This window comes from Mytilus galloprovincialis, chromosome 7 (assembly GCF_965363235.1).
Source record: "Mytilus galloprovincialis chromosome 7, xbMytGall1.hap1.1, whole genome shotgun sequence".
In the NCBI taxonomy this organism is placed as follows: domain Eukaryota; kingdom Metazoa; phylum Mollusca; class Bivalvia; order Mytilida; family Mytilidae; genus Mytilus; species Mytilus galloprovincialis.
The window spans coordinates 48,185,307-48,257,395 of NC_134844.1; the positions used below are offsets into that span (position 1 = coordinate 48,185,307).

The 72,089-nt window shown below is 33.0% G+C and overlaps 1 protein-coding gene across 1 annotated transcript; it reads right to left on the reverse strand.

Annotated features, from left to right (window-relative positions):
- Positions 1 to 3,829: 3,829 nt before the first annotated feature.
- On the reverse strand, positions 3,830 to 28,070 carry LOC143081732 (uncharacterized). Its single transcript, XM_076257463.1, has 3 exons — positions 27,709 to 28,070; positions 15,164 to 15,430; positions 3,830 to 4,172 (listed from the first exon to the last, which is right to left on the reverse strand). The coding sequence occupies exons 1-2, from the start codon at positions 28,058 to 28,060 to the stop codon at positions 15,183 to 15,185; spliced, it is 600 nt and encodes a 199-aa protein (XP_076113578.1). The 5' UTR covers positions 28,061 to 28,070; the 3' UTR covers positions 3,830 to 4,172; positions 15,164 to 15,182.
- Positions 28,071 to 72,089: the final 44,019 nt, after the last annotated feature.

Here is a 72,089-nt window from a genome sequence, read left to right on the forward strand (position 1 = left end):
CAACGACACAACACTAAAATGTAACACCCACAGAAACTAAGTATAGATTTATCGAGAATCTTAGCACGTCATATTAGAATTATAAATAACTAATCGAATAATTCAAATAGAGAAAAATATTCAGCGAATGAATGACCGAACAGCACAAAAATTCACGAATGCGCGTAACGCATGAGTTAATTATAAGTGTTTTTGGTCACGAGTTGAATATTATTCTATATTTGAATTTTTAGATTAGTATTCATTTTTTTCTAATGGTGATCATCATCATCATTATCATCATAGGATGGTGACACTTTTTGCAAATGTGATAATTCGGATTTCTGTCAGCTTTATGTGAATGTAATTAACATATACTTTGTGGTATGAGAAATAGGCTTAATCGTTTGAAATTGAAACACCCCACATAATTTTCTGGGACAACAAGAGAAAATGATAGACTCATTGTCACATAAATTTTTAAATTCGACGAGATCAAGATTTTTTTTTAAGTTATTACAAACGCCATAATTGATACGGTGGTTTGGACTGTTAAAAGTCAAACTTTGCCAGGAATCCTCACAGACATGTCTTATAATGCCTAAGGACAAACTTCAATTCATCGTATATGAACTTACATTTGTAGGGTACTATACTTAAACTACAGGTTAACCGGTTAATCGGTCAAACGATTATCCGAGTAAAAGATTAGTCAAAACTAGTTTAAAGGTATCTGATGAACTAGCAATATATAAATTCGACTCAGCATGTCATTTGGTACAAAACAGGTCATATTTTTTGGTTGTTCCTTATGTTTTGTTACACATTTCAAGTGTTTCTTTATATTTTAAAGTGTCGGCTCCAGGATTTTAGATGTCTGTACCTTCTCACTTTTTTCCCATTTTCCTCGACATGAATTTTCAAAAAAATGAAATGTATGCAATTTTGTCATGTTTCTTACATTTCTGAAAATGTTATACATGGTGTGCAAACCAAACGAATCGGTTTATTGACACCGATAAGAAATACGAAACATAAATGAAAACGATTTATTATTTTTATGATATCATTTGCAAACAACTTATGTTTATAAAAGTATATGTGCTAGATACTTTACAATCGCTTTATTTAGAAAATATAGCTGACCTATTCATTCTTTTGCTAATTGTATCTAAGAATCATACTAAACGAGAAAAACTTAACCTCGACCAATCAATCATGACAATGAGATCAATTTCTGATAGTCTCTTAGTTTAACTACTAGTAATGTCATAACGATGTTAACCAGCGTACAGTTATCTTCTATGTAAGAAACATAAATTCAGAGATATATACAATTATGCCATGCTCTGAATATAGTATACATAGTGTTTGTCGTTTTTCTTAAAACAGTTAAAATACAAAAGCTTAACATTGATTTTTGAACCTTGACAAGTCAATTTACGATAAAACCTGCAATACGTACATTTATACCTTACAATCATTTCATAAAATTAAGAAAAGATCCAGGTAAACTTGTCGATCCTTTAAAGAAACTTATGTTAAAAGGTTACGCTACGCGGGTAATTCAATGTGCAACACATTTTTTATGTTATTTCTTCATAGACAGAAAAACAAACTGAACTCACGAAGACCATCATAACTGATTTGGTCAGTTCTACCTAGGACTGATTCTGACAGTGCCACTTGACCTGTTCTATGACAGTTAAGAACAGTTCTATGACAGTTCAGAACAGTTCTATGACACATTATTTTGACAGTTCGAATGAAAGGTTAGAAATAAGCTTCACTGTATGTATTTGAATGCCCCTTTGGTATGTTTCAAATTTTTAATTTACGCCAGACGCGCGTTTCGTCTACAATAGACTCATCAGTGATGCTAGAATCCAAAAAAATTAAAAAGGCAAAGAAAGTACGAATTTGAAGAGCATTGAGGACCAAAACTCCTAAAACTTTTGTCAAATACAGCTAAGGTAATCTATTCCTAATTCAGAAAAGCCTTAACATTTCAAAAATTCAAAAGTTTTATAAGTTTATAAATGTGACCATATCAATGATAATTCATGTCAGCACAGAAGTGCTGACTACTAGGCTGATGATACCCTCGGGAAATTAAATCTCCACCAGCAGAGGCATCGACTCAGTGGTTGTAAATAAACTCATCATAGATACCATTATTATTTTTTAATTTACGCAAGACGCACGTTTCTTCTACAAAAGACTTACCAGTGACGCTCGAATCCTTAAAAGTTAATGAGGCCAAATTGGTTTCATCCACAAGAGTAACTCCTTATAAATAAAGATCATATACTTTCCAGTCAGCTTATCTTTACATAGTTAATCAATATCCAATCACATAAAAGATACGAAATGACCAACAGAAGTCGACAGTAGTTGACAATAGCGAAATTGCGAAGTCGAAGACGGAAAAACACGAAAACGGGAAACCCAAAACCCGAAATCGCAAAGTGAAATAATTTCGCGTTATCGCCCTATATAATTTGAAAATTTAAAAGGCAAAATAGCGAAAACGGTAATGGCATCAGCCGGTCACAATAAATACCATAATATCGCATTTTGAGCATTTCGTCGGATGCGAGTCAAAAATACAATACATTGACCATTTACATTTATCGAAAATAAACATACATGTTCTTATAAGATATTTGTATCTGACATCGCCTTCCAATCTTGTGAACTCACGACATACGTATGAAATATGTTAGAACCGCCTTTTTAAACATCATTAAATTTATTCTGATATAATATTGTACCAAGGGTCACACAAAAAGATATTCCTAACTTTTCATTTATATTGGTGTGGTTCGAGAATCTAATCCACACTTATTCAACCAATGAGTATGAACAGTGACTACCCTGTTTGGAGCCTGACCAATTATATCAGAAACACATTTTAGTGCAGATTATCAATCAGGCTAATCAAAAAGCGTGTTAGAGTGCTTGAATGGTTGACAATTATTCATTAGACTCCAGAGCCCAGATGTCAATATTGTACGTCTCTTTGCTAGCTATAAAACCAGGTTCAATCCATCATTTACCACATAATTCATTGCCTGTACCAAGTCAGGAATATGACAGTTGTTATCCATTTGTTTGATTTGTTTTAGCGTTGGATTTGCCATTTGATTAGGGACTTTCCTATTTGAATTTTCCTCGTAATTCAGTATTTTTGTGATCTTACTTTTTCCTAGACTTGAATATGAAATAGTAAATAGTTCAATTCATTCTATTCAGTCACCATTATGATTATAACTTTGCAATACAATTGTAAGATAAAAAAAAAAAAAACTGAAGTAAAAACATTGTAACATAGACCCTAAGAGGCTTAGTGTTAAAATTTTGTTGAAAGATATAAGTGAAGGTAATAACAGTATACCGATTGCATAATTGGCAGAGTTCCACGAAAACTCTTTTCCCTGGTGGTTCATGAAGAATATTTGCTGGTCCTCAATATTAATACTATTGAAAAATACTAAAATTGTGTTAGTCCTATACAAAATGTTGGTGGTAAAATCCCGAGGACCACCACTTTTCGCGAAACTCTGGATTGGTAAACACATCATTGTTAGAACTTCTGTACACCTTACACCTATAAGTAATTCTGCACACGTTATAAGAATTTAAAGTCAAATAACTAAACAGCTCTACATCTAGATAGAAAAAAAGTATAATCACAAACACACCCTTATAAAATTATAAACATGCTGATAAATGAAATAAAATAATGATACATATTCAGTTTTGTAATAAAAAATGCTGGCGGGGAAACTGTCAAATACATGTAGACCGATTTTATGACATTCTATGTTTTTGCCACCTTAAAAAAATATAATGCAATTGGTGTTGAAGTCATGTATAAAAAAGCCGATGAAGAGAAGCAACACTTATATTTCATACATGCGCTAAAAGAAACTACATCTTTATGTAATGGAGTGCATTTCGATTAAACAGACTAGAAACTAAAATTAAAACAAAATAAACTTAAAAGAAGAATCCTATTATCACAAGATATTCGGATTTTTTAGTGTTTGCTTATTGAAATTAGCGAGTATCTTCCTTGCAGTGCTTAATATTCATTTACTTATATTATCGATTTATTCAAGAGAGACTATACACTGCAGACGTTTCCTCTTTTTCTGATTCTCTTGATTTTTCTGCCTCCTCACCTGTTCCTGAAAACAAATATTATTAAGCTACATATATTCATGGCGAGTTTCATCACTGAACTTAAAGGGGTTTTAAATGATTGCTGCACATTTGCAAAATTAAGATTAGATGGTTGATTGAACTTAGATTTTGACCATGAAATTCTGGTTTTATACATGTAACACAAACCCTTTTACAGTAGTAAATAATTGTTCCAGGTATCATACCAGAAATATAAAGAGTTTAAAAAGATTAGTAATAAATGCACGGATGCATAAAATAAAGAAGACAACTATTTTTGAAGATTTACCAAAATTTTAAGTTTTCATTAACTTAAAAGTAGATTCACTGTATACCGCAATAAAGAAACGTAGGCGCATGCGTGAGGATCGGGAAGGAAAAAAATTTTTTCTCCGAGAATTTCATCAAGTTTTCGATATAATTTGTGAATTACATATTACAATGGGAAGATTACATTTATAAAGGGACTAATATTCATTGTGCTCAGTAAGGTTTCTCTTTTTGAATGGAGTTCCAGTCAAAATAACGGATAAAATAACTTTGCAAAATTACCGGCATCTACCTTTGTTTGACATTTGGCGGGACTGTGAAAATTTTTTTCAATTCACTTGCAAAATCAAATTTACATCAAAGGAAGAATGGTTACAGCTAACCCTATTTGAGAGACAAACAACTGATCTATCATACAAGATAAAAACTTCATCTCAGTTATTTTAAGGCTGAAATCCGCAATTATTTAATTTCAAGTTGGAACGTTACAGTTAGGTTATTGGATATATCATCCGTTCGGAACAGTAAAAACATTGTGAAAACAACAAGTCAGTGTGATCAGGAGAACGGGCAGTATAGAATTAAGTATTAAAAGAGAAGAGAATACGGTAAGAGTATCATTTCTAATCATTTATGTCTGCTGTGTTGTGATGTGATGCCTTGTTGTGTGACAGCTTTTTGTGTGTAACTAAACGTTTGCAACGAAGATATATGTAATTTGTAAATGAGTACCAGGTTAAAACAATATATAAGAGACCAACCACACAAACCGTGTAATAAGGAAAAATAAAGAACACCAATATTAGTGTCAGACAGTAAGGGATTCACCCTCCGAAATCATAGCCCAGACAGTGAGTTCCCATTTGAACTCTGGTGCTGCTCAGGGGCAAGAACACATAAACTTGTAGATCTGATTGAAGAGAGGATCACAAAGGCGGTTAAAAGGCATGGTAAAATTGTTATTTACCTTTGGGCCGGTACATGTGACATTACGCAAAAGGCTGGCAAATATATAAGACTGCGAAGTAGTAGTAATAAAGCAGTGGAGGAAATTATATCTGAATATAATAGAGCAATAAAAATAGTAGAGAAGTTTCACACACAGGCAAAATTGAAAATAGTGGACTGTCCTATTTCATCAATACAACAGTGGAATAAAAATAAAGGGCATTATAATCCGTCCATCTTTAAAAGTGAGGACAGTAATCTGACTAAACAAATAACATTTCTAAACAAGAAAATCTGGTGTATAAATAAAAAGTTGGGTACAAACTCGGTGAGAACAAGCCAGTTCTATTTTAGGAGTAGAAAAGAAAGATCACATCGATCAAGAAAATCTATTAAAATCTCATTGAATAATAAAGACGGTGTCCATCCAGGGAAACTATTAAGCTTGGCAATAACTAAAAAACTTTTGTTAGACTCGTATAAAGAGTGCTTTATTACCATCCCTGATAACGCAATCCTTCAAATTTTAGTTGAAGAAGAAGAGCTTAAGTCCATTATCTAGCAGGCTGAAACTGGAAATACAGAAGACAAGGCAAGTGTTTACAAGATACAGAATCTGGATACAGGGCGGTGAGTGTTTGCTTTCTTATTAATACTTACCTAAAAACAGTCTCATACAAACTAAATTTATTCCTGTAAATTGGAAATACATATATAAGTATAGATAATCAAGTGATCTCCTGATGCCTCCTAAAAGAAAAAGCACAAGGTCGCTGTCAAACAAATTGTTGGTCCTTGTTAATGAGACAGAAGAAGATCCATTTGAAGGGAAAGTAAGCACTAATAGCTCAGAAAGTAGCAAAAGTGAAATAAAACAGACAGTAGAAAAAACGGACAACTGTTACGGTTGTAATCAGGAAGACCCCCCAAAAGGATTATCAAAAATCAAGAAGGTAATCTGGCTGTCCTGTGATATATGTAACAAATGGTGGCATAGTGCATGTGCAAGCTATACCAATAAAGAAGCACAAAGGATTGTCGAAGATAAAATCAAATTCGTATGCGCATTCTGCGTTATATCCAAGGCACCTATATACATACAGGCACAAGAAATAATTAGCGCCAAATTCAAGGAAGTAAAGAACAAAGATGAGAACAGCATAGAACACAGCATAAATGACAAGATTGACAAATTAGTAGAAATAACTAAAACAATACTACTAAATGAAAACATACCAGATACAAAGAATAAAATATACATAAAACCTACAGAGAGTACGCAAACAGACTCACAATCTATACTTATAATTGACAACATTATAGTGGAAGATAAGACAGCGCTTAGAGACAGTAGGAACATCAGAAAGGAGTTAAACAAAATTCCAGTATTAACCAATAAAGTCGAATCAGCTTATAGTCTACCACATGGTGGAATAGCACTACATCTCAAAGACAAGAAAGATAGCAAGAAAATAGTGGACTCCTGGGCAACAACAAATCTAGGTGGTAACTCCATAATTCATACACCACGTCGGAGTCAACAAACGAGTACAGTAACATACCTACACAATATACCAACAAAGATAGAGGAAAGTTACATACAAAAAGAACTAAGTAAAGATTACAACGTGAGCAGGGTACACAGACTAAAATACAGAGACACAGGCAAACACCTTCCAGTAGTCAAAGTAACATTTAAAGATTGCGACTCAGCAGAAAAAGCATTGAAATCAGAGGGTATATATGTCCCAGAGACTGACAAAAGAGAAAAATTTGAGCCAGACAGAAAATCTAAAGTGACGAGGTGCTTCAACTGCAATAAACTAGGCCACATAGCAAGAATCTGCTCCTACAAGCACGCTTGCAGCAACTGTGCTAAGGAGGAGTGCATCCTCAAACAGTGCACGTCAGCTCCCAAGTGTGTGAACTGTGGCGAAGACCATCCGTCAACGTCAGCAAGGTGCCCAAAGTATAAGCAAGTGCTAAAGAGACTAGAAATACAACGGATACTAAGTGCTGAAACCCGTCAGGATGAAAATCCTTCTTATTAATGCCCAAGCTATTAATACGGCATACAAGGACATTGTAAATACTGTAAATACTTTTGATGTTGATGTTGTATGTATAAATGAAACTTTTCAAGATGTAAATAGTAAACTGAAATTTTTAAACTGGAAAGTCTTTGATAAACCCAGGATAGGCAGAAAAGGTGGAGGAGTAGCAATATGTGTGAGGGAAAACAATGGAAAATTTGTTGCTATTGAAACAGACATCTATACCAGCTTGGAATATGAATCAGTAGCGGTAAATATTACAACTGACAAAGGCATAAAGTTTGCACTGCTGTGCCCATACATACCACCAGAAAGATCTGACCAAATAGAAAAACTGTGTTCTAAACTCGAAGACGTAAAAAGCAATATTCCCTTGATTATTGCAGGAGACTTAAACGCCAAAAGTCAAGAATGGAGAAACATCAAAACTAACAAAGCTGGTGAACTAATAGAGAACATGCTAACCAAACAAGACATGATCTGCATAAACGATGGCCAGCCAACACGAAGGAATTCAGACTCTGTTATAGATCTTATGCTGATGAACTCCAACTTCCAACATAATATGATAAGTTGCGACACTCTTTCACACGAGACCATCAGATCTGACCATATCAGTATCCTTACTAATCTACGTGTTTGCTCTGAAGATAATTGGGGAACACCAAAGAAAATATGGCAACTTAACAAGGTAGATTGGGAAGAGTGGAAACGTGTCACAGAAGAAAGGTTTGGTGAATGGTTGGAAAACAGGCCAGCAAATAACAACTCAGTTGACCATATTTACCAGTCATTTGCTGACATCATAAATGCAACACAAAAAGAAATGATCCCATATAAAGAAATTAAACCAAGAAAACACCAAAAGCCATGCTGGTGGAGTAGCTCAGTAACATCTGCCAAAAAACACCTAAATCACTGCCAGAAACAATACAGAATGAGGAACATTCCACAAAACAAACAAAGACTCATCATTGCAGAAGACAACTTTGACAAGGCAAAGGAAGATGCACAAGAAGAATGGAGTAATAACCTCGTAAACCAACTAAATCAGGCTAAAAACTCAAAAGACTTCTGGAACACGTACAAAAAGATGTCCAGGAAAACAGAAGATAACTCAGTACTCCCATTAATTGTTGAAAATAAAGATCCAATATTTGACAACAAAAGTAAAGTTGAAATTCTACAAAAAATTTTCTTTGGAGGTAGCCACCTAAAGGATGAGTCATTTGATAAAGAATTTTATGATAGTATCAACAAAGAATACAAAGAACTAAATAACATGTATCAGGCAGCAAATGAAACAGATCAACATAGAGAAGGCTTTGATAGAGAAATAGACAAAGACGAGGTAGAAGCAGCGATATACCGCCTTCGCACGGGGACTGCCCCAGGACCAGATCAGCAGTTTGCTGAATTCTATAAGCATGCAGGTGACAAATTTACAGAAGCCTTAGTAACAATGATGAACATCATATGGCAAAAAGGGGAATTACCAACAGAATGGAAAATGGCAGATGTAAAATTTCTAAGAAAACCAGGAAAAACCAGCTATTACTCATCCTCTTCTTACAGACCAATCAGCCTAACTTGCATTATATGCAAACTAATGGAGAGAGTCATCCTAGAACGCATTGTGGCATATATTGAGGGTCACAGATTGATTGATTTAACTCAAGAAGGGTTCAGAAAGAATCACTCAACCACCAATGCTCTACTTCGGTTAGTCCAAACAATAGCTGATGGTTTCAATGAGGATGAATCAACTCTTGCATGGCTAGTGGACCTTGAAAAGGCATATGACTCAATATGGCGTGAGGGGTTAATGATCAAGCTGCATAAACTTGGGATAAAGGGAAAAACCTGGTTATGGATAAACAGCTTTCTCACAAATCGAACAGCCAGATGTATGCTGAATAACTTCTTTGGAGAACAATTTGATACCAAAATCGGCTTGCCACAAGGGTCAGTACTATCACCCACCTTGTTTAACATATTCATAGCTGATATAATGGATAACACAAAAGGAGAAAATTGCAAGTTTGCAGATGATGGCACTTTATGGCATAAGGGGAAAGACATAAAGGAAATGAAAGAAAGAACTTCAGAGGATGTCAAAACTATTTTAAAATGGACAGAAAAATGGAGAATTAATGTAAACCTGGAAAAGTGTGAAGTATGCCTATTCTCAAAAGGCAACACAGATGCAGAGCAGAAAACATTAAAAGTCAACTCCTTCTCCTATAGATATAGTCCAACACCGAAGCTACTTGGAGTAACTCTAGACGAGAAGCTTAAATTTGACACCCACATCAATCTGATGCAGAAGAGGGCAAATAATGCAATATATGTAATTAGAGATATTAAGGGCATGGGAGGAATATCAAGATCAAAACTACTCCAAATATACAACAGCATGGTTAGATCTATCATGGAGTATGCATGCCCAGTCTGGCAAATAACATCTGCAGAGAATATGAAGAAATTAGAAGCTGTACAAAGAAAAGGCTTGTCAATATGCCTAGGACTACCAGGAACATCAGGTAGAGAGGCAATGGAAGTTGAAGCCAACATACAACCCATAGACCTCAGAATAGAGGAAATATCAGTACGAGAACTGGCAAAAATACAATCAAAGAACATAGCAGAACCAATTAAACAACAACTAGAACAGTATTTAACAAACAACGCAACCTATGAACAACAGGATTCTCCATTTGGTAAAGCTATAAACCAATCCATAGACATGTTCAAAGCCACGAAAGTTGACATCAAACTTATAGAACCAGAATTCACATACAAAGCTGGTGTAGATGTCATGCTAAGGAGATCACCAAGTTATTGGAGTCGTCTAGGTAGCTCAAAGAACAGAACAGCCGAACAAACTGTTGAAAGTAAACAGGTTGTAAAGGACCTATTAGGAGACAGCACAGACTCAACAGTAGTGGCATTCACTGATGGTTCATGTCAAGGTAACCCGGGACCATGTGGGGCAGGAGCAGTAGTATATTCTGGAAATAGCCAAGGCATAAGTCTAAAGAGGCCAGTAGCTAATAGAGGATCGATACTTCTTGCTGAACTAGTAGCCATACTAATGGTCCTGGAGCACTGTATAACGACTATAAAGGACCAGTTTTCTGAGCTTAAAATACTGTCAGATAGCCAGACTGCTGTAGGCATCTTGACTCTGAACTGGAAATCTTCTAACTACATCGACACAATTACTGATATCAAAGAATGCATGGGAACGCTCTTAAGACACGGCATACTAACAACCCTATCTTGGATCCCAGGCCATGCTAATATAGCCGGGAACGAGATAGCGGACCAGTTGGCAAAAGACGCTGCAAAAGAGGCCTCATCACTAAATGATCAGTATAATGTCATAACCATGTCAGATGTAAGATGTGCAGTCAAGATGTCTACAAAACTCAAATGGCAAAGCAGATGGACAATTAGTGAAACTGGAAGACAGCTTTTCAACCTAATTCCTATCGTTGGTAAGGACGCACAACTAGACAAGCCTAACATCCAAATAGGAAGAATATTGTCAGAAATAAGAACGGGCTACAGCAGACTTAACAAATACAGAAACCAAATCGGTCAATCCCTCACGCCATATTGTGAATGCGGAGAAGAAGAAACATCAGAACACTTCCTGCTATACTGCCCAAGATACCAACAAGAAAGAGAGGACATGCGAAGACAAATGGAACTACTTAACATCGATCCAACAAATATACAGTCAATACTAGCACCACCAAAAAGAGAAACCTACGAAGCAACATCGCAAATTGTAGGGGAATATATTACAAAATCAGGGAGATTCCAAGAACTTGCAATCCCTGATTCCCGATCCTGCGCCTAAACAAGTATACCAAAGTACCGCGAGATATTACCTCGAGCAACGGTGTACCATAAGAGGAGGAAGATAGCACACAGAGAACAGTAGTGTCAATTATTGACCTTAGGATCAGGATCAGGATCTTGGTTAGCAGTACCAAATCGGTCTAGTTCTTTGCCCACATCTGCATATTTCGAAACATAATTGAAGTTTATATATGACGGTTTATTTGTATAAAGAAATAACATTATAAACAGACATTTTTATATACGACAGCTTGACATGAACACGTAACATGCCAAACAACGATGTCATTCAATATATGACGTCAAGGAATAATGACCGTTACATTTGGGATCCATTGGAGAAAAATATAACACTGTTTAAATCTTCGGTCTTTTAAATGAAAAAAAATACAGCATTGGTGAGGAGTTTGCATACATTTAATTATGGATATATGTGTCCCTCCCGCACTACCATTTTGAATTCCGACTTTTTTTTTGTAATTTCTCACAATATAAACATGAAAATTACATTTTTAGCATCAAAGTCTTCTTTTTGTCAATGGAGAAACCATTCCGAAACGTACGAAAGATATTAATATGTCTAGTCTTTACTGTTGGAAAGCAAGTCCTTGGAAACGTCCATTGTCGTCAAGCTTTATCAGCAACAATAGCAGGGGGAATTAATTAGGTGGCGCTACAGTCGTCCGTAACGTCAAAAAGTCCGCCAAATCAATCGGCTAAAAGATTGACGTTTAAAGTATTTTTTGCAACTTGTCATGCTTTTATTACAATTAAATTTTAAAATTTGTAGGTTTTGTGACCAATATAATTTCTTAACGACATACAAACATTACAAAAAATAGCTTGTTATTGCTATTCCGTTATCCTGTCCGTTCTAAAAAAAAAATAGCCATCTTTTTTGTTCGCCAAAAAAATCGATTTTTCCTAATTTGACATTTGCGTATCCAAATACAGAAAAGAACGGTTATAATCTTAAATGAAACCGGGAAACCTATTTCAAATTTATACACTGTTTTGAAGCCATCATTTTTTACTTTTATACATCAATTTTAGTGACCACCAGCCATGTCAATTTTTATCTGGTTTTAGCTACGTTTCTACTTCAAAACAGTAAAGTTTAGCTTCTTTTCATTGTACCTGTTTCAAAGTGCTCTAAAATACTGATTTTATTAAAGACATGAATGAAATTTTGATTTAAAGTTGTGGATTTTCACAATTCCATACGATACTTGTATCTTAAAGTAACTAAAACCCCTTTTGATCCCCTACACAAATTGACGGTGACATTGTTTTCTTTTTTCAACATACGTCATGTAACGTTTATAACAAAATATGTGTCAGGGTCATGTGCATAGTAAAAATTTACACATTGGAAAAGTATAACAACAAACAAAGATCTTCTTTATTGCGTTTAAAGCTAAACGTCTTGGAAAATTACCTGACAAATTATTGATAGCCTACTGTATGGATGGACAAAAGCACAAAAATAGCAATAGAAAATGCATTGCAAAGAAAATTCTGTAGGAAAAAAACATATGAAAAAAGAAAATGAAGGTCAGTTAATAAAATCTTGCTGATATTATTATCTCTTTACTTAGTAAGCTATATTTCCATTCTCAATTTTATAGTAATAAGAGCAAAAACTAGCTTATCAAGCCAAGTCAGCCAAACAAGAAGTTTATTCATAGAGATGTGTTCTTACAAAATTGAATTTATTCAAATGGCAAATTCTTGTCAACTTTAAGCATCTTTGATCATTATTGAAGTAAAATGCACAAAATTTGTCCCACCAGTTTCATTTCATTTCTTATTACTAGTATTCAGGTAAAGTATATATACAATACTTTGTTTATAAATATGTAATTATTTAAAGAAGCTGATACAGCAACTGTTCAAGAGAAGAAGCCCCATTTTTTCCAAAAAGTTTACTTTCAGTTTCATAATCTATAAAATACCCTGAGAAATAAGACAAAGGGCTACTGTGCAAGCTAATCTAATAGTTTAATTTTACAATAATAATGATTCTGAAATTCAAAATTGTGTCACTTTCACTTAAGATTTAAAGCATATCTTTTTACTTGTAGGTGTCATTATCCACATTTCTGAATTGTTTTTTTTTACTGCAGTAATATTTTGTCTTTTAATATTTACATTTAGTCCTTCTCTGAAAAATAGGGGGAAGTATCTCTTCTTTATATTATCATAACATAGTTATAAATCGAGTTTCGTTTATTTTCTTTCTAATTTTTGTAAAGTAAAATCCTTTTTTAATTTTTATGCATTTTGCTGGGTTTTTATTTTTGACTGGTGATATTAAGGGGAGATAACCACTTGCACAAATCGGCATAAAAACCACCGCTTCGGTTTGAAATCAATTTGACGTTTGCGTATCCAACATTCTATTGCCGAGATATTCATATTGAGTGTTTGTCTTAATGAGATGCTTTATTAAATTTAAATTCAGCCCATCATTTTTAGTTTCCTCGTAAATATTTAGATTTTTCGTTCGGGAGACTTGACAATTTTCACCCAAACTCCAAGTTTGCAGATAAAATAAAGAATAAAGGACTTTCATTTGATGTGTGAGCTTTGACGAGAATAAACTATGGATACTCAAGATTAGTTAGGTCAATAAGTTTTTATTACGACAATAGTATTCAGTGAGTTAAAATGAGGTTTGTCTCATCCGTTTTTTTATTGAATTTTCACGGTCACGTGACTCTATTGTTGCTGATAAACTTGGGGTCAAACCGTGACCTGCTTTCCAACTGTTTATGTTTGACATCGTAAGAATACATATGACGTCACCTTGTTTAGTTGCTAAAGACAATGCAACAGTTTCGCAGACTTTTTCATTTATATCATTTTACGCCAAGATTCTTATTAAGTGGTATTTATTTCAATATGCTGTATTAGAATGGAGATAGCTTACTGTATGTTAAGCTTGGGCTTTGTAAAACTTGATTTTATAGTCGAAAATATTCATTTACCTAGCTCCGCTAAAATACAATACAGTCATCTCTTATTTTTCTGACATGTTTTTTAGTGCATTGATAAGACATTTTAGCGAAAACAATAGAACATTTTAGTGACAAAGTAGAAACCATTTAAGCGCCTGATTTTTAATCCACTTTAGCGAAAAGATTTTCAATGCCAATTTTAGCGATATATTTTTAAACAATTATAACAAATTACATATGATAAATAAAAAAACTTTAATAGACTCGAGACAGCAAAATATAAAACATCATAACCCAGATGAAATAGAGTACTAAAAGTCTAAAAGATTAAATCAAATGTTAAAAATCTGTCCTAGTCTGGAATTTATATCCTAGATAAAATACAGCACTAAAGGTCTATAAGGTTAAATCAAATGTTAAATTCCGTTTTAGCCTGGAAAGTATCATAGAAAACGAACGAAATGGGCTCTGGATATAACTTTTCATAGATTAGTGATTAAGAACTGGTCTTTCTCTTTATATTGTCTAGATTGTGGTGCACATTCGTCTAAAAGAATGTTTTTTTATAGATGTTGTTGTTTGCAATAAATTTTGATAACAGTATCACGGAAAACGTTAGTTACACTTGTCTTTCCTTTCACCGTTTCTACAACTAGTATTTTCATTATGAACATATACACAAATTACTGTTCATGGGAATTGTACGGTGAGTATTAGTCAACCAGGTAAGTTTTCGCTGAAATGGGCCATCAGAAATACAGGTGAACGGATTAATCCGGCGCTAAAATGTTCCCTAGTAGTATAAAATGTTTCGAAAAAAATGTCCTGCGTCCATTAAAAGAAGGTAAACATATATGTAACCCAACGATAAATACAAGAAATGAATTTCCATACCTTTTTGTTTGTGGATCTTTTAATCAGCATCTACATTTTGCTTTTGATAAACTAATTCCTGCTTTTCTGCTAACATTCGTTTAGTTTTATATTCATGTTCTATTTCAAGCAATTGCATTTGTTGTATAGCCATCTGAGCACTGTCTTCCGCTTTTTGTCTTCCTTTCCTCACTATCTCCAATTCTGCTCTTCCTTGATTAAGCTTAATTTCAATTTTTGTTCTTTCTTCTTGTAGTTCTTTGCCTAGCAGCAAATTTTTGTATAAACCTTCAAAATACAACCATAATATCATCTCTTATAAACCATGTTTTCAATGTTTCGTCACGTTTGGTCTTATGCAGTTGTCATGTTAAGTACCTGTCTTTGTTAGAATCATGCAGGTTCCTGTTGGTGGGCGATTCATGACCCCTCTTCTCAAATGTCTTTATAATTTTTTCATAAAGAAGGAATGGTATGAAAATATGCTTCATATTTTTTTTCTCTTGTTAACCTTAGGTGTCATTTAAACAATCCTAATACAAGTTTGTCTAAAGACGTACATAAGGGAATTGTTTAATACATGTACCTATGAAAATTAAGTTAATCAAAACAAACAATAAGGGTGTGTATATTATGTTAACATTTTGAATTTACGAAAAAGTTTGTTTCCATAGCAACTATTGAAAAATGTAAAAAATTCCAAAATTTTGAATCGCCCTAGACCAACAATACCATGACGTGTCATTGAAAAGTCATGAAAGACAACACATTATATATTGAAAAAAAAAAAAGAAAGTAGCTCTTTTTTTAAGCCAAAATTTTTCTTTTATAAGTAAAACTGACACACATTTGTTAATTTTAACCCGAATATATGATTACTGAAGATATAAAACGAAACTTAATCACTCTGAGAATGGTGCATCCCCCTATCTTTATAGATTTTTTTTCTTTTTTAAATTATAATATTTGTTGAAAAATATGTGGTATCTTATTGTGCTTTCTTGTGAACTAAGCATTATAAGAAGTTAAGTATAACATTACTTCTATTGTTAAACGCAGTATATGTACACCCTCCCGTCAATCTTGTATACAAGATATCTTAAAAATGGTAATGGTTACGCATTACCCATTGTTGCGCCTGTGACAGATGATGTAAGAAAAAAATAATGTTTGAAATCCAAAAAGCATTTCAGTCTATATATATATAAAAATAAAAAAGGTGTGTTATAATTGCCAATGAGACAACTCTACACTAGACACGAAATGACATAAAAATGAACAACTACAGGTCACTGTACAGCCTTCAACACTGAGCATAAAATATTTATTAGTAAAACAAATCATATCGAACAAATTAAAACAAATATTTTCAGGACACTATCACTTTTAAAATGGATATGAAGAAGGTCCAGTAACAGTTTAATAAAACTCATTGTTGATTTGAAACAGATTATTGATGCTTTAAAAACTTTAAACCTAGACAAAGATCTGCAAAACAAGCATGCACACTCTGAAATGTCTATATTTATCACTGAATTACAGTTGAAACTCTGTTATATAAAGATTTTGATACAAGTATCATATAAACTTAATATTATTAATTTTCTAAGATCGCACATACGGACACAAGTACAACTTAATGTCCCCTTTACTTCGACGGGGGCATACACACGAAATCTGAGAAAAGTATATATCTACCTTAAACAATACAATAATTTGTCAATGTTTGTATGGAATATGATGGAAAAGGACATCTTGTCTACCTTGTTTTTTTAAATAAGCAAAACAGAATCATTTTTGTATAAGGCAGAGATATATCATCTATGAAATTCTCAAAACATATTTCTCTTGTGGGCCTAGAAGAGAATAAGGTGGACCTAACTAATGTATAGTGTTGCAAAATTTTAATTCTTAAAAATTTATGACCTTCATGTGGAAAGATCTTTCATGGAATTTCGCGAAGTTTAAGAATTTTTATATTTACACATGTTTTTTGTTTGTTTTTAGCTCTTTTGCATTAGTTAGATTTATTATATAATAGAAAAGAAAGAACGGTTCTTTAGTTTCTTCTTCCATTTCAGTTTTAATTAGATTTGATTTATTTGATTTATTGTGCTTTAGCGCCACTTTTAAGCACCGCTTTTTTTTGGAGGAAGCCAGATTGCCCGAAGAAAACCACCGACATTCGATAGGAAAACTGACAATCCTAGTAAATTAAGATTGGAGTCGAGTGCAATCGCACAAGCGGAGTTCGATCTCACAACCTCAGCGATAAATGACTAGTGATTACAGTAGTAACTACTTAGATCACTTGGCCATCGAGGCCCCAATTTCAATTTGAACACAGTTAAAATGACATAGTGAGAAATAAGTGTCTGCATAAATGTTTCGATACATGAGGTTAATAGTAAAAGCCATTATGTGAACATTATCTGACTGTGCTATAGTATACATATACATATCGATCATTTTAATAGTTACATGAAAAGATATTTCATTTTAAAATAGTTGATATAACATGCAAATATCGTTTATGTTTGTCCCCTTCGTAATACAGTGTGGGGGTAATGGAAATACTGGACTTTTGTGCGTCCGTTCGGTCTTAGTAGCGCTCGCATAAGTTCAAATCGTGCCAGATTTGTTTGCAAAACTTATACCCAAGGTTGTTATCACCAACAATTCAAACAAGTTATATATTGGTGGCCGATCGACTTTTAAAAAATAGTAATATTCCTTGAAAATAATAAATTTATTATGTCCTCGTTAGCGCTCCCACAGGTACAATTATTGCCTAATTTATTTTATTATACTTTTACTCTAGGTTAATATAAAAAATATCTCGGAAACATTCTATAACGGTAGACAATAGGCTTCATTTAAAGAGTTGTGGCTCTTGGAAATATTAAAATTATGAAAAGTGGCCTAGCTAGCGCTCTCAAGGGTAGAATTTGTTTATGTCCCATCTACAATAGTAGAGGAACAATATGTTTCCTTGTCTGTGCATCCGTTCGTCCGTCCGTCCGTTCAGAAAACTACCTTCACCAAAAACTCTAACCTACACTCCCCAAATAAACCAATATAAACCATTTAACTCAAGTTAACTCAGTTCACATTATAAATACATGACATAAACTATGCAACGTCCATCTTTTACTTAAAGTCCTATATTTAGAATGAAGATATTACTTTATTACAGGAGAATTATATACCCTTGCATATATAGCATCGACTATTCTTTCATTACAAGGGCACCTGAGGTCACCCCGAAAAAACAAATATCACCCATTTAACTCACCTTAACAAATAAATGATTGATGCAATCAATAATATAAAATTTTCTAGTCAGTTCCAGTGATTTTCCAAAAATATGTATTAAAATACCCTCAGAAATAAATTATTTCCATTCCTTAATCTGGTTGAGTGTCTTGTGTACTATTACTTGTCTATTTGTTCGGTTTTTTTTTTAGACTTGGCGTTGTCAGTTTATTTGAAATCTGTGAGTTTGAATGTTCTTCTGGTATCTTTCTACCCTCTTTAGCATAAGGGTGTTAGTATATGTGGATGTTGGGATCCTTTTTAATTACGGTCATAATTTTAACCGGAGGCTCTAAAGAGCTTGTGTCGCTCACCTTGGTCTATGTGCATATTAAACAAAGGACAAGAAGTAGAATTTCAATCCCATTTTCTGAAACTGTTAACATATATCTATCAAGAAATCAAATACAAAAATCAAACGTTTTCCGTCCATTGGTTGTAAAATTACTTCAAAAACTTCGGTTAGAAAGTGTTTGTAAACGTTACATTTTCGGGAGCTATGGCCGGTCTAGATATGAAATTACGGAGAGTCAAACAGAAATAGCCAATGAAACATGTAGAAAAATAATCTCGTTCTTAAAAACCAATTTTGAAGGCTAAATTAGTACTCAGCTGCCTAAAAACGGATGCTATTACACAACACTTTCATATTAGAAAAATCCTCAGGGGCCAAAATGCCAAACCACACTTTTTACTGTGTATTGCTAACTTTACCATTTTGTATTGAAGCGTCCCGACTGAGTGTTTTATAGACGAAGCGCGCATAGACCCTGGTATCAATGATGAGTTTATTTGTATATTAATTTTGCACTGATGGGAAATTTATCAATTAATTCGTTTTTACAAAAATAAGAAGAAGTGGTACGATTGCCAATAAGACAGCTATCCATTTTCTTGATGTGAAAGAAAGAAAGATTTTTGTTCGCACACTAGTAGCAGAAATAATAAAATATCAAAACAAGACAGACAAGCCTTTGAATAGACTTATTAAGAAGGGATATAATTACGATACTGTTGTCAAGTCATTAAAGATTGCATATTTTGGCGTTAATATTGAGTCACTGATAAGGTCTTTGCATCGGAACTAAACACATTTTTTTTTTTTTTTTAAAAACAGTTGTTGGCATGACACGGGTTATGTTCTTCTCATATATGTTATGATGGTATGATACTAAACCCCTAACGGGAAGGATTGTGCCTGATGTTCATATGATGAAATCATAATCTTTCAGTCAGTTTAATTGAAGTCTGGAGCTGGCATGTCAGTTAACTGCTAGTAGTCTGTTGTTATTTATGTATTTTTGTCATTTTGTTTATTTTCTTTGGTTACATCTTCTGACATCAGACTCGGATTTCTCTTGAACTGAATTTTAATGTGCGTATTGTTATGCGTTTACTTTACTACATTGGTTAGAGGTATAGGGGGAGGGTTGAGATCTCACAAACATGTTTAACCCCGCCGCATTTTTGCGCCTGTCCCAAGTCAGGAGCCTCTGGCCTTTGTTAGTCTTGTATTATTTTAATTTTAGTTTCTTGTGTACAATTTGGAAATTAGTATGGCGTTCATTATCACTGGACTAGTATATATTTGTTTAGGGGCCAGTTGAAGGACGCCTCCGGGTGCGGGAATTTCTCGCTACATTGAAGACCTGTTGGTGACCCTCTGCTGTTGTTTTTTATTTGGTCGGGTTGTTGTCTCTTTGACACATTCCCCATTTCCATTCTCAATTTTAGATATATGTTGTTTGATGCTAAATGCTATCTTTTTCGTGAACTAGAGAAGACCTTCTGTTGTTGTCTGTTCTATGGTCGGGTTGCTGTCTCTTTGACACATTCCCAATTTCCATTCTTAATTTTACCTGTTTAAGAAATAGATGTAGAAAGTTAAATATAAGGATATAATACGACACAAATATTCAGAAAAAATACAGTAATTAAACTCTTAAATAAACCTTTGTACTCATCAACTAAGGGTTCGGTCGATTGATATTTTTTTTCGAATCTCTTCAATAGTTATCAAAGGTGCCAGGCTTTTTGCGTGGCAGAGGCGTTCTTTATATATAAGAATTTTCATTTCTTTTTTTAGATGAAAAGGTACATTGTATAAAAGTAAGATTGGAAATGGTAAACGTTTCAAGGACACAACAACCCAACCAAAGAGCAGCAAACTGCCGAAGGTCATCTTTAAGTCTGCAACACAGCAAGAAAATCCCGTACCCTAGGCGGATCTCAGCTGTCTTCTAGTTTAATAAAAATGGACGTCACACTTAACTTCAAAAAAAAAAAATAATAAAACAAAATTTAAAACAAAAACACACAAGACCTATAAATGCCCGATCCGGGAGAGACACAAAACTACGGCAGGGTCAAAAACATGTATGTCCTGCTAGATCTCAATCCTCTTCCTGCACCTCTAGCAAATGTAGAATAAACAAACACATAGGTATACGCACAGTAAAATTCAGTTAAAAAGAAGTCAGAACCCGATGTCAGAATGTCAGAATAGGTTATAAAAGAAACTAAAAAAAATTACAATGATATATGAATTAACAAGGGACTACTTGCAGTTAATGACATGCCAGCGCAAAACCTCAATTAAACTTCATCATAAAATCAAACACTATCCCTCCCGTTAGGGGTTAAGTATCATGCCATCATAACATATATGAGATCAACATAACCAGTATCATGCCAACACAAGATAGTTTATTGGTGCATGCACCAAATTTTTAGGCCGGAAATATTGAGGTTGTTGGTGTAAAAAAAAGTGCAAAATATTATATAAACAATCTGTATATTGAGATGACTTTAATCTTTAATTGCCAGAACTGGTCCTATCCAATTAGTTATGATAATGCTATAAGATATAACTTAATTGTGCAGTTGATGAAATCGAATATCTGTTGAGTGCAGTTGATGAAACGGAATATCATCTAATTCATTTCAAAGACTTGATTTTGAAACTCTTGACTATCAACGTTGCATCTACTGACAAAATATTTGTATTCCTCATCTCAAATAAGGACTTAAACGCAGCCTTTCACCTCATTTACTCATCAATGAATTTTATGTCAAGATGAAATATTGTTTAGGACCCTCGATTCTGATTATTACAGACGCATCTACCGACAAACTTATATTTTATATCAAAGGTTCCTGGTTCGATCCCCATTCCGTGGAGAACATTTCAGGGAACGATTTTTCGGCTCTCTCTTGACACAATTTGCGAGTGTGGTCTTGAGAAACGATGATAGTCCGTCAGAAGGGTACGATAAATTGCTTACCAGTGTTACTAGAGAGACATACCTCTTGCATGTAATAAAAGACACCCTTGTAGATTTCGGAAACGAGTAGACTAATTCCGCTACAAGGCAGCACTCGCACCCGCAAAGTTAAAGGGATTAATATACTAGTAAGTTGCCCTAATTTCTTTTCCAAATCCACTATAAATAAATATGTTTATACTAGATGAATGGACTTTAACTTTATGATGGACGGATAAAACACTATAGGTTGCATTTCTGTAAATATTGACAATGCAATTTCCCATAGGAACTCCTTTTACGGCTTAAACGGTACCACTTTTACAATGAACTTTTGAAAAAAATCTTATCCTAGAATTGAAAGTTCATATGCTCTTCAAGTTTTTTCAAAGGTCAAAATATAGGGCTGTGCGGCATATTTTCAACGTTTATATGCCCTAAACTTTTCAGAGTTCAAACTAACACTAATTTTCTTAACTACCCCTACCTCGAATGACGATTTCAATGTAAACAATATGCACATGTATATTTACTGGTAACATTCCCAAGTTATGTCTCTATGAGATGGAACACAGAGAGCATACAGTAACTGGGAACCAGTATGTAAACAAAATTAATTTTCTATGAATATTCTAAATCTCCCAAAAAGAGGCGTGGTTTGAGAAACAGCTGTATTTACAAAGTGCAACCTTTATCCGTTTCCCGACTTCGTTTGACAAACGATATAAAAATCGTAAAGCAAACAAATATCAAATTATTCCTCTCAGTAAAGGTTTAGAAATCCTAGACATAATATTTTCATTTCTATTCGCTTTTGGTGAAATTTAAAACTATCAACAAACAGTCATAACATTAGGAATGTAGCTTGTATAATATCTAACCGTGAATTCTGCTCAAACAAATGCGAAAGGTCAACTTGAACTTACTGCCAGTTATGAGAAATATTGATCATTGTTGAATGACTTAAGGTGACTTGAAGACAAAGGAAAACAACGAAAACGTTCAATATCTAGGTTTTACCGTGTATTGATATTAATTTTGTCTCATGTATATTTACGCCATATCCCCTTCATATTTTCATTGGGTGTACGGGTTTTACAGACTAAAAAATTGCTGCATACTGCAACTTAAAATCGGAAAGCTTCAGACAGTGTAGCAAATTATTCTCCTCGTAAAAACTGTCATATAGTATTAAAAAAATTTAATTTCAAACTGTTTGATTTAACAAGCACGAAGTGGATATTTGAGAGGTTTAAAAATCCCTTTCAGTTACTGAAACATGTAACCTTTTTAAAAAAAAACTCCTGAGGTCGTTTACGTTGAAATTAAAGACATCTTTATTAAGTCTTTCCACCTTTCCGTGGAACGACCTATTGGATTTCTTCTGGTTATTATTTTTTTCTTCCGCAAACTTTTTTTTTCTTTGCTGTTTTTTTGTTTTTCAAGATGTTGCTTAGACATATAGTATATGATATCGAACAGTAAATATGCTTTTGAAACTGACACCGTGTAACTAAATTCTTTTCCATGTACGAGTAATCTCCCCGAACACTGCTTTTCTTGTTATTACTTATATGTCGCAACCGTATAAGAAACCGACAAATTTATTTTACCAAATTGCTCGGTATATCCTCAGGATGATTTGATCAATTTTGACTGAAGCTATCCGGAGACTCCATATGAGAGTTATTTCCCCTTTTTTGTTTGATATAAGTGAAATGTATTTCTAACTGGAAAACCATAAGTGATAGAGGCCTAGGGTCTATTGATTTGAGGTCCTGGATTCAAAAAAATGAAAATGAGGGCAAGGTCAAAGGTCAAGGTCATGTTCAAAATTTTGATTTTGGCTTGTTATCTCTCATTTTCAGAAATCTTATAAGATATCGACAAAATATTTTCACACAATTGTTAGTCGCGACATGTCGTTACACATACATTTTAGTCGAAAGGGTACGTAAACATTTGATGCGAGTTTACCCCCCTTTTATATCTAATATCAGTCATATGGTAATATAACTCATTAACAATATTAAGTAAAGACCTAGAGTCTTTTGATTTAAGGTCCTTAGTTTATGACCTTGAAATTGAGCTCAAGGTCATATGTTAATTTAACGTTCTAGATTTTGACCTTTGCTTTTACCTCATATGTATTCATGTTAAATCTATTAGACTTGTTGCATTAGATTGCAAGCAATATGACGTTGAAAAAGCTAACCGGAAGTGACCTTTGATAAACCGGATGTAGCTTATTTTTGTAACAAATTATTGTAAAAGTATTTTAAACCATATATTTTGGGAATCAGCTTCAAGTAAACTATGACAGTACCGGAAGTAACATATTTTGAACTGAAAGTAGAAAATTATCTCCCTGTGTTCTAGTATTTTTGGAATCAGCGTACAATAAGTTGTCATTTGACGATGAAATTGACATTTAAAAACAAATTTTAATATTTTCATATAAAAAAAATCATTACTGGTGGAAAGACCATCAATGGTTCTCTGAACAATTGGTTTTTAATTATAATTGTTTTTCTAAGTCATGAAAACTGTATATATAATAATAAAAAAAGAATATAAAATGAGAAAATAACGCAAACTATAAATCATTTCCCATGTTCCGACGACGAGTTGTTGTAAGAACATGGTAGTCTAAATCTTTACATTTCTCAAAATAGCCTTGTTTTGGAATCCTCAAATACAGGTCACGTACACTGTGCATAATAAAATAATGAACATTCATTGTTATGAATATTTGGCATCTTCTTATATAAAAATAAATGAAAAAATATATTTATTTCATTTCGATATGTATACATGTATCAGACCGAGTCGTTTTAACAAAATTATTTGACCACATCAACCAAAACTTAACTTATTTACACTTATCATGTAAATATATATGGCCTCAGTCATTGTAAACCAATAATATTCCTATGTCAGGACGGATCGTATCTATACTATTAAACGAGAAGACTTCATTTTTGGTGTCGCTTCTCTTCTTTCCAGAATAAATTCATCAACACGCCTCTGTGTCCTATAGGTACAGTGCATAGTCGCATTTGTCATCCATTCATATGATTATTCAGATTGAGTTATTTTAGGAGAAAAACGAGAAAAAAGGCATCCGGATATTGTCCCGTCATTGTACGAAATTTTAAGTCAGATTAGACTTCCGGTTTGCGTTTTTCTGTATACTTTGAACATACACATACTACGAATAAAGTGTATTTTCAGAATTTTATCTGCTATCATTTTCAAGTTTACTATCCACGGCGGTCACAGAGTTTATTAAATAGAGAGGGTCTGTATACTATATCAATGATCACCATGGATCGATTAGTAAACTTAGAATTGAAAGTAAATACGCTTTATTTATATAGTAATGAATGTTCATAATATACAGATCAGCGCTAAAATTATTCATGTGAACTTTTGATACTTTTTTGACATTATCCAGTCATTAAATCTTTTACAAAATTCATTGATTACATAAAAAAAAGAAGATGTGGTATGATTGCCATGTTAAGACAACTCTCCACAAGAGACCAAAATGACACAGATATTAACAACTATAGATCACCGTACGGTCTTCAAAAAAGCCCATACCGCATACTCAGCTTCAAAAGGCCCGAAATGACAATGTCTAACAATGCAAACGAGAAAACTAGCGGCCTTATTTATGTACAAAAAATGAACGAAAAACAAATATGTAACACATAAACAAACGACAACCACTGAATTACAGGCTCCTTACTTAAATAAATGTTCATAACATACTAAATGTATGTTCATATTGAAATTGATACATGTAGAAAACCAAAAATTGGGAACTTTGGAAATAAAGGTGGAGGGTAAAAAACATTTTCCTGTCCCAAATAACCTATGACTTATGATACTTTTGCTGAAATTCTCCAGTCATTCTGTATTTTACAAAATTCTTCCAACAACACTTTACATACTTTAAACTACGCTCGGAATGCCCGCGATTTCGCGGGTGTGTTCTAGTGATAAAAATGACACCAACTTGGAACACAATACACCTTATTGCTAATCCTGGCTGACACGGCCTTTTGAACTTTTGAAGCATACATGTACAACAATCACTTTTCCATTGTGGCGTCAGATATTTTGTTTTATGACGTCAATTTTTTTTTGTGTGATATCCAGTAATGGCAGATAAATAGCAATAAGGTGTATTTATACCATATCTAAAAATTTAGCGCCGTTATTTCCTCTCTGTATCCATAATAATGAACCGTCACTAAAGTGACTTTTTAAGTCCGTTATAGTTTGTGCTGAAACTACTATATAGTAGTATAAAGTAGTCTCAGGTTTGTAATGTTTTTTTTTTTTTAAACAAAACTATTTTACAGCATCATCCAACACTCACATGACTGATTCATACACTTTATTTTAAAATAAGAAGTACACGTATGGGAAGTTCTATTCTTTGAATAGTATACTGTTTGTTAATATAATTGGAAGAAGGCAAAGAAAAATGCATGATTTTGTTTGTAGCCGAACGTCCAGTGGCAAATGTTTCATTCATGTTCAGATGAGTATATTTTTCTGAGTTCCAGACTCCCTGATATCATTTATAATCGTTATGGATAAGTCTGGCTAAATTGACGAGATGGTGCAAATGTATATAGTTTTTTGACGTTATAATACAACACTTTTTTTTATTAATATCCCATAATTCATCCACTGTACAATTTTCGTTTGAACATTTGTCAAAACAGATTCTTAAATGAATGTAAATCCAAGGCAAACAAGGTAAATTACGATTAAAATTCCATGAATTAAGTGCAGAGTTATATTTATGATTGATTGATTGATTGTTGGTTGCTTAACGTCCAGTGGCAAATATTTCATGCATATTCAGGACGAAGTTATATTTATGAAGAGACTGTTAAAAACGGGAACGAAGAAACGTAAACAATGATGTTTCCTATGCAATCTTATAAAAATATTTCTCCGATGAACTCGATATTTGTACATGTAACGTTTGATCAGTAAATCTGCTATAGCAAAGTAATTGGAAGTGATGCATTTCTTCTAAATTCGAAAGTGCCCTTACTGCAGTGACGTCATTTAGAACTGTTCTACAGTCCTGACTGATTTAGTCAGTTCTGCTGACAATTCTACGGTTAGAACTGATTTGGACAGTTCTACCTAGAACTGATTTAGACAGTTCTACCCTAGAACTGATCCTGACAGTTCTGCCTAGAACTGATTTAGTCAGTTCTACCTAGAACTGATTTAGTCAGTTCTACCTAGAACTGATTCTGACAGTTCTACTTAGAACAGTTCTAGGGTAGAACTGTTCTAGGACAGGTAAGAACAGTTCTATGACAGATATTCTGACAGTTCTAATGAGAGGTTAGAAGTGATCTCCACTGTACCTCATATCTTTTTAAATATCCATATACCGCAGACAATAATAATGTAGATCCACAGAAACTCATGTAACAATCTTAAACCAATATCATATAATGGAACGGTTTAGTGCCGGCCCGAAATAAACTATATCATAAAGTGTGTTTTGATGAAAAAATTGCCAAAATTATTAATTTATCGTTGTTAAAATTTTCATCCAAGCCTATAATATATAAGTGTAGCACACCCACGTACTACATTATCAGACGTATTATTCTATTTCTGGAATGGAATGTATCATTCTTAGATCTAAAAGATACCTTCCGCTTATTAGCTTAGATTGCATTTGTGATAGTACATATCTATATGATTGAAAACCATGTTTATTTTTATTGAAATTTACAATCTATGAATACTTAAATTCACCTTGAAAATTCATTTGACAACAGGAGGAAATAGCTTTGACCGTGTTTATGTGATCAGGATGGTTTCACGCTTTGTTAAGTGTTAAAAGCTCATTAATTCTTCAACTAGGAAACAGCTTTCAAATAACACATAGAATATTAATGGACTTCGTAATGTTTTTCTTTACAACACAATTTCAATTACCTTCTATCATTTCATTGATTTCTCTATCTTTTTCTTCCTGTTCATTGCTGGTTACTTCAAGAAGATGTTTCATTTTGTCTACATCTATAGTTCCATCCTGTATATTTTTTTCTCTTTTTTCTTGATTTTTGCTATGAGTCAGATCATCAATGTGATGATTTTTATTTCTTATCTCTCTATCCATTTCTTTTATTCTCTCCCCTGCTTTGCGAAGTTTATCTTTATTTAACTCAGTATCATTTTTCAATTTCTCTAAATACTTTTCGCGCTCTTCTTTATTGGAAATCAACAGTCTCACATTAAGTTTTTCATTTTGCAATTCTTCATTACATTTTCTGTAACGCTGAATCATATCAGTATACGCCGAACATGCTTGCTAAAAAATTGATAGAAAAAAGAATATATGGATACTATATATAAACCCTTACTTACTATTATATGTTCTTTCGTTGATAAGTCATAGTATCGTACACAATAAATAACTGAAGACGAAACAATGTAATCCATCATTCAAATGCAATACGTATACGTTTGTAAGAATAATTTCGACTGAACGTTGACACGTACTTTGATGCCATTGGGTTAGATTCGAAAGCCTTTATTTTAAATTTCAAAGCTTATATAGTATGCATTGTGTTAACAAATGAACAAGAACGTTAAATTTAAAGCCTCAAAATCTTCTTTTCGTCAAAATTGAAACCATTATGAAGCATACGAAAAGTGTAATTACGTCTAGTGTATATATTTGATATCCGGATAATACATATGACGTCACATTGTATAGATGCTAAAGACGATGCAACAGTTAGGCCTCAAAATCTTCTTTTCGTCAAAATTGAAACCATTATGAAGCATACGAAAAGTGTAATTTACGTCTAGTGTATATATTTGACATCCGGATAATACATATGACGTCACATTGTATAGATGCTAAAGACGATGCAACAGTTAGGTGGACTTATGATATTGTTAAGCCAAAATATTTATCAAATGGAACTTATTCTAATATATGGCTTTAGAATGGACGATGACTGTATTGTATTTCAAACTTGGCTCCAATTCGCAAAATAAACTCAATTTGCGACAGCAAAATCTTCGTTTTACGATTTCATTTCATTTGTTGTGCTTAAACGTCACTTTTAAGCACTACTTTTGGGCTATTTCGTAGCGGCCAGGTGTTTAGGTGGAGGAAGTCGGAATGCCCGGAGACAACCAACGACTACGCTAGGAAAACTGACAATCCTAATCAATTAAGATTAAAGTCGAGTGCACCCGCCAGGGCGGGGTTCGAACTCATAATCTCAGTGTTGACTGGCTAGTGATTACAGTAGTAGAACTTCTAAGACCACTTGGACACCCAGGTCATTTCTTTTTACAAAGTACAAACTTATAAACAATACCGTTATGTCGTACTTACTTTATGCTTATTCCCTGAAACGATCTGAATTTTTATAAATATGTTTCTGTATTATAATTAATTTCAAAGTTGTTTATTCATTTGTATATAGATTTTCACATGTGCTAAGCTTCATGTGCATACAACTGATGATTACAAATTATAATAAGAGGTATAAGGTCTTTTGACTATTCGTTTGAAAAGCCGTTAGTTATTTTGTTCTGATCTGGGTTTTTTTTCATTCTACCGAGGAAATTACGAACGATTTTTTCATATTGTCTAAGCTTAACGTCTGCTCACTTATTTTTTAAAGTGTGTTCGATTTATTGAGACTATGTTATTTGTTTCGACTTTTTTTTTCTACCAAAGTATTTGTGTTTCCCACGATTAGATACTTTTTCTATCAAAATATTTGTGTTTGCCTAGGTTAGACGTTCCAAATATGGTATCAAACATTTATTGCGCTATAAGATACATGTATTCTCATCCGTTTAACTGAACATCTTTTATAGGAATATTTATCTCCCCCAAAATTGTTTTATTCCATGACTACTGTTTGAAAAACTAAACGATATTGATTTTTGTTCAACATCGCTAGTCAAATCCCCATAAATTTCCGTAAAGTATTAACCAAAGCGATCCGGAATCGCTATTTAGTAAGTTTTTCCTTTCTTTATATGACATAAATCAAAAAGACATTGTTTAATAAAAGAAGAAAGTAGTTCCCCTTTTTCAAGAGGTTCAGAAATCTAACGATTAGTCAGGGCTTAAATCAAACTTGACGATATCGGGAATAAGTATTTAGTCGGATCTTAACATGTACTTATGATCTGTTGACAAACCGGTATTTATAAAGATAAACAAACAATGTCGAAATGTTCAGGACTTAATTTAATCTGTATTTGCGTAAATTGATGCAAGCATATGATTTGTATTGCGTCTTACACTTTGAGAAGCAAATGATCTTTAACAATATAATTAAAATATTGTGTAAAAACGTTTATAATGAGCTATGAAAGTCAAGTGGCTCGAGCATTTTCTGAGTAAGTTTTAAAAAATTTCAAAAATATGTTTTACAATGGGTTAGCTTTCATTAGTCTTCACTATCCTATAGATTAACAACTTTTGGTTATATTAATAATTTAGAATCTGCATTGAAGGTGGAGCACGAATGCATATTTAATTATTTATATTGATGTGCCATTTGTATGCAAGAGCAACATTCGAAAAAGTCAATGCGGATATTGTCTCCCTTGAACAAGTTCATTATTTTATAATTAAGTATAGGTTTCTGATTTAATGTTGAATAATTACATAATGTATCAATTCAAGAGATTTCAGTTTTTGTTATTGGTGTACCAAAGACATTGGTTACGAATATAATAGTCATAAATTTGAAACGTTTAAAATGATTACATACCAATATAAAGAACCCTTCGTCATTTTTGAAACATCATAAATGAAAGCCGAATTATATCCGGAATTATTTATCTCCCCTTCGTGATAGATTGATTGATCTTTAAAACAATTTTCCACTATAAACGAATGTTACTTTATCCAAATAAAAGGACTTTGTTAGCTAAATCTACAAATCTGATTAGATATTATGAATTTTTATTACAACAGATTTACATGCTACATTCAGCTACTCACACATTTATGATGATCAGCTGTATCTACAAAACAATTGTAAAAGCAAAGTTAGTTTTATATATGGAGAGGTTTATGCCAAATAGTCGTATCTGACAATTTCTATATTGAAGTTGTTTTTATTTATTATTCAACAAACTTGCTCAATTTTCTGCAAATAGGTAAACCAATTGTGTCTAAATAAAAAAACACAATCTCATCATAATCAATTAAGCATACAATTTGATTAAAAATTCTTGATCATGTACACTTAGTTGTCATAATCATTTGATTTGACTAAGACTAATGACAGATGTTAAAGACAGTTTATAGTTACAACTGATAAAACGCATTGCTAAAATATTTATCTATAAAAACAACCTCTAATTGTCTTTGCGATAACATATTACTGTCTGATAATTCTTTCGAGTTCTGAAGAATAAATTTAATAATTTACAATGTGATATCTAGAATTGATATGACCAGAAAACCATGATTGATAAATTGATTTTTTGTGTTTTAAAGCCACATTGAAGCACCACATGTAGGGCAATTTCATGACGTTTGAATTAGTGGAGCAAGCCGGAGTGCCTGGAGAAAATCCCCGACCTTCGATGGGAAAACTGACAATCCTAATCAATTTAGATTGGAGTAAAATGCACCAGCATGAGCGGGGTTCGACCGCAGTGTTAACTGGTTATTGATTACAATAGTAAATACTTCAACCACTCGGCCACCGAGGTCCCCGGAAAACCATGAGTATGTATATGTCGTGTACAAGTTGCAATTTTGTACAGGTTATAACATGTACAAAAATATTGTAAATGTTATGATTTGTACAATGCCAAAATACAAGTTATAACATGTACAAAAGTACCTCGTACATGTTATAACATGTACAAAATTTTGCTAAAAATGGTTTTAACCTGTACAAAATTTAAAAATGATATTAAAGCAGAATATACATTCACGATTGAATTTGTCAAATAAAAAAGAAATAATCAAATGCAAAAGAAGGTGCATTACTTACACTATGCATAAAATACCTCATTTTCATACATTTTAGAAATAAGTTGTTTTACGTGTTGCTATGAGACAGAGACATGTGATACCTTTGAGTTGCTGTTATGTTTTTTTTTCCTCATCGGCAGGGTCCATATCAATGGACGGAATATAAATGATAACGTTGTCCCATTGAAAGAGAACAGTTTATCTAGTTTTTTTAGTGCTTGTTTGTGAAGGCCCCAGCTTGTACCTGCAGGCCAGAAAGGGCCCTCTTTCGTGCACGCTTGATGTCAAAATTTTAAATTTCAGACAAACCCTCACTGCTTTTGACAGCAGATATCACCACCCGAAAGCACCCTCTTTCGAGGAAGTATACCAGAAGTTGGCATGCTTATACTTCATTATCAACCATATTAGCATCACTTAATTCGATTACCATTGTTTCTGTTTCTAACTCAATAGTTTGTTCATTGCTGAATCAAGATCATTTAATTCCCCAGCAGTTTCAGTGTTTGTGTAAGTATTAATGTCCGTTTCTGACATTGTTTTGTCAGTTTCAATTTCTGACAGTGTCAGTATTATGTTTTGTCTCGGTAAAAGGGTCTTCACTTTTCTTTGATACAGAACTTGCTTCAAAGTTTTATTGACTACATGTATATTTTAAAAGTCTTGAAGTTATTTAAAGTAACTATAAAAACTATAAAACTGGTCATTCACTGTATCAGAAAGGTATAACATAACACTTATATGCATGGACAATAACAAAAAAATGATGAAAATATTATTGAGGTTCATGGCATGTGTTGTACTAATAGAAACGTATTTTTATTTTCAAATTTTGTACAAGTTAAAACCATTTTTAAGCAATATTTTGTACATGTTAAAACATGTATGAGGAACTTTTGTACATGTTATAACTTGTATTTTGGCATTGTACAAATTATAACATGTACAATATTTTTGTACATGTTATAACCTGTACAAAATCGTAACTTGTACACGACATATACATGAATTTAGATTGGAAATAATTTTTAAAAAATCCGTCAGAAATGCAAAATAAAATGTTTTAAATTGAACAGAAAAGTGAAGTAACATTTTGCATGATGTGAAAGATACAATTCATTTGCATATTGGTTTGTCAAAAAATAAAATTAATCTACACTATATTTTCATATCATCTAAGTAAGATAAAAATATGATCATTACGTGAAAGTATAAAATGAATATGAAAAATGAAAAAAATATAAACACATTTATGTATGAAAGATAATGCAGATTTGATTACTGTAAACCAACTTATGTTCGCGTTTAGCCAATTCGAGTATATTTCGCGGCAATTCAATTTCGCGATTTTCTAATTTTTCTGATGTAGTTAGATAAGTAAAGATCCAAATTTTACATATTCGCGTTATTTTTCTTCTCGCGAAAGTCGCGAAAATAAATCTTTAATTTAAATTGTTGTTGAAATCGTGTATACACTTGACTAGAAGAACTAAAAAATTCTTAAAAAAATCAATTTGTAAACATTGCAAACATATAAGTTTGAAAAGGCTGTCGAAGCAAGAATTGCAACAGAGATTAAACAACTGATACAAAATTCTGATCTTTTAAACCTCCAGTGTCATAAAAAAAATGTCAAAAACAAACATGTCTAATCCTGGTAAGGGTAATGTTTCTCTTCTTGAACGTCAGTTTCATCAAGAGTGTCTCTCACATTTATGTTAGTTGGTAACGATTTGAAATACTCATGGTATTCAGAAGGAATGATACATTTCTTGCAAAGCCTAACTAAATTTATCACTTTGCAACTGGAATAGACTGTTGTGACGTGTATTTCTGTATAAGCTGATACTCTTCAGTTGACCTTCTTGGAGATGAAGAAGTCAGTGCGACTATTATTTCGTGCAATTCATCATTCATCTTGTTAGTAAATAAAATGCAGTTTGGTTTTCTTAGGTGTACTTAAGCCATCTTATCATCAGCCATTTGATCGTTTTACATCTTCTTTGCTGAATTTCATATCTGTCCTTGTACGATATTTAAAGTTATGTAACTATATCTTCGTAGGGGCACAACCATAAAGGGATCATTTCTTCTGGCCACTTGCTTCACTGTTGCCCACTGTTGAGGCTCAAATATTTCAGTTTTCCTTTTGGCAAATTCAATTGGTGAAGCTAGAATTTGTGATCGATAAGGTTGATTTATTGGTGAGTATCAACTTCATGCAACAAACACGAATCAATACACTGATTGCAGTGTTGTCCAGTACAGGCATCAGAACAAAATATAACATGGGTGGAAGAACATGACATGGATAAAAAATGCAGAGACATGTTCCAATCTCACAAGACCCTTTGTGTGCATCTACTTCAGAACAAAGATAACATGCTGCTTTAGTATTTGCCAAATTGTAAATGGACAAGTCGTAGCAGTTTGAAAGTATCATGTAATACAACTAACTGACTAAGCTGGATGGTGTCTACTATATTGCTTGCATATCAAATGTGTCCACAAAAAAAATCAGGTGAACTCTTTGCTGACTCTGTATCTTTTTTCTTGTTGTCTTTGGCTTTGATTTTTTTGATTGATGTTTATCGTATGCTTTCTTGATATCATTTGTAAGAGTCCTTCCATTGTTTCGCTTGTTGTTTGAACTGCACATTGGCCCTTTTTGATACATGACAAGAACAGTTATACTCTTCTTTGCAGATTATCCTATACACATCTTGACTGATAATGTCGTTCTTAGGAATTTGATCTTAACATTGTACTATGTATTATATATACATTCGTATTATACTAGGTCTGTTCCTAAATACTTCAGCTTTGAATCTTTGCTAGTGTAATGGCCATCTATTACTTGAAAGGACTCTACATACTCTATGTATCGTCTTACCAAATCCATTGCTGTGTTGGTTGTTTTATTGTGGGGCGCATTTTTACCGCGTTTATTTTCTGCAACAAAATCGCAATCTTGTTAATTCTGCAATGCATTGTTGGCAAAGTCTCACTGATCCCTAAAAATGTAAAAAAAAATATTCTTGCATATTTTGACATGGATTCCATCAAAATTTAGTGAGTACGATCTGTGAACATTTTTCTTTTTATATACAGTTCCGTTGTTATCGTCTAAATATGTTCTTATTTTGTTTTGTGTTGTGTTAACGATGATAAAATCCTTCTTTCTGTCGTTTGTATTTTGCAAATTTGATACCTATGCTCGTCGTCTATGCCAAAATTACATTAAAAAGTGTATTTTGAACAGTCTACATGTTTTACTTGTTTTTCTTTAACAACTTTTCCTTTCACTGAACTATACTCCTTTCTTTAAAGTCTTAGTAATTTCCTTATATTCTTTTTCTATGTTTCAGGGGTTGAGTTCCGATTTCTTAATAAAGACTTTTTGGTGGTGTAATACACTTCGGAGCTTTTCGTGATGGTGTTATATTTGACCCAACTTTTTTCTTTGGTTTAAATGATATGTTACAAGGCTCATAAATGCTATCGTCTTTTAGACTGTGATAGAATGAATCATGTTCCTCGGTATCTTGACTATTGTTTTGGTCTTCAGTTGTTTCATTTCCCCTCATAATATTTTCATCTAGAACGGCCAAGCCGTCTTGCTGTTCATCATCTTAATCGAGTTCGCCAATCTTAGGAAAAATCAGTTCATTTTACGAATTTTAGTTTAGACATCATGGTATTTAGAAATAGTGGTATTATCAGATGAAATTAAAGCCAAATAGTCTAGTAAAAAAAAAGATGAAAAATGTTGCCAACATCAAAAAAATTGCAACAGAATTATTTTTTTGTATTTTTCAATTCTAACAGGCTTTCTTTATAACATACTAAAAGTCTACCAAGATATTTGAGTTGGAACATGGATTTTTTGGGTGAAAAATGACAAAATTTGTCAAAAACAGCGAAAACTGGGAAAAGCTGGTAAAACATTTATTCTTTGAGATAATCATTGCAAACCAAAAGTTTTAACAACAGTAGGTACAGTGTTCGTGAAATTATATAAACAAATGTTTTGTTTTTTTTTTTATCAACATGAAATTTTAGGTGAAAACATCAGATTTCTGTTGGACTTTGAGATTTACAAGCACGAATTGATTATAAAAACAGACAGGAAAAATACAAAAAAGGTAATAGAAGTTCATTTTATACTTAAAAAAAAACCCAAAAATCTTACTATTATCATATCAAAACTTTACAGTAATTTTTTATTGGATAAATAATGATTTTGGGTAAAATATACCAAAATCATTCAAAAATCGTTAAAAACTTGAAAAACACATTTTTCGATTATTACCTGTTTTTAAATCACACCAAAATAGAAAAATGCAAATATTAATTTAATAATAATCCGATAAAACAAAATTCACTATAAAGCAATTACGAAAAAACTGATTTTGGGTGAAAAAAGACAAAATTTGTAAGAAATCATCGAAAACTAAAAATTCTGATAAAATTAATAGTTTTTTAGAAATCAATTCAGAATTTAGTGAAAAGGAATTTATATTTCTTTTTTTTTTAAACAGTACAATGCTTTCAGTCTTACCATATTAATCTAGAAAAGATTTTAAGCGAAAATCAAAGATATATTAACCATTATAGGAGGTAAAAAGTATAATTCACAAAAAGGTTTGTTAATTAAAAAGTACATGGCAAAATACAAGGAAACATTTTTTTTAGATTATTCTGTATTTTTTTTTTGTATGTAACAAATATCTATTCATCAGTAAAGTCAGATTCAGCAATGGGAACAGAATTAGAACAATTAAAACCACGACATTCACCGCATCCTACTGAACACTGAAGACCATTTTTTCTACAGACACATCGTTTGGTGTCACAATTTTGTTTACAGTTGCATCTTATAATGTTAAGAAGTTTATCAGGTGCAGGAGGAAGGTCCATTAAAATTAAACAAAGTTTTCCACGTTTGATTTCCCAACCATGTCTACTTTTTCTGACAGCCATTCTTGGCACTGATGATAAACTCGTAGACTGTGAAATTTCTCTGAAACGGATGTTGGTGGTAACCTTTTAACCTGAACTGAAGTGTTTCCAATTAATACTCTACTGAAATTGGTGTTCGGCAAAATGATGCCTTTTGTTCTACGCAAATGTGTTATATCTTTAATTGAAGAAAGTTCTGGATTACAGGGTCTTTGCAATTTCTGATTTCAACATACATTTGCGGAATGTCTCCAAATAAATCCCCATGTGTCTAAGGAAGTCGTTGCAATATTGATTCACCACCAAGGACATACTGAAAACCTTCACCATCTATTTCATGTATGCAATCACTTCTACATGCCCATATCGCATCAGCTAAGTTTGACTTGCATGCCTCTCGGTTGCAATCACATATAGAAGAAGGAACACTAGACAAGTCATACTGGAATACCTTAGATGTGTTTTCAAAGAGACCATTTGCTGCTGTGGTCAGGCGTTGGAATATCAATTGTGGATCTATATTAGTTATTAGAAAGTCTGAATCTGACTTTGACTTAGGTTTTGCTGCCAATACTATTGATTGGTTTGACTTCTCTAAGCCATAATTAAAATTTCTAGGCCTTTCATCAGTTCTAACGTTTTATTTTCAGTACTTTCCGCTTTATCAACGTTAACATCAGGCTCTGCCTCAACACCTGTTTCAGTATTTCTAAGTCAAACATCATTAGTAAAAGGTACTCAAGAATCGCAATAGTGTCCACCCTGTCTCGTCCTTTCCTTGCATGAGTAGCTTCTTTGTGCGGATATTGCATGGTACTGTTGTAGTCTTCACAAGCTGGCATAGATAGTATCCGTTGTGCTCGTTGTGAATCACACATTCATCTGCCCCCGTTTAGACCTTAAGAAGATTTGACACTTCTCATCAATATTTGTTCAATTGTCAGATCTGTAGAAAGACCACTCCAAAAAACGGTCTGTCCTCCGAAGTACATGGTGCCCTGCTTTGAAATGTCAATAGACTTCTGGGTGATTAATTTCAAGTCTTTGCATCATTGACAAATAAACGTAGGCCGATTTGGCATATAGATTGTGACCAGCTGCTACAAATAACGGTATCAATCATTGTATGCTACTTGAGTGAAGATTCCAGTTTCCGGTTCGTTCAGCTATTAGAAATTTGCTAAAAATGTTTTTTATGCGGCAAAATTTTAACCACACAGACGATTTTCTTGATTTACACAATTTCTCTATTGTTGCTACCAGTTTAGTAGTTATCTAAGAATATACAGTTTCTAATACTTCATGCAGACCAGAACCAGCCATAAGACGACCAATACCTCCAAAGAAGCTCATTTCAGTGTGAAATCCTCCTAGACGAAGGACGATCTGTTTTAGGTCACTCTCGTTTTTTTTTCATTTGTGACTATACACAAAGCTGTCCAATACAGAGGCTGATCAAACGTGACAACAGGTGGTTTTTGGTATCTTTGAGCTTCTTTGCAAATGAATTTCAAAGTTGAATAAATGCAAGATAAATCACTAGAACTTAAGTCGATCATAGGTAAAAATACGAATGATGATTTACCAAAATATTTTCCTTTCTGAACCATTTGTATATACCCAGACCAACCCCGCATAAGAGAACGCAAAGGACATGACACTTTCCACAATACATTGACCATACATGAACAGTCCACATCTTTATGGTTCATTTTTCTCAGATTACTATACCCACATGATGCCATTTGATTTTATTCTGATGGTTTGTAGTAAGAAATGTTGATTTTGGCCAGCAGTGCTATTTGCTCTGACGTCACGTCTATTCTCGGAATAGGTTTTGTACCGAAAGACGCTGTGGTAACTGCTGCCATAATTCCTATTCCATGGAAAGTATTATTTCCATCTAGAGTTCTTGAGTTATGGTCTACATTGTCTGCTACATACTGCAAAAAGCTCTCTGCAACAAAATTAGGAATGTCATTTCCTTTCTCTGCAGCTGAACAACATTCAAATTTTTGAATTTCAGTATATGAAGAACAAAATCCTAGACTATTCAAAGTATCAATCAGAAATCTAGACGAAAAGTTATGATGTAACTGTACTCCTAGTGCTGGTTGTAAAGGTAATATGAACATTCTTGGTGCTGCGGCTTGGACTATAGATTGACCTATTGACATGATTTGTAAACGTGCTTCCTTTCCACTGAATATAGTTTGAAGAAGAGTCTGTAAGGATTCTGGCACATACTTCATTTTGTTTTGTGCAGATAATTCATCAGGTGAAGAAGTGCTTTGTTGGATTTTTCTGATGAAAGGATTTCAGATTTAAGTATCTTAGCAGTTGTCTGGATAATGAACTTTTTTCTTCATCAATACTACGAAATGTGTTTGTTTGTTCATAGAACTCCTGCCAAAAAAGTAACACATAAGGCTTTCCGTTTATTTCAGATATGATTACCTTATCTACCTTGTTCTTGTAATTTATTCTTCATGTATTGTACACCTTACTCATCATTAATTCCACAATGTTCTGGAATTTTTTTTTCAAGATCTGCAACTGTTTTTGTTCATCTTCATTTTGCTGAAGGCAATTTGCCGCAAAGAAAAAACTTTCTGATAGAGAAGATTTTCTTCCGGCTTATGTTTTTGTCTTTTTTGCTGGTGGAGAAAATTCTAATAGAATCTGCTTCAACCTCCGGAAATTTACACTGCATGTCTGGTGGTACAAAGCATCTGCAGCGTGAAGATCCTGAACAAATGATCATCTTCCACGAACTTCAAGTGCTATTCATCTTTACGTTGTCTACATATATCTTCAATCCTGCATTGAAACTATGATGTGCGTACAGGATACACGTCACTTTTTCTCGTCCGTCATATGACTGCATCTGCAAACTGTCCACAAAACAAACAAAGCTTCTTAAAGTCAATTATACTTTCGACCGCAGTGTTGGTACATTAGTGGATTCATGTTTAATGTCTTTATTGGCTAAAGTAATGTATTTTGGATTTGTATATGATTTTCTAAAATTTTGATGTAACTTCTGTCCTGCAATGGTAATCACATTGTCTTGACGGCTTGTACTTGCTTTATTGACACACTGGCTGCCCTTTTCACCTAGTACTACTACAGTATCTTCGTATGAAATTGAGTTTTGACAACTCACACACTTCTCCTCTTTTAAGCAAGTTTCCTGAAATGAAAATAAATCAATAATCTTTACAGGATTATTAACGTATTATTTATATTTATTGCCTAGGAATTTTAGGGTATTTATGTTTGACTGCTAGTAATACCTGTCTTTAAATATTGTACCGAAATGTATCTGTAATATTTTGTTAACATATGTGTACTCATTTTCCTAAGATTTAAACCTCGTATACTTTAAATTAAATAAAAAATGTAGCACTTATGGTAAAAGCGGTGTTTCATAGACACTAGGCCTCCTTTACAATGTATTTGATGACAAGTTTCTTTACATCTCATCTTTTCGAATGCAATAAAGTGTACCTCTTGTTATCCCTTAAAATATGCATATTGTAATAAATAACGTTCAATATTGATATGCTTTTGTTAAAAAAGCGTTTAACAGTCTAAAAATGTTTCTTTTTTCAAGTATAATGTAAATCTAATGTAACAAAGATCTTGGAACAATGAAATAAGAATTTATTCTCGTATTTTCCATCCACAGCAGACGAAAAAATAAATCTTTTTCAGAAACAACTAATCTTTTTGTTAATATATCTTTAGAGGATAGACAAATTATACGTATATTTTAGTTTTTATTCATGGATACTTACCAAATTCATAATTATAACATCATCTGTTTGTTTGCATATCGGGAATACATTTTTATTGTCTCCCTTTGATAAATTGTCTGTGTACGGCATCCCATCTGTAACGTAAAATCCTCAAAAAATGCGCGATCTTATACATGTTATATCAGAAAAATGACAATTTTCCCATGGGTTGATTTTGGTAGACTTTTGATATGAATAATTTATGGCATGTCCCTAAAGGATGGCGAAAAAAAATATTCTGTTGCAATTTGCTTTAGGTTAAAAGCTATTTTGACTAGACTAAACGTGATTGGATCGCCTTTTGTTTCGTGCAACGTTGGTGTTATATCCTAAATTGGTCTATGAGATAAACTTTTAAATATTTTATTAGTTCTTTCACTCCTGTTTGTAACAGCAAGTTGCAGAAAATCAGCTAAAGTGCTTGTCCAAGTACCATTGACAGCTAGTGAGTCCACCTCTTGTCTGAAGTCGATCCAAGCAATGTATTCATCAAATGATCCTGACATGTCTGAAACAGGAAAACAATCCAACAACATTACTCAGCATTGTCAGGGATGTGTTTGCATATTGTTTGCCTGAGATCTTATACTGAATCCGGGCTTGAAATGTCCAATACTAACTGAACATTGTTTTCATGTGGGGATACATACTTCCTGTTATAGTCTTTAAGAAAAGGAGATCGTCAATTTTTTTTCTCATGATGAGTCATGACAAATTCATTGAATGTGGCTTCTTTTTCACTAATTTGTGTTGCTGTGTTGACTGCAATATCATCAACTTGGTCTGTTGATTCGCTTTGTGTTTGTTGAATATCATCTGCCATTTTATTTTGATGGAATGTTGCAAGTTCTCTGAACGTTTCATCATAATCATGTTGAATACTTGTTGCTTTTGTTTTTCTGATTGACAGTGGTTGATATGTGAGTTTGTATTTTCTTGTCTGTTCTTATCTAAGGAGTTATTGTCCAAGTTCTTGTCAAACTCAGTGCGGCAATATCCTGATTTTGAGGTATTCTTTTTAAATGCATTCAAAAACTTTTTGGTATTTTTTTTTTAAGAATCTTTTTTTTTCTTATTCTCTTTTTACATCAAATTTTCAATACTACTTTCAGAATCAGCTTCTGTGAAAGACAACTTGGAGTCACTGCTATGCTAATCATTTGTTGAGGGTTTATATGAGTCACTATTGTCATACATAGAATCGTGGTCAACTTCAATGTGTTAAGTGTTTTAAAGTGTTAAATTGTATGTCGTCATCACTACTTTGAAATTCTATATAAAAAACATAGATAACACTTCTGATGGAGTTATTTAGATTTGATATTTGATATTTTATTTCTGCCCTCTGGAACAATCCTAATGGTGTTTTTTTTTTCGTTTTGCAGGTATCCTTTCTTTTTGTTTTCAATTTTGGAATCTGTTTATTGTCCTTTGATGCCCCCTTTTGTTTTTTGATTTCATATCTGTTGCCTATTACTGTTCTTATTTATATATAGTTGTCCCTATTTATATTTCGTCTCTGACTACTGTGGTTTTTTTTTTTAATATATAGTTGTTCCTATTTATATTTCATCTCTAACTACTGTGCTTTCTTGCTTGTCTGTAGTTCCCCCTGCTTCTATTTAATCTCTGACTACTGTGTTTTCTTGCTGGTCTGTAGTTTTTCATGTTTCTTTTTTATCTCTGACTACTATGTTTTCTTGGTGGTCTGTAGTTGTCAATTCTTCTATTTCATCTCTGACAACTATGTTTTCTTCTTGATATGTTTTTTCCCTGTTTATACATGTTCTAGTTCACCTCTGACTACTGTGTGTTCTTGCTGGTCTGTAGTTTTCCCTGCTTCTATTTCATAATTGACTACTGTAAAATTGAGAATGGAAATGGGGAATGTGTCAAAGAGACAACAACCCGACCATAGAACAGACAACAGCAGAAGGTCACCAACAGGTCTTCAATGTAGAGGTAAATTCTCGCATCCGGAGACGTCTTTCAGGTGGCCCCTAAATAAATATATATACTAGTTAAGTGATAATGAACGCCATACTTAACTCCAAAGTGTACACAAGACACTAAAATTAAAAATAATACAAGACTAACAAAGGCCAGAAGCTCCTGATTTTGGACAGGCGCAAATGCAGTAGGGTTAAACATGTTTATGGGATCTCAACCCTCCCCCTATACATCTAGCCAATGTTAAAAAGTAAACGCATAACAATCGGGACATTAAAATTGAGTTCAAGAGAAGTCCGAGTCTGATGTCAGAAGATGTAACCAAATAAAATAAACAAAATGACAATAATACATAAATAACAACAGACTATTAGCAGTTAACTGACATGTCAGCTCCAGACTTCAATTAAACTGATTGAAAGATTATGTCTTCTTTGTATGATTATCAGACACAATCCTTCCCGTTAGAGGTTTAGTATCATATCAACATAACATATATGAGAAAAAAAACATAACCCGTGTGTGTTTTCTTGTTTGTCTGTTGTTCTCCCTGGTTCTATTTTATCTCTTACTACTGTGTTTTCTTCTTGATATGTAGTTTTCCCTGTTTATAGTTTATCTCTAACTACTGTGCTGATCTGTAGTTGTCCCTGCTTCTATTTCATCTTTGATTACTGTGTTTTCTTGCTAGTCTGTAGTTGTCCATGTTTCTTTTTTATCTCCGGCTGCAGTGTTTTCTTGCAGGTATATAGTTGTCCCCTCTTATATTTCATCTCTGACTACTGTGTTTTCTTGCTGGACTGTATATACACGTTTTTGTAAACATGTGTTTCACTTTCATAAATTGATTAAAAACTACATGTATAATAACTGTCAAAATATTTGTATGGAAATAGCAATAACCGAATAAGATTGTGATTTTTATACTTTAATATATTACTTTAATATTGAATATTGATGACTGTTACCTGAGACTATAGCTGTATTGCGATTTCAGTATAGTTTATTCGTAACAATAAATATGTTGACAAATTCTGATAGTTTTCGACAACATTATCGCTATGATTTCGCGCAATTTGTCTGTTGATGGATACTTGCTTTCAATGTCCGATTAAAGTATAAATAAATGTATATATTTTAAAGACATTTTGACAGTTTCGATTGATATTCATATAAGTTTCTTACAAAAGTTTTTATTTGATTTGTGGAATACTTGAACAATTGGTTACTGTTGAAATCGACGTATTTCATAACAAGGGTTTTTTGGTTATACAGCTGTTTATTGAAAATCATGTTTTCTGACATTTACATTTTAAACAAATTAATATAAAACAAGAGCTGATCATTTTCAATAGTTAATGGTATTTTAACATTAAAATTGGAATGAAAATGGGAAATGTGTCAAAGAGACAACAACCAAACTAAACAGCAGACAACAAACGAAGGCCACCATTGGATGTTAACGCCGCGAAAAAAAAAAACTTTACCCGGAGGTGGTCCTCAGCTAAACCCCAAAACTAGAAATGAACTAAAATTACATACAAGACTAACAAAGACCGGAGGCTCCTGACTTTGGACAGGCGCAACAATGCGGCGGGGTTAAACGTGTTTTTAGAGATCTCAATCATCTTTCTATACTTCTAGCTAGCAAGTGTAGACTAAAAACACATAGCAATACGCATAGTAAAACTAAAAAAATATAAAAGGTCCGAGTCCGATGTCAACTTACAACTCACGGCTTGAGAGGTGTCCAAAGGCTGTATTGTATCTGTCAAAGAAATCAGAAAACTTAATATTAACGTACAGTAAAACATTATAGGGTGCACTTCTGTAAATAAAGACAATGCAATTTCCCATAGGAACTCACTTTACGGCTAAGACGGTGCTACTTGTACTATGAGAAATTTCGTAAAAAAATATATCCTAGAAAGGAAAGTTGATATGCACAACTATTTTATTGAAAGGGCAAAACATAGGGATATTTTTAATATGTATATGCCCTGAACTTTTAAGACTTTAACGTTTTACTTAAACATTTTCATTTCAAGTCTTCCTGAGAATTTAATTGCACCGCTACCACGTGTATTTATACTGGTAACGTTTCCAAGTTATGTCTCTATGAGATGAAGCATTGGGATCATATCTGAGAACCAGTGCCTAAACAAAACAAAAAGTCCATGAATACTATACAACTGCCCAAAAGAGGGGTGGTTTGAGAAACACCTGTATCCACAAAGTGCAACCTATAACAGTTTGTTTGAAATGAAAAAGAAAATCGGTTTTGCATTTTATAGTTGTTATATCGAATGGTAGCGATAACGGATTTTATTGTCTTTTTGTAAGCTTACTAATGTAATGAAAATTTTATATATCGAAATATTTTTCATGACTGTATACATTAGGAGGCGGCATGATGTAAATGATTATATTTGATGAAGAAGCTACAATGCATTTTGGTGGTTTTGAAAATAGAACAAGAAAGTGGAAGCCCTTATGCAAATATGAAACATATAAATAATAATTTCGGAAAAACTAAAGTTTTTAGAACATTTTGAAGACTGTTGAAGATTAGATTTAACTTTTTGATTTTAAAATTCAAAGGGTCTTTACATGGCTCTACCATAATGTTTATGATAACTGTTAACTTTTATTATAACAAACCATTATCGTTCACAGCTAATATAACGTTAAGGTCTCCATCACTCGTGTGTTTGAAAAGATGCCCATTCGTCTTATCATTTATGTTACCAAAAAATCTTTCAAAATTATCCTGGACCGATTTTGTTGATTGAAAAACTCTATTTCTTATTTGAAGATTAAGAGTTAATGCATGATTGCTGTCATTAGTTTTTTGCTCTTTGAGTTCGTCTACACTCTCATCTGCTTGAAATTGCCGACATTCAACTGTTTCGTCTGAAATGATCATAATAAAAATTACAGTAAATATAAAGATGGTAATCGAAGTAAAAGATCTATTCACATCTGTCTGGTATTTTCAACCGTCTGAATACAATCAAATGACGGAAGAAACTGAACTATAAGTGTAATGTCGTATAAAGTACTCCCAAGGGTGACTTGGGAATACACATATCTTCACCATTGGACTATTCACAAGTTTGGACATCTGAGCAAATCCATTGGAAGAAACATATTTGTATAGAAATTCCTTATAAATGCTTATTAGATGCATAGTAAAGCAAGTCCGACGTATTTTGAATATTCTGGTAAGATTGCCTGTTCCAGTCGGGATTTGTAGAACTTTTTGCTCTTAATAGTCCTGCCTTAAAAATTGCTTTATCTAGACTTTACTATAGACGGTTTTGTTTTTAATGAATTGCGGATTGAACTTATCTATGCAATTTGTTTTTATCATTATCGACTTTTAAAAATGACATGTTAAATTTCACTCAAAATCTTATAAAATATATGTCATTCAGTCTAGTCTTTATCTTTCATTATTTTAAATGAATCATTTGATATTATTTTGTTTTGACCGTAGAATTGTTCTAGTTTTATTATCACTTAGACTTCGATTACATATAATGCACCAGTTCTAATAATGTAACTATTATGTAAATCGTCCGTATTTGGAATATGTCAGATAAGAAAAATCACAAACAAAGCTACTGTACAGATGAACCACAGATTGATGAAGTTACAATTCAAGCCAGTTTCGTTAAGTTAGCATTAGATGATTTAGATTATTGTTATACATACGAAATATACATTATCATAAAATAAATGCATGTTTTAGTTTCAGTAGCACGTAAAATAAAAAAGAAAAATGCATGCATATCATATATCTATGTTATGAAGCAAATCTATCATAAATCGTATGCGATTTTATTTTAATTTAGCAAAAATGTTTTATCTCCTGTATGTAAAGTAGTGGTTGTCGTTTATTGTTGTATATCGTATTTCGTTTCGGATTATTTTCTGTACATCAATCAGGCCGTTAATTTCCCTGATTGATTTTTTTTCACATTTGATAATTTGTCATTCATGGGCATTTATAGCTTTCTGTTCAGTACAATGTTGAAGGCTCTGGCTAAGATTAACGTATTAGTGATCCTACTTCATCTGTATACCATGAGTTTGAAAAACTCTCATATCTTTTGTAAATATTCTTAATTCTAATATGTAGCACAGCCACATACGACAATACTGAATTACAGGCTCCTGAGTTTGGACAGGCATCTATAGAATGAGGCGAGGAAAAATATTAGCTGACGCTTATTCCGCCCCCGCATCTTGTACACAGGTGTAACAGACCACCAGAAAACAAACTGTATACATCAGTGGAAAAAGGCTTTACTCATCAGATGGATACAAATAAAAATGCATCTAACAAATACAGTAGACGTAGACGGATAGTTGTACATCCTAATAACAAGAAGACAATAATTGCATACTAGTATATGAGAGTTACTACTCGCAGTTACTGACAGTTAGTTTAAAACCAATAACAACTAAACAAATAATAAAAGTAATGATGCAGCTCAGAATAAATTAAGCACCAGTACACATCCCATTTATATCCAATGCATTTTGTAGAAAAATGCCATAAACAGTCTCAGAAAGAAGATGACCTTGTGATTGTCACACCCGCTGCAACAGAGAGAGAGAGAGAGAGAGAGAGAGAGAGAGAGAGAGAGAGAGAGAGAGAGAGAGAGAGAGAGAGAGAGAGAGAGAGAGAGAGAGAGAGAAATGGGGGGGGGGTCTGAGGTGTTCAAAAGTCAACGTTAAATTAACTTTTCAAGTTGAGAATGATTGAATCGGTTTTGTGCGCAGAATGTTTTGACATGAAAGGGACTTGGCATGTATATATTTACCAGAAGTACCAGGCTTATAATTCAATACGCCAGACGCGCATTTCGTCTACATAAGACGCATCCGTGACGTTCAGTTCAAAATAGTGATAAAGCCAAACAAGTACAAAGTTAAAACGCATTCAGGACCTGAAATTCCCCAAAGTTGTGCCAAATACGGCCAAGGAAATTCCTTCGTTAAAAAAATTCAAAGTTTTTTCGAAAAATTCAAAGTTTTGTAAACAGAAAATTTATAAGAATTACCATATAATTGATATTCATGTCAACGTCGAAGTGCTGGCTACTTGGCTGGTGATACCTTCAGGGACGAAGCGTCCACCAGCAGTGGCATCGACCCAATAGTGTAAATAGTTATTAAAGGTATCAAGATTATAATTTAACACACCAGACGCGTGTTTCGTCTACATAAGACTGACCAATGACGCTAATAATGTAGAAATGATTCAGACTATCCCACCTCATTCATTTGCAAAATGAACAAACATAGTTTTGAACAACGATGATATGGTTTAATTTTTTCAGCTTTTTAAGGGCCAAACTAATTTTCTTAACCTGCGTGTTTTTTTTTTATTAATGTTGATTTGTAAAATCTTATTTTGAATTAAAAAAAAGAGTTTGAAATATAAGATTAATCAAATATCTTTGAAAGAAATGCTATGCAATGGTAATACCTTCTGATGAAACAACAACAATATTTAAATCTTTCTTCAATACAAAATTCATCCTAGTCGACAAAATGATCTTTTGAACAAACAAATTCATCTCAGAAAGTAGTAGAGATCTGTGTACTAACACTTTATTTCGGAGACACACTAAGACAGCTATGCATTCTTTCGATGCACGAATGAACTTGATATTTTCAGTATTTATGTCGTACTCCGAAACTAATTTGTTCAAAAGTTCAATCTGATCGTCCTCATCTTTAACATCGTGGAATATCAGCTTTACTGCAGTCGTTTGTTCTCCTGTGAACAGAAATACAAAAGTCAAAATATGAACCAAGTAAAAGATATTCCCAATCTCAGGGGAAAAAATCAATATGCGTTTAACACAAGATTTGTATCGTCCACGGTGCTTTTTTAACAAATGGAAAGATCTGAATTGTCTGCGAGTCTATTTTACATATCGCGTATATGTCTTGTGAGCATTGTTTATATACATTACCGAGTTGATCGAGACTTGGCACGCATCAAATGGGGCATGTAGACTATATACCATACCGGAAAGACATGCAACCTAAACAAAGACGTTTAAAGAACTATTGAGCTAACGACAATAAATTTGATTTGATTTTTGGTGATTTAACGCCACTGTTCAGCACCGCATTTAGGCTATTTCGTGGCGTCCATTTTTTTTTGGTGGATGAAACAGGAGTGCCCGGTGAAAACCACAGACCTTCGATAGGAAAACTGACAATCCTAGTCAGTTGTTATAAGAGTCAAATGCACCCGCACGAGCGTGTTTCGATTTCACAACCTCAGTGTTGACAGGCTAGTGATAACAATAGTAACTACTTAGACCACTCGGCCACCGAGGCCTCAACGACAAAAAAAAAAACAAAAAAAACACAAAACATTTAAGAGTAAATGATATGGAAATAATGTCTTTGATGGCTATATCTTGATCCTTATCATTGGCATTAATGGTAACAGTCGGAAACCCGTTTGAAATACTACAAAAGAATCGAAGCTCTTTGTTAGAGAAGGCGATAAATGCTTACTGTAATGTTTACTATAGTGACAAAAATGTTAAAAGTTAATAAAAACAAATAAAATGACAATTTTCTTCTCAATTACGAAGTGCTTTATTATAAAAACACCATTTGTATAGGTTTTTAATTTGTCTAGAACATAGTTAAGCAGCACAATTAGATATCAAGTCGACGACATGGGTATCTTTCAAGTTGGATGTAGAAAATGCATAACCTCCGATGTTTTATTTTTTTTACCACGGACGGAAATCATATCAATCTATTAGTTCAGTAAAAGCCCTTCCATTATGTGACTCAAGAAAAAATTCGAAAAAAGGGTAACAATTGTATCGAAAAGAGAAAATCGAGTGCACACTTTTATGTCAGGGTGTGTTTGAGTTGAATATTTTGTCTTGATATCATACAAAGCAAGAATATTTCATACATTGTCTCGCTTCAGTTTCTATCAATTTTACATATCAAAGCTACAAGTAGACTTAATAACATGAAAAAAAATCACAGTCACTGTGCTAAAAGCTGAAATATATTGGTCAGGTGAAATAACTATCTAATGAATCACAAAAACAGAGTAGGTGTATTCGAATAGCTATTTTTTGTACTAAAAGTACTTAACGACAGTCTTTCAGGTTGGATGATGAAAATGCATATCTACGAAAAATTATATTTTTTTGTGTGTGATAACTAGGGTTTATAGTCTTCAACCACTAAAACAATCCAGTCCGCCCTTCCACGAAATATTTAATTAGAATTTTTTTAAATGTTTTCGAAAATTCCACCTGACAACCGATCAGACAATAGTTTTAAGTTGAATCAATGCAGAAAAGATCATTAACTGATGCTCATTTGCTAGTTTATACATTTGGCTTATAAAATACAACTGGCATATCAGAATCGTAATGGTGAAATGTGGATAAATTTATCGGTTTCAAAGAGCAAAATTGGCAGCGCATCATCCCTACAATGGCTTCCATTTCTACGATTGTGAAAATGAACTGGCGTAATGGGGAGATAATTTTGATGAAGTAGAATCCTGACTGGTAAGATATCATTTTTGTATTTGGAATTAGAAATTGCTTATCAAATCTAAGATTACACTGATCTTCTGTGACCTAACATCTTGACATCCTACCATTTAAACTCTCTTTCAAATTAGATACAACTTGAGCGATCGACTTTCCTTCGTAGAAATGCAGTTCTCTGCCATCGAACTTAACCGTGAGTTGTTCTGCAAAGAAATAGATTAAAAAAACACCCAATATTTGGAAATCTAATGCAGTTTATAATTTTTTCAATTACATATACTTGCAACTAAATCATATTTGATTTATGTTGTTTAACATGTTAAACTTTTGTCTTCCCTATTTACTTTCAATTTTAATTCAAGGTATTATTTAATGTTTACACTTAAAATGTTGGAAAAGCATTTCCTATGCTACCTATTTGTTTAAAAATTTTTAACAGAATAGTCTCTTGAAATTCCCTTTTACTGTTTATTTCTAAACAATGTTTAGTTTACGCATCAATGTAAATATAATGGAATTTGACGAGACTGTCATCAACGTGAGAGGGTTATCGCCATAAAAACAGGTTAAACCACCATTTTCTACATTTGAAAATGCCTGTACCAAGTCAGGAATATGACAGTTCTTGTCCATTCGGTTTTGATGCGTTTTCTTATTTGATTATGCCATGTGATTATGGACTTTCCGAATTGATTTTCCTCTGAGTTCAGTATTTTTGTGAACTTACGTTTTGCTTCATCATTTGTGATCAGTACAAAATCTAATAGACGAACAAACATACATATGAGTCATGCTTCTTCACAATCGAGCAAGAGAACAATATAACATGCAACTATAACATAATGCATGATAAGAATGAATTTATAAAATAAGACTATGAACCATGCTCTATACAGCATGACCTCTGAGTTTCATTTTAGTGTTTAGATGGTTCAACTTGTATAAAGAACTATAGCACCAAAAAAAATAAAAAAAAAAAATATAGCTCTCATGGAAGCATTATATTTTTGTCATTTAAGGACCTGATAGAAAGACAAACAGTTTCAGTTAATGTAATAATGGTTGCCCCTTTTTTATTTTTTTTACAAAAGCTTTCATCTAACTTAATTTTTTTTCGTAATACTTATTTCCTTTTGTTTAAACCTTTTTTTTTGTTTCAATTTCAAGCCAAACCCTTGACCGACTATGAGGTTTATTGTTATATTACACTGGGTTTATATCAGCAAAACACGTTCTTCCATGTAAAAAAAATAAGAATTAAAATATACTATACTTTCAAGAGATTCGATTTTCTGAATAGCCTGGAGATATTTTTCTGTTGTTTCTGGTTCCATAGAACAAAATCGATAATGTTTGATCGTTTTTTCATGACTGTTTTGGCATTTTTTATTTAAATGTTTGTCGATCCGCTTTCCGATTTCAATGCTTGTATCAAAGAAGTCGTTCATTTCTTTCTCTGATATGTCTGCATTAATCTGATGAACAAATCGATTTCGTTTTCGGCGAATCCGTTCTACGTCGTCACCGCTATCAATTTCTTCTGGCAGTGGGCTTGCACCCCAATTTCTTGTTGGCGGAGAAATTAAACCTCTAAAATTCTTAGCTATCTTGTATATAATTGAGAAGTCTAATTTTGAAAATCCATCGTTCAATAAAGTTTGAATTGTATGCATTTCATCTGAATTAAGTTTGCTCCTTCGAAAATATGTATCTTTCATAATCATATTATATACATCTGGCCCTGATATAGGTTGGAATTGCATCAAATCTTGCATTATGGCATTGAATACATCTAGAACAACCATGCTACATCTTGCACATCTTATATTGCCACGACTTGCCATTTGCCTCCTGCATGGATGTCTAATGTGAATATAACAAAATGGTTTAGAAAGTGTAGCTAACATTTCTTCTCTTTAAAAACACAAGAACAATAAACGTATTTTCGTTTAATTCTAATGAAAAATAATTCAATCAATCAAAATATACTGGAAAAATACAACATTCTCTCTGCACTGATTTGAAATAGGTATTTATGTTGTATGCCGATTTTGTTACCTACGTGTTCTTGTGTATATTTAATTCAATCTGAAAAGTACATATAAAATCAGTGTTTACTATTCTTTATGTAAACATAAAAAAAATATCATCTTTCATGTAGAAGGCTTAACAAGGGGTAATCAATGCCTCAAATGTGCTTTAGAAGTTGAATGTTCTAACTAGTTTTGTTTTGATACATCTTTTTTTTCAATTTAAAAACCTCATTATATTATGTGTAATGGATTGACGTTGAGTTTATAAATATGTATTTTCTGTAAAAAAATATAAAATATCATGGTATATCGTATGTGCAGTTTGCTTAACACTTGTTACTTTCTGTTTACATTTAAGAAGAACTCTGAATCTACTGGTATGTTTTGGGCAAAACGTATTACATTACGTGCAAAAACCTAATGCATTATGTGCCAACATATATGACGTTAAGTTTAAACACATACATGTATTGCATTATGTTCAAATGTGTAATTCTATGTGTAAACACCATAATTCGTTCTTAAACTTTATACTTTGCAAACAAAAATATCGCTGTAATTAACTTTGTTAATACCCGATTATAAATAATAACACCACCTATTTACGTCAAAGATAGGTATATACCTGTCATCTTTTATAGAAGAAAGGTAAACGATAACAGTGGGACCTGCAAACTCATATGCTGACGAAGACCGACAACGTCTTTGAAACAAAAAGAGAAAAGACTAAAAGATAAACAACGGCACTTCGGTATTGACATGAGTATCAATTATATGGTCATTTTTATAAATTTCCTAATTATAAAACTTTGCATTTTTCGAAAAACTAAGGATTTTCTTATCCCAGAAACAGATTGCCTTAGCCGTATTTTGCAAAACTTTTTGGAAATGTTGTTCCTCTATGCACTTAAATTTTGTACTTGTTTGGCTAAATAACTATTTTGATCTGGGCGTCACTTATGTGTCTTGTGTAGATGAAACGCGCGTCTGGCGTATCAAATTGATAACTCTTACAACATCACAAAGACTGAGCATCAATACACCTCCAAAAAACAGGCGTTGATCTCAAGGGCTCCGGAAGGGAAATGAAATCGCATGAAATTTTAGGAAAGTGTTGTCCAAAGTCCCTCAAGATTAAGCAACACGAACCCCATCAAAACTAGGGAATGCAAGCTAGGGAATATCGTATAAATTGGGAGACATATTCCCCGTATGCAGGTGCTGCTTGGATGTTGCTACTGAGAAATGACAAGTTCACAATGGGAAAGCTGAAATCATCTCTTTTGTCGTAAATTTTGTTTTCAACCGACCCATTTTGTCAATTTATAGATGTAAGTCAAGATATGAGACCGACTTACATGTATGTAACCGCTAATATCACGTATGTGGTATCAACAAGTTGTCAATGTAAAAATAATATTTGTCGGACAAGGTCAGGTAAATGATATCTACGTTAATTGTGGAGACGACTTATGATCAAGATAAAATCATTCCTTCGTAATTTTTACGGACGCTATCATGAGCTGGTTGTCGGATATGGAATATATGTTTCACAGACAACGACGGATATTTTCCCTTTGTCCTTTTCCCAAGATTAATATATATTACCATGTGTGTTCTATTTTTCGACGCATGCGTTTGAATGTCCCTTGGGGGTCCTTGCCCATCTCTTTATATGCCTAGTAAAGAAACCGACAAATAACAAACCTTCACCAGGGGGACATAATTGGATGGTTTGGGAAGAAGCAAAATAGTACTGGACATCATAGCAGAGTTTTTATCACATTTGTAGAAACAATTACAATAATGTAATCACTTCTATAAAATATATTCCAACTGTTCAGGGACCTTCGAAACAGAAACTCCAACTTCAAGGAAAAGAAACGAGAACATACGTTGATGTATAGTTGAAGGATGAAGCAGATGAAGCTAAATGAATAATAGACATGTATGACTTGATTTACCGTAAAGCAGGTTATTTTCGCGTGGTGTCAATTTTCGCTTATTTTCGCGGATAGAATAAAATTCCCCGAGTGTATCACCACCCCATTTGTCAGCACTTCTTTATTAGCTTGGGTTATCATTGATATGTTCATAATTATAAGTAAACTGTTAACAAAACTTTCATTTTTTTTAATATCTTTGAACCAGTAGGTAAAGAAAACAAAATATGTATAAATCTATCTAAGAGAAGCATGGTTTGTGGACAACTGTATCTGCAAAGTGCATTTTATACCAACTAGCCCTGTTTCAATTTTTCAAGAACGTGAAACAAGACCTAAATCATTGTCAGCGTTTTATTTAGACAATGTTTTGGTCCTTTATAGCTTGCTGTTGTGTGTGAAGGCTGTATTTTGACCTACAATGGTTTTATTATTTACTAATTGGGACTTGGATTAAGAGTTGTCTCACGGACACTCATACTACATCTTCTTATATTTAAGAACTGCCTAAACCTTTATAAAAAACACTATTCTAATAACAGATTAACATAAAAGTTTAATAGTGAATCATACTGACGTTCAATTGAAATATAAGATGTAATATGAGTAAAAATAATACAACCTCCATTCAAGTCACAAATTGTATAAAGATCTAATCCTGTCTCTGTTTCCAGACTACATCTTAACGCATGCCCCTTTATCACTAATTTCTGCATCAAATGGTGTGGTTAAATTGTTTCACATGGATATTATCTCTTAATATCTATCTTAAATAATTTGGCTTACACATGAAATAGAAGTGTTTAAACAAAGCCACATTTTTGAAATTTGTATACAAGAAGTTACCAGTTTAATATAAAAACGTATGAAAAATTTGATAAAACTGACTGCTACAATCTTAGTTTGTTTGCATAACTCCCCAGAAAGCTAGTAAAACAAGAGTTCCAAATGGTGAAGAGTTGAAATCATCCCTTTAGAAGTTTTACGGACGCCATCACGAGTTAGTTTACTGTTATGGAATAACCGTTTCATAGATGATATCGGATATGTTCCTTTTGTCGTAACTAGAATCCATTCCCCCTTTCACCACGAATGTGGCCTACAGAATTAGACTATTTATCGGGTCTGTTATTACACGAACAACACGAGTGGTGCACCATGTGCCTGCTCTTTTTCGAAATCTACAAGGATGGCTCTCTCTTCACACGGGTCAGCCATTTATCGTCCCCTTCTGACGGACTATCATCGTTTCCTCAAGACCATACTCGCAAATGGTGTCAAGGGAGCGCCGAAAATTCAATCCCTGAAATTTTCATCCCAGACAGGAATCGAACCAGGAACCTACTTTGAACACATAGACTATAAAATAGAATGCAACAATACAGCAGGGTAACAAAATATTTAACAGCCATTAATCATAATGAAAACGAGTCATACTATAGCTAGCTGACCCACGATAAATTACCATACAAACTTTCAGTACAGCAGTACATTCTTCAAAACACAAAAGACATGCGTGTCGACGTGAATTATCATTGAATTTGTCACACTATAAAGGAATACCATGACTCTATCTACAACACAAATTACTGTACACATCAAAATATAAGTGTTCGACATATGGTTCAATAAATATGATACACAACTGTCAAGATCATGACATGCAAAACTATATAGTCCTCTTGTCATATATGTATGTACCAGAGTGCTAACATATTGTTACATTAGAAAGTGGCAATGAATTTAATGATGGAAACACAGATGAAGAACATCCATAATATTTTTTTCAATGAGTATCAGAAGACTCGTTATGTCTGTGGTATTCATAGAAAGCAACAAACAAAGGAGTTTTGTTCCGTCATGCATGTAGGAGAAGACTTAAGATGAGCCATCAGATCAGAATATTCAAGTCTCATTCTAGACAAAAATGTGGGTATGATAGGAAAATTTTGATTTCTCTCCGTGAATACGAACTTACAATGTCATGGAGGTTAGCTTTGTTTGCAACATACAATCACTACTGGACGAAAAAACAACTGTCCATACCAGTAACAGTCGTTGTACGACTGTCTTAGTCTGTAAAAGACAAGTAATGACTGTCAAATCTGTTATATTTCGTTGCAACAGTTCATTTATGTCTGTCCCAACTTTTCTACGGGTTGTGAAAGTCAAAAAATGCTACCATCAGTCATTTCAGAACTGTTGCAGTGGTTTACGGTGTTGTCACAGTCACAATCTATTTATTACAGTCTTTCTAATAGTTGTGGCAGTTGCATAATGTCCGTCCCAACCTTTTAATAGTTGGGACAGTTAAAATTTGTTTGTGTCAACTTTTCAGACGTTGATGCAGTCAAAAAATGTTTGTCACGACATTTTTAGAGTTGGGACAGTCGTTTGATGTTTGTTACAACTTTCTAAAGGTTGGCACAGTCATTAAATGTTTATTACAACTTATAATAGGTTTACACAGTCGTTAAATGTTTAAAACAAACACTTCATAGGTTGATACAGTCGGTAAATGTTTAATACAAATATTTTAGCGTAACGGTAGTCCATCAGTGTAAAAAAAAATCACGTCTCACCCGGCTCTCAAGATTTGATTTTGTTGTGAAATAGTCCATTACTTATACTATTATCGTCTATCGTGCGATTGTAAACTTGTTTTCCTGTTTATTCATTTATTTTGCGATCGTTGTTTGTCTTTTGTCGTTTTCCATTTATTGCCGTAGCATTGTCCGTTCATTTTTGACAGTCATGTGCGTTTGACTTTAAAAAATCCTTTTGATATATCCTTACTTTTTATTTTATAATATCTGTTTTATACCATTTTCGTTCATAACCAGAAGCTTTCGTTTAAAATAGAGTTTTAATATTATTGCAGAAGAATGAGAAGATGAAAATGGATTCATTCAAATTCATATTTGATAAATAATTTCTGCGCAATAGAAAAATGTAGAAGGGTGTACCTGAAATAAATAAATATTATGACTAAGTTACCAATATTGTACAGCATAATAAAACAGTTTTAACTCGAATAACACCAAGAGGGACATTTCCGATGATTAAAAAAAATAATTAGTAAAATCTGTCAAGTTTCATTAAAAACGGAAAACAATTCTTCACCGTAAACGATTTATCCACTTTAATTTTTTGTCGGCAAAACAAAAAACCTGGACCTCAGGTCGGCAAACTATATTTTTACACAGGTAACTACAGATGTTAGACCACATGTTAAATAATCTGAGCTGGAAAATACAATCGGTGAGTAGAAATTATCAATATTTTAAAGCATGTCTATCGAATAATCATGGATTCATAATTTTGAAGGGAAAATGTGCACATTGTGCTTACAGACCTTACCAATGTGTTCGCATTGGCGGATCCAAAAGGGGGGGGGGTTTCCAAGGGTTCGAACCTCCTTTGTTTTGGCCGCTCAATGCATTTAAATGGGGAATTATAGTTGGACCCCCCCCCACACTGTTTCGTTCTCGGTTGGACCCCCCCCCCTTTTTAGAATGGCTGGATCCGCCACTGATCCTACGGAATCTATATTGAGATACTCCGATAGGCTATATATAGCTATGCATCGACGTTCTATATTACCACACTCGTGCATAGTTGCATGTTCCAGGGAAAATATAAGCTTTGAGCCACCTTTGAGCTTCAATGTTAAAGTTGTGCATCATAATAAATCATTGAAAGTCATAAAGGACACCGTTCCCCTCCCCCTATTATCATGTGTATGTCATTTATTCCCTTAATTATTTTGCATACATCACCCTGAGTGGAATACATAAAAGGTTACTCTATATCTTCCCCTTTTTTGTGGGAATAATTTGGTCAATTATATAGGGAATCACTCAAGCATGACTTGATCCGTGCACCTACGGGCAGTCAGCATGTCCAGGGTGTGTAAAAAGATCTTAACCAACTATGAGGGTCTCGTGCAGTCCGTGTCAATTGTTTATCTAGAGTCAAATGACTGCTTGCTGTACTTAAATTATTAAAGTCTGAACTAGAATTAAATAAAAATCTTAATTAGCATGATTAGTCATGTTAGTGGCCAAGTATTCATGGTTTTTGAAACAAATAAACCATGCACGTACATTAAAGTATAATTTTATTATCCCTCCTGCAACAAAAGTTGAAGTACATGCATGCAAGCCAAGAAATATGTATTACAATCTGGCAGTGGCTAGGTACAGCGTACCGTTTTGTATTTAAGCTTCGCCAGATACATTTTAGAAGCTGAAATGCCGCGATACTTCCTTATGTTATGAAGTTTCTGTTATTGATTTGTCCATTGCACTTCACCTAGTTTTCATGGTACACTACATGTACATAACTGTTTACAAAAAATATTACTGTTTGAACAGTCACAGTGAAATACACTCGAAGTCTTAAATGTATAACATATGTATATTAATTGAGTTACTGGATTAATTGTTATGGTATCTTGAAAGGTGTACATGTCTCAGTGTCTGTGAGGCAGGGTTGGCCTGATCCTGACTTCATTTCATGGATCAGTGCACTTGATTAAGGCTACTTATATAAATTAGTTACATGTAATTTGTCAAGTTTGTTTCTCACACATGTTTAAAAATACTACAAGCAGTAGGAAAAGTAGGTCAACTATATTTGGTTAATGAAATGAGTGTAAGGTGAATATGTCTAATTGCAAGACTTACATCAGACTTTGACCCCAATGAAAATGTCATGGTTCATTGAACAATGCTTAGTTTTTGTGGTTTGATCTATTTCCAAATGTTTCTCAGATGCACAGTATAAACTACATGTACATGCATGACATGTATAGGATCACTATTTTTGGCATATTATTGGATATTCATAAGTTAGTTTTCATGGTTTGGATGTTAAGAATGTTAAGTCTATTTCACAGACAGTATAAATCACTAAATTTTGAGTATCATGGGTATGGAATGTCAGTTTGTAGGGTGTACATCATCTGTCTGGCATGGTTAATTTGACTGAAACTTCATTTTCAAAGGTTAATGAAAATTGAAAGTTTGTGTGATACTTGTACATGTAGTAAAACCTTCATACATGTAGGCAAAGCAGAGATGACATTTCAGCATTTGCACATTCACTCTTGTTTACATCTGACACCAGTGATCATGTCTACCATGTTGATTATACACATGTAGCTGATTTTTGATAACAAAAGTCTGACAACTATTAACAATTGTCATAATTCATTTGATAATACTAGGTTTTTTAGTCTTGTATAACATATAAAAAAGAAGATGTGGTATGAAATCCAATGAGACAACTATCCACAAAAGACCAAAATGACACAAACATTAACAATTATAGGTAACGGTACGGCCTTCAACAATGAGCAAAGCCCATACCACATAGTCAGCTATAAAAGGCCCTGATAAGACAAAATAAAACAATTCAAACGAGAAAACTAACGGCCTTATTTATGTAAAAAAATTAACGAAAAACAAATATGTAACACATAAACATACGACAACCACTGAATTACAGGCTACTGACTTGGGACAGGCACATACATAAATAATGTGGCGGGGTTAAACATGTAAGTGAGTTCCCAACCCTCCCCCTAACCTGGGACATTGGTATAACATGTATACTGTATGATAACCAGAATAAGGAGATGTGGTATGAATTTCAATAAGACAACCATCAACCGTAAACCAAGACAGGGATCTCCATGGATGAAAATTGAACGATGGAGGAATTTCAAGTGAAGTGATGTAATTGTTAGCAACTGTACATCCTTCAACAATGAGCAAAATCAGTTCCCCATAAGTGTGATAATGAAAAATCTATAACAGGCCTAGCTATATTGGATAATGTAACACGATGTAAACAAGTTCAGATGAGAAACCCAAGTGGGTTTTTTATACCATGTAAACAAAAGCAACATTGATACGTCAGTGATGACAAATATATTGTGGTTAATCAAAGACTTGTACTATAATAGCTGAACCCCCCATTTTTGGACGATCAAGGCATTTGAATGGGTACATGTAATTCACACAGGAACCCCCCTTTGTCCTGGGTGAGTAACAACCCCTTTCTAAAATGGCTGGATCCGCTCCTTGGCCTTCAACATGGAGCCTCGGCTCACACCGAACAAAAAAATATAAAGGGACTCAAAATATTGTCTGTACATAATTATCTATCTATCTATCTAGTAACATTGTTAGTTTTCTTTACTGGTTGAATAATATGTCATTATTGTACAAGCATTTATGGGATTAAATAGTTTGAATTTGAACAATTGAAATGGGAAAATATTTTGGATAAATGTTAGTACATCTGATCAACTGAAACCACATAAGAGAATCCGATGTCAGTCTTTAGAATTTAATAAGACCGGAGTTTAAAGAATACATCAAGTTCTAAAAAGTGATATGAAAAAAATAAAAGAATTAAGATTTGATTTTCCTGTCTTAAACAATGCGATTTTTTTACGTTTTGAACATTTGAACTTTCACTGGCGCTAGTTATTTTGTCGGGTCTTGAACAGTACGTCCATCTACTAGTATTTACATATGTATGGTAAATTCTTTGCGAAAAATCCGGTGAAAATATGAATTTTTCTCGCGAGTGATAATATTTTTTTACCTCAATCATGAATGCTGACGTGCTATTTACCTGAATCATGTGTATCAATTACAATTGAACTTCAAAAAAACCATTCCGTACAATGTACAATACAAAGTCGAGTTAATATTGAACTATTCAAAAATAAAATGCGGTAAAATAAAATAAATTAAATTCAGATAGATTTAAGATTTGTTTTCCATAGCTGCAAAAGATGTGTTAAATGTCTGATTTTTTTTTACATGTATAGAAATCAAAATGATTATACGGCAATATTATAATTTTACAAGAAAAAAATGTAGCCCCCCCCCAAAAATTAGTGTGTGAAATAAGCCCTCAAGAAAATATAAAGCAGTTTTATATGGGGATAAGTTTGACAAGTGTGTGTATTAGGAGTTCCCCGCTAGGTTTAGAGTATATCATGTATATTCAGCGTTATTATGAAGTGATGAGATTCGTAAAACTACGGGTATTGAAAACAACCGTGTATGCATGAATGATTTTACACCTAACTAATTTAATAAAAAAATAATTAAATTGTTATTTAGATGATATAAAAATTGTCAACTTTTAATTCAGTTATCAATGGTAATAAAGATACCTTGGGTAACGTTTTTCGATTTTTCTTTTAGTATAGTTATCTTTTATCTAGTGAAATTGCAGGTATCTAGTGCTGGTTCCGATTTTATTGGTTCGAAGAGATAAGGGCGAGGAAGTGTTAAAAAAATATATAAATTCAGCACATTCACTAAATAACCGAGGAATACAAAAATGTGTTCAGCGGCAAATATTTCAAAATACTTTTTTTTTAAATCAACATCTATCTAAAATTAATGTATTACATTGGAGTGATAGTTGTTTCTCTTTGTCACAACCTTATATTTCACACAGTAATTTTTTTTTACAAATAATTGAACCTATATCCCTGACTGTTAGACATTTTGTATCCGTGACTTTTAAGTGTACATGAAGATCAATGTTTGGAAGTTGCTACGCTTATACATTAGCTATGCCTATACAATGGTTGTAGCTATCATATTTTAACTGTTACAACTTTTTCTGCGTTTAAACAGTCTATTTATGACTGTTTCAACGTTTTCCGTGTTGGTACAGTAATTAAATGACTGTTACAACTTTCAAATGGTTGCATCAGTTTTATTACGACTGTGACAACCCTTTAGGCGTTTAATCAGTTTATTTATGACTGTTGCAACGTTTTTCGAGTTGGGACAGTTGTAAATCAACTGTTGCAACTTTGAAATAGTTGTATCAGTTCTTTAATAACTGTGACAGTTATTTCTTGCGTTGTTACAGTCGATTTATGTTGTAGACAAACACTTTTAAAGTTGGGACAGTTACAAAAATGCTGCAGCAGTGAAATTTAACAACTGTTACAACTTTAACAAACATTATCAGTCTTAGAACGACTGTTACTGGTATGGACAGACGTTTTTTCGTCCAGTAGTGAATATTGTAGTGTAAAAGTCGTTAGAAATAATTGAAAGATATGGCAATGTCTGTTATAAATACAATACGTGTACTGAGTGTGTAATTAAAGACAACCATTTTGAAGTTGACTAAAGAGTTTGGAAATGCTTATTTAGATGGAAGTGAAAGAAGTTGCGATGAGACAGAAGAAAAACGGTGAAAAATTGAGACAATGTCGATTCAGAATAAAAAGATGAGTTAAGATTTCACAAGAAAAAACCAATTTAACATATGTGTGAAAAATTGCACTTAAAGACATTCGTATACTTTGAATTCAGTCACCGCATCAGTTTTACTAAAAACGGATTCACGCCAAGATAAATCATATGTTGATTGTAATCATTTGTAGACCTTTTTCTATAACTCGTTTAAAAACACGAATTGTACATCTCTTTTGTCTTAAATCCTTTGACATCTATTACCTAGAGCACATTTCAATAAACTGAGAAATTAATCAAAGAAAAAAAAAAAGGCTGAATATCTTATTCAAATCTTGAACCCCATCTAGATTATATAAAAAAATTATTATAGTATAAATGATAAATTAACATCTCAAGCAACCTGTGTAAAGTTACTTTAGTTTATCTCGCGTTTGTACACGAATTTATTCAATTGTATCATGTGTATGTTTGACTTCTGCAACTGTTATTCTCCACTTGTATCTACTCCTACAAACACATCAATGCTTAATTGAATAACACGAGTTTCTAAATACCTACAAAGATATGGACTTTCTCAAGATAAGATCATCGGATATTGAAAGAATAGAAAACAAAATTGCAAAACAAAATATTATCATAAATCACAGGGGATTTTTAAAAAAAAACCAAAAAACACAGCAATGAAAAATAAAATAGTGTTGAGTTAAGGCAACAGTAGTATAACGCTGTTTCTAAGTTATAATTCGATTGAGCAAAAACAAATTCAGTTAACAAACTAACTCCCAGAATAACCTATCAACCGTACGAGAAAAACAATGGAACAACAGAAACACTGACGAAATAGTTCATTGAACCTGATTTTATAGCTAGCTAACCTCTTATAAGGCAATCTTAAAAATACCCCCAAATGACAACAATACATGAAAGGAATAAAGCACAAACAAATGCGAGAACGCTCAACACAGAAATTTTCATATAGTTAATTGTAAAATGTATACTGCAGAATAACAACGGACTCCTTCAATAAACTTAAGATAGCACATCATAACACCCCAAACAAATATGTTGTATAAGAGTAATAATATAAATAGCAAGTGTATATTTTATAAACAACTGAATTTTGTGTATGAAATTAAAAATAATCAGAATTCTTACCTTAACTATACTCGTGTAAACTGTGACGTTAATAAATCGTTATTCAATTCTGTCATAATTTCGAAAGGTATGTTAATTGATTGCTTTAGTCACTCTTTTCTTATAAAATTTTCTTTAGAATGAGATAAAAAATGTAAATTAAATTGACTGATTTTGTCATTCAAAAATAACAGGTCTCAACGAATTTACATACCCCGTTTTATATATTCAATTTTATTTGTTTGATATGCATATTGATTACATAGAATAATGTGTACCTATCTACCTATCGTTTATTTATAGTTAAGATGAAAAAATATAAGACTATTCCTTTAGAAAGATTCAACAATAAAACGTAAGTCATTTGAGCCAATGTATAAATGACACTTGCAAAAACATGATTTTCGTTTTTCATAAACCTTTACAATCGTTCCCTTTAAATATCAAATACTTATATTTTTATATTTTATGTCTATCAAATTGAGCAATACATATTTCATATGTTTATATAATTAATGGACTCGGATTGAATGTTAACATGCATATGTAGTACTTGTGTTTCTTTTGTAAATACTAAGTTTACATACCATGCATATGTCGACACAATAAAGTATGAATAGGCGTATAATACAACCCTCGAAAAGATATTTTTAATACAAAAAACGTGCAAATAGTATTCGGTCACAATGGCGTCGTGTTAAAGTTTCAAAGCAAAAGTTGTACTGTAAATAAATCAACCAATGAAATACAACAAAAATAAAAACTTACCTTTAATACTATGTTAAGTGTCCTTTTAGCCTGATTACATTTAATATCCTTTTTCGAAATCGAATTGTATATAAACTCATCATAGATACCAGGACTAAATTTAGTATATACGCCAGACGCGCGTTTCGTCTACAAATAAAGCACTGCATATAGGCAAGGGTAATACTGACCCAAATACGGTGGATTTCTTGGAATAATTCATTTGTAGATGTAATCACCCCAGTACGTCAGATCTCCAACCCTCGTCTTTTTTTCGCCATACGTACACACGTTCATCATGTCCAATCATGATTTTACTCTCATTAGAGAAAATAATCTTTTCTTTTTTCCGATTGACGATTTTTTTTCTTATTTACACACCTGTGAAACCCATGTTTATGTAAAAATTGCCTGATGTTACGTTTATACACGGGAAAATTTTGTTTCTCATTAACCTTGTTTGTTATGTCACATAAAGAACTCCTCCGACTTGTCTTTACAATGCGTTCAAGCTTGCAGTAGTCGCGTGGTTTTACAAACAATGGTCGGCCACTTCTGGATTTATTCTCCACAGAACCTGTGTCTATAATTTTTGAACATTGTAAATAACTGTTGACTTTGGAATTCTAAGTATGTCAGCGATTTTTGGGCGAGAAAAATCCATTCTGGAACATTTCCACAATCATGTTTTGAAATCCGTTGACAGTTCCTGACCTTTTCTACCCATCTTGTTATTTTACTTGTTTTAACAAAACTACAATGGCAGACGACAACAAACTTCACATGACGGTAGCCCATGTGATGCACAACGCTAAAAGACTAGTACATTAATACTCAGTGACATGATTGACGTGGGGCAAGGCCATTTAAAAGTCAGTCACCTGTACAAACGTAAACACGACGCCTTTGAGACGGAATACATTTGAACGTCTCTATATGATTTATCTTGTAGCAAAGAATCTTGTTGGTCAAACATATTGCTGAAAGCTAAAAACAAATAAAAAGATCTCTATGTAAGTTTATTTGCAGTTTTAAAACCGCTAAATGTCATGTCTAAAAAAAAAATACAACAATACTGATATTTGACAGACTGAAGGATGAGTTATTTAATGCTTCAACAAATAAGAACTGCTCTATTTAAAAAAAACCTTAATATTAATAGTTTTACAAGACATGACATATACAATTCTATCTGAGTTAACAATTGTCGAACAAAATCAGTAGAAATAAATTGAATACTAGATGTTAAAAAATCGAAATATGTTACATATCAACCCAAGCATGGTTTAAGAATATGATTTAATGCTAAAGTAGATCTATTCATATTTGAATGGATGAATGGATAAATAAATGATTGTCTATTGAACGTCCGGTGGCAAATCAACTACAAATTCAGGACTTTAACACTAATAATATGAATTTAATATTAACTTTGCTTTGTACTATACCGACACACTGAGCCGGCATTTCAACGTGCTAGTTAAGAAGGTAACAATCCACAAATAGACATCAACCCTGACAAATTATTCTTACTGCGACCTAACCAGTTTGTATATTTTCTCCCAACAAGGCGGTCTAGTAGTCAAAGATTAGTAGGTAAGGTAATCAATAGTTGTGATATTGCCTAAGGCTATAGTAAAAACCAGTGGGTCGATGCCACTGCTGGTGGACGTTTCGTCCTAGAGGGTATCATAAGCCCAGTGTTCAGCACTTCGATGTTGACACTAATACCAATTTAATGGTTATTACCTTTTATTTTTTTTTGCAAAAGTGTGAATTATCCGAAAAACTAAGCATATTCTTATCCAAAGCAGAGATTACCATAGCCGTATTTGGCACACCTTTTTTTTTGGAATATTTACTCCGCAATGCTTTTCAACTTTGTACTTATTTGGCTTTCTAACTATTTTGATTTGAACGTCAGTGATGAGTCCTATGTAGAGAAAAACGTGAGTCTGGTGTATTAAACATGTTAAACTATAAGCCTGGTACCTTTGATAACTATAACTATATACCTTTATTTGTTAAATGCATAGTGGTGATATAGTTATAAGTATAGTATTTCGATCATGTCGATAAATTAGCCTTCAAATACAGATGCCAAGTTTTTAAAGTTCATGCATTATCAAGTGATACTACAAGTATTATTAGTAAAACGTAATGCAGAAGAAACAATCTCTAGTAAATTAATTATATGTACTACGTGATAATTTGCACTGCCGATCTCGTGAATAATTGTCTGATCTTGATTTTGACGAAATTAAACTACATCTTGATGATATCAAACGTTTTGAATCAAATAAGCTCCAAGTCAAACGATTTACAAATTTAAAGTAATTTGTGCAAATTAACCACCTTCCAAATCATCAAATAAAAGCCTCGCAACCGTAGATTTCGACAAAACAATCAAGTTTCTGTCAATTCAAACAACACGATTGTCAATTTATCTGAAGACCAAATTAGTCTTATCTAAAGATTTGAATTTTTGCCCTACTCCCAGTAACATAGATAATATGAAACTGGAATATTGACCTTAGTAACTTTACCAGAATCCTCAGAATCAATGAAATATTTTGATAACAAGGATAATGAGTAGGATTATGAGGAAGACTCCGACACGCCTGACTCGGAGAAAGAAATCAGAATTCATGCATTTTTTTCAAAAGAAGAGTTCATGGATTTTTGAACCTAGTTAATCTGCTACACTCAAATCCGATGTTGTGCATTAAGCTAGCAAAAAGTTCCCGCTCACCTCTTCTGACGAAATAAAAGCCATACCATCGCTGAGAAACCGAGAATATATTGTGATAAAACCAGCACACAAGGGAAGTGTTGTTTTGATAATGGACGAAGTTAACTACATCGCGGAAGCAGAGCGTCAGATCTCTGATGAGAGATTTTATAAGACGATTGACTATGAACCTACTTCCGAGTTTAGTTCCAAAATGATAACTGCTTTACCAACCATGTACGATGGCGGTCACATAGGTGAGGATATTTAAAATCAGAGAACGCCAAACCTGGTCGATTGTATCTTCTTCCCAAAATACACAAGGTTAACAACCCTGGTAGACCCATTGTATCCGCAAACGGCCACCCGACTGAGAAAATCTCGGTATTCATAGACTTTATTTCAGATCTCATGTAGAAAATCATCCATCTTATATTGAAGACACTACAGATTGTCTTTGTAAAATGGAATCCATGAACCCTTTTCCTTCAGAAACCCTCCTTGTAATTTTAGATGTCACCAACATACCTAATGACGGAATACAATCATGTTTGGAAATATGGGAATTTCGCAACACCGTAGAACCACCTACCGAAGGTTTAGTCCATCTGTTCATTCTGGGTCTGAAATGTATTAATTTTTTTCAATTATAATGGTGAACATTACCTTCAGATAAATGAGACAGCGATGGAGACAAAAATGGCACTGTCTTAGGCCAATATTTTCATGGGAAAATAAGAGAAACAAATTATTTCAACATCTTTATCAAAATCTCTGCGTTGGTTCGGTTTCATCGATGATGTTGGCTGAAATGGATTGAATCCCAACAAATATAGATTAGTTTATCAGACATACAAACAACGCACACCAGTCAATAAATTTACATATGAAATTTCCGACTCCAAAATATAATTCTTAGACACTATTACATCTATTAAGAACGGTGTACTATCAACAGATATCTACTTTAAAGCTACAGATAAACATCAGTACCTTTCTTCCTGAAGCTATCACCGCAAACACTAACAAAAAAGGATTCTGTACAGTCAAGCTCTCGGAGTAGAGCAGATTTGCTCCTCTGAAGAGGCTATCACTAATCGCTTACAGGAACTTCGAGTTTTTATCACCAAAATGGGCTATAAGAAATTGGACATATATGAAGGTTTGCGCGGGCTAATAACAACAGCCGCAATGACCTATTTCAGTACAAACAGACCAGGTGCAGCAAAATAGTTTTGTTTGTTGATCCGTGCCAATTGGCAAATTGTCCTAGATCTTTCCCAATCCTCCTGTCTTCGCTTTTCGGAGACGGGCAAGTCTAAAAGACTTTTTGTGAGAACTGAAGTTTCCTCAAATAAAAACTGTTCAACCGGAGGATAGTGAAAGTCGTGTGGTAACAGACGATGTCTGACTTGCCAACAAGTACTGAATACTCAAACATTGACTTGCCACTCCCCAGGGTCTGTGTACACTTTATTTTGTAATATAACTTGCAAAACACAATGATTTGAAATGTGACTTTTCAAAATCATATCCAGGACAGGATGAATGCTTATAACAAACAGAATTTAATTTGTCTGGGCCGTCTGTTCTTTTTATTCAAATAGGTGTGTTCGGTCTTTTTCTTTTGCTTTACCGAAGTCTTCTGAAATATTTTTGTTCTTATAACCTCTTGATTTAAGTTTGCTGTCTGAGTTGTCCCAAACGATGGTTTAATTTTTATTCCGATTAACAAATCCGTTGTAACCTGATGGCTTGGCTTTACTGAATGATCCGAGAACAGTGTTTGGGTGACAACTCTTCGGGGAGAGAAATTTGTGTTTATCAGTTTTTTTATGTGAAGGTCGGTTGTTATGTCTCCGTTTTCTAAAATGATGGTGGTGTCTAGAAACAAAATTTTGTCATTTCAAGCTTCAGATGTGAACTTTATCGATTGATTAAAGTTATTACAGAAATCGAGAAATTCTTGTTGACGTTCTGCAGTTTCGTTCAATTTGATGTCTATGTCATTAATATAACGGAGCCAAGACAAGGGTTTGTTTGGTACACTCGAAAGGATGCTTTCTTCGAGACTCCCCATGAAAATGTTGCCAACAGAAGGTCATTGAATACAAAATTGTTGTTTTCAAGCACTAGTCTCAGAAACTGAACCAGACAGTTTGTTGGAGGTTGTGTACCTTATGATTGTTCCATACTTGTATATATATATTTGTTGTGTACAAGTTATCATTTTTTACAAATTATAATTTGTACAAAAAAATAGTACAAATTATGATTTATATTTTGACAAATTGTAATTAGTACAAAAAGTGCCTGAACAAATTACATTTTGCACAAAATTCGCTTAAAACTCGTTAATCATTATGCATATTTGAGATACACCAATGCAGTAAAATAAACGTTACAGCAACAAAATCTCACAACTATTGTAATTATTTGCTTCACAAACTTATAAGGTGAATAAGCATTGACATCTAGGTAGATATTAACAGATAAACATTTTCAATTTATGAAATGCAGATAGTAATTTCAGTTAAATATGTGACAAAACATAATTTACAACATATGGTATTTACATTACCGAAACCAAACAAAATGTGTATTAAAAAGTAAAATCACAAAAATACTGAACTCAGAGGAAAATCAATTCGGAAAGTCCATAATCACATGGCAAAATCAAATAACAAAACGCATCAAAAACGAATGGACAAGAACTGTCATATTCCTGACTTGGTATAGGCATTTTCAAATGTAGAAAATGGTGGATTAATATACATGTACGTGCTATATATATAAACATATATATATGCATGCTATACGATAAAATAAAGTATAGGCATATTACTAAACATATAGATCAAACATTGACTATGTGTGTTAGAAAGAGAAACTTTAAAAACGTGCTAATGTTATGAACATATTTGAACCATTAAACAGGTCAAGATTTGTTAATGATTTGAATTCGATGTGTCGCCATCTCTTTTTTCATTTCTAATTATTTCCTCTGCAAGTTCTCTCTGCTTTTCCAACATTTTCTCCATATTACCTGAAACAAAATTGTCAATATTGATTAAAACAATTGAATAATTTGAAAAAAAAGCTGAATAAATAATTAGTTATAAGTAATTAAGTAGTCATTTTGGACATGTTGGATACTTAATGTCCAAACAACACGGATTTCGTTGAAGACAATTTACATGGAAATTGCTTTGTGTTTCATTTAAAAAAAATATAAACACATATAACATCCCAAACAATGACAAACACGAATGTGTCCATAATTCACGAATGTTCCACTCGCACCATCATTTTATATGTTCAGCGGACAATTAAAACTAAAAATTGGTATTCAAATTAGAAAGATCATGTCATGGGGAACATTTATACTAATTTAAAATGCCAAGTTGATAGGACTTAAACCTCTTAAAAAAACTACCTAGGTTTATATTATATATTGTTAAGGAGCTATATGATTATACGCGTACTATCTTATATTTTAGGGGTTAAATTAAAATTTTCAACGATGAATAAACGTCATCAGGAACCGCCCATTTGGATGAGAACTGTCTGTATAAAACTCAAGTCATGTGCTCTTCTGATTGGTACATGTAGATAATGTTTGTTATAAATATTTTTTGATAGATGGATCAACACTAGACTTAATGATATTTGCTACTCAGTTTCAGAATGACAAGATTTGCATAGCACTAGTATATTTTGATAGGGGATTAAAAAAGGATTATAATATGACGTGCTTCTTTCGCTTTATGGATAAACCCATTCTCTATATACAATAACTTTATTTTGCACATGCGTATATTGACTACTGCAGAATAATGAATTTTATCAAATTGGCATGCATTTAATATATTTCATTAACTTAAAACACTTCCAAACTCTTAAATGATGCACATGTTGTTACTATTTCATTTATCATGACTGTAATTTGATGCATTCCAAAATTGACATATTTGATCTAGATACGACAACCGTTCATGTTGGCTGTTCAAAAACTCCTCCCTCAGAAAAATCACAGTGCAAGCCGTTTGCTTCTTTACAAACAAAAAAGGAAGGTTCATGGAAGAGCCTACACAATCGCTTTACCCTTATACACATCGTACATAGAAATTACCTTAATTGTCCTACTCAGAATCGAAATAATTGATGCAAGCTATACTTAATTGTAGTTGTAATATGGGTAGGCATTATATTCGTGTTATTTTAGCCCTCAGTATCGCTCGGGCAAAAATAATCACGGATATAATGCCTACCTATGTTAAAACTACAATAAAGTATAGCGTGCATCAATTATTTCTTAAACTAAAAAAGCAAAAAAAAAAAAATAAATAAATATATATATATAGGTCAATGTGCTTGTTTTCGAGAAAATAGGCATTGAAATTTTGGCGGGATATGTTCTATCTCGACTTTCCCTAACATTATAATTGACTATTTTAAGTCTTAAAAACTATTAAAAAATAACAAAAATGTTATAAGACTTTTACAAATGGCTTATACTTTTTCATGTAATAGATTTATATAAAGAAAAATGGGGTCAATGGATTTTTTTGTAAGGCATTCAAATGGATAAAACGGGAGGATTCTGAAATTCTGACAAAAAGACAAACACATGACAAGCAATCATCCTTAAAACAAATGTAAGAAAATGAATGCTGAATGTGCTAATATTTTTTACTACACGGCAAAAAATTAAAGGGGGCCAGTTAAGGTATAAATTGCAAATCTACAGTGTTTGAAAACAAGACCATGTGAAAGACCAATTTTTTTTTATAATAATTGCAGCATGACCCTATATTTTTATTGTTTCTAAAGATACAGCTACATTTGTTTTTTTTCATAAATGATACATGAAAGGTTATAATTTCTAAGGGTAAATTCAGGTATAAATTCAGTTCAAGACATAGAATTGCATTTAAGTCAATTGGACATGTTTTACTGAATTTACCCCTAATATGGAATTTATTGCCCTTTTTTAATGTATCAAACCTGTACTGCATACTGTTAATATAAAAAAGAAGAGATAGTATTATTGTCAACGATTCAACTTTTCAACAAGAAACAAAATGGCACAGAAATAAACAACTATAGGACATCGTACGGCCTACAACAATAAGCTATACCCCGTACAGAATGGTGAACTATAAAAGCTCAAAAATGACAATCAGACTAGAAAACTGATATTCAATGTATCAAAAAATTAGATTAAACAAATATGT

Excerpts from the sequence above, each read along its gene's own strand:
- LOC143081732 (XM_076257463.1), bottom strand. The coding sequence starts at position 28,060 with ATGATTCAGCGTTACAGAAAATGTAATGAAGAATTGCAAAATGAAAAA. Across the intron at positions 15,431-27,708 it reads AATCAATGAAATGATAGAAG|GTTTATACAAAAATTTGCTG; the intron begins GTAATTGAAATT and ends TGTATTTTGAAG.